The following is a 72,089-nucleotide window of genomic DNA, read 5'->3' as shown; positions in this document are numbered from 1 at the left end:
TATGAATTAAACTGATATCAAATAATTAGAATTTGGCTGCAAATATGATTTGTCATAAAATCAAATTTTTGGTTATGCCATATTAACAATTTATCAATTTGAGTCGTGATAAATCCTGTGATAATATTATTTGATTATATCAGATGCATTGAGCTTATTAGATCACATGGCTACAGATTCAATTCCAAGTCAGGCCAGTTAACTCCGTTTTGGATTGGGGGACAGATGCTTCCCCATTAAGTCCATTTATCTTAAAACTTTACCTCAAATTTCTAATATTCAGTAGAGGAGTCTGATTACACTGGTCTGGGTCGATTATCACTAACAGAAACTTAGCACATATCATTTATGAATAGCAATTAATGTTATTTTCCTAAAACCCCTCTTTAAAAGATTTATTAGATCTCTACAGAATGAATCATTAAAAAAGTGGAAGCAAGAACTAATAAATTGTACACTTAAAATCAGTTAAGATGAAAAATTTTATGTTATTTGTATTTTACTACAATTAGATTAAACTAAAGTGAAAAAAAAAAGTAGAAGTAGAATGAGCTGTTAATTTCTACTCAAACTGGCTCCATTGAAGACATCAAGGTTGGGTTTCAATTCACCAATTTAAATTATTTTCCAGTTAAAATTTGAAACTTTGTAAAGGGTTATGTGATAACATATATCATCAGCTCAGAGTAATGTACATTTCTACAAGCATGTCTAAAAATATATTTTTCTAGCACTTCTAACATTTTATAAAGTTAAAATTTAAGATAACTAAAATGGGACTTTATCTTTTACTAAATTTAAAGTGATCCATAAGTGGCAGAGGAAATCTAAATCATCTCAATTCAAATAAGTGATTTCAATATGTATATTTTAGGATGAAACTAGGTCATTTGATGATTCCTCCCATTTCATATTTCCTTCCATTCTTCCATGGTTTCTCTAAGTTCCTAAGAAACTGGAATTGTTATGAAATTCAGGAATATGTGTCTGTTCCATTACCATCTTCTGTCCCTGCCAATACTTATTAAGATATAATTAAATTAGCTAGCCTTGGGGGAATCGATCATGTAATCTGGGTCTAATGCATAAGAACCCTGCCATGGCTTTTAGGCATGGCTTCTAGGCATTTATTTAGACATTTGCTTACTTCTCCTAACAGCAGATTCTTCTACTCTGTTGGCCCTGTCATTTCTACTCCTCCTTTTCCTTACCCCAGTCTTCTAGTTATTTGTTTTTCATGACAAACAATTTCAACTGTAGTGACATAAAACAAGTATTTTTATTACATTATATTTGGAAGAAAAGCAATTCAGAAAAAAAAAAAAAAAACAGTAGAGACAGCTTGTTTCTCCTCTGAGCTATTTTGGGCTTCCTCTGAAATATATGATGTCTGGAGACTCGAATTATCTAAAGGCTTTTCTTTTACTCACATGTCTGAACATTGATGCTGGCTGTTGCTTGTAATCTCAGCTGGGCCTGTTGGCCCAACACCTACATGCAGCTTCTCTTGGCTGCTTGGACTTCCTCACAGCATGAATGGCTGGGTTCCAAAGGCGGGGGCCGGGGCGGGGGGGGGGGTGGGGATCCAAGAGAAATAGGCAGAAGTTGTTTGCCTTTTATTACTTAGTATTGGAATCATATAATGTCACTTTTACTGTTTGTAAGCCCACAAGATTCAAGAAGAAACATATACTTTACCTCTTCATGGTAGGTAGAACTGTCGAATTCACATGTAAAAGCAGCATGTGGGATAAGAGTAATCGTTGCAGTCACCTTTGGAAAATACCTTCTGCCACTCCTACCTACCTAATGGGAGACTTGATTCTTTATCTGCACCTGGTCAATGGTCTCGGAATATTTTGAAGCTGCCTTCAAGCTCATAGACTATATCTATTTTACTAGTTTGGCACCATGTTTAATGTGGAACTTCTCTGCAAGGTTTGGACATCTATGGGCTACACATAGGGTCTACAGATGACTTCTCTATTCTCAGATTTTCCATAAAATTACACGGGTTTCACTTTCTCTCCTGGACTGAGCTGAGGGATGGGAGTGTTGGGTTCCTCTCAGGTATCATCTCCCTCTAAAGACTAGGAATTTCTCTGGTTTTCTTCTCCCTGATTATCTACTGGGACCTTTATGAGTCTTGTCGGAAAAATGGCTAATGTATATGCATGTTGTCTTTTCTACTCTAATATTTATTATTTACACTTATCTGCATTGTGAATATTTATTCTTTGAGTCCTTGGACTATTCAAATATTTTTTTTCTTTTCTCCAATCCACATTTATATAAATCAAAGTATATACGAGATGTGCTCTCACATTGGATTTGAAAAGCCTGTTTTGGAAGTCAAAGTCAATTATATGACTACTTGTTCATATTCTGTTCTCTGTGTTTTCCCTTCTTGGGGCAATAACTATATTATTTTAGTGGTTTAAGAACCACAGAGTAAAATGGAACTAAGAAAGAGAAAAATAATCAATTGAGTCATGTTTCAAAACATTTTCTGCTACATTTGCAGGAAGACCATAAAGTATATTGAATATTATACTTAGAATCATATTTGATAAAGAATTAGCTTCCTAACATAAATGAAAATTATATTTATTGTGATTAAGTTATTTTAAAATACATTAATTTATTTTTGAGAGACATGCAAAATTCCCAATATCATTTACAGTTTTAATTGTTTAAGATGTAATGAAGTGATCTCTGTTTTGTGTAAATATTCAGGTTATCCTAGATTTCAGGGAAACCCAGAAATACTTAGTAAGACTTGCCTTTTGCCTTACTTAATCTTTTTATGTTCTAATTTGATGCAACCTCTATTTGTTGTAGTACTATATGTCATAACATTTTCTGACTATGTGAAAATGTCATGTTTAAATCCCACTAATGGACATAATGTGTGCCTTGACAATTAGATGGGTATACACTAAAAAATAAGTGTCAATTAGTTGTCAAGTTTACATAGTAGAAAATTGTGAGATGTATCCTGGGCTTATTGATTAATCCTTTTGTTCCTCTCTAAAATATTGGCATAGGAGATCAGACAGTTAAGTTTGTGAACTCATCCTAGAAAAAGTACTACATACCTCACTGCTGAATATCACTATGGTCATGTTCGAAGTACTCCCCTTGGGAAGCTATGCACTGATGCCTTGTCCACCCTTCAAAGCAATTTTGGAACTCTTTCTGGAATGGCCGTCAGAGCTGTTATCCTATTACCCTTGATGTCCTGAATGTCATCAAAATGTCTTCCTTTCAATATTTCCTTTATCTTCGGGTAAAGAAAGAAGTCACTGGGGGCCAGATCAGGTGAGTAGGGAGGATGTTCCAATACAGTTATTTGTTTGCTGGCTAAAGACTCCCTCACAGACAGTGCCCTGTGAGTTGGTGCATTGTCATGATGCAAAAGCCTTGAATTTTGGGCGAAAAGTTCAGGTCCTCTAACTTTTACACGCAGCCTTTTCAGCACTTAGTAAATTTTGTTAACTGTTCATCCTGTTGGTACACATTCATAATAAATAATCCCTTTGATATCAATAAAAGGTTATCAACATTATTGCAACAAATTCAAAAGCTGAATTGTCAGACTTAGTATATTAGATTAGATCGTATGCATGGGTAAAATTTCTGCAATTATTTTGTTTAAGTAGATTATTAAACACTGAGAAGATAGTTACAAATATTAACTTGGAGACTCTTTTCCAATCTAACCAGAAACTGAGAGGTTTTTAGAGATTTTTTCTTTAAAGCAGATGAGATATGCTCAAAAATACTGTTGACTTCTGGTTTCTGGTTCTGAATATAGGGAGATTGGAAGTCACTACTCAATCCTAACAACAAATTAAAAGATAAACAGACTGAAAAAATCAACAACTCTTCTTGAATCCATAAAAACGGGGAGGACATATGACAAGCAACTGCCCCCAGGATTAAGAGACAAACAAGTAAATAAAGGGAGTCACAGCTTCTTGGAGCCTCAATATAAACACACGACATGCAAAATTCCCAATATCATTTACAGTTTTAATTGTTTAAGATGTAATGATTCCATGGGTGGACTTTGGGTGATTATGTTGTCTTAATGGAAGCTCATCCATTGTAACAAATGTACCATCTGATGGAGGGTATTGAGAATGGGAGGAGGGATTCTTTCTATGTGTGGGGCAAATCTTTGTACCATCTCTTCAGTTTCACTGTAATCCTAAAACTGTCTAAAAAATAAATCTTAGAAATAAGAAAAAACTACTCTACTAATATAAAGTAAACAATAACTAGTGGAAAAAAGACTTTTTGAAAAAAATTCTGCAATAAGAAAATGATGTATCTTTTTCAGTTTTTTTAAAATTAAAATTTTAGAGGTGACAATGGTTAGTAAAGTTACATAGGTTTCAGGTGTACAATTCTGTAATACATCACCTGTATATCACATGTGTGTTCACTACCCAGAGTCAGTTCTCCTTCCATCAGTATACATTTGATCCTGATTAGCCTCATTTACTACCCCCTTTACCCTCTGGTATCCACTAAACTATTGTCTGTGTCTGTCAGATTTTGTTTCTCTGTTTGTCTTGTTCCTTTGTTGTTTTCAGTTTTGTATCCCACATATCAGTGAAATAATCTGGTTGTCGACTTTTTCTGTCTGATTTATTTCCCTCAGCACAATAATCTCAAGATCCATCTATGTTGTATCAAATGGCACTATTTCATCTTATGGCAAAATAGTATTCCAATGTGTGCATGTGTGCATATATATAATATATATATGTGTATATATATATATATGTATATATATATAATATACATAATATATAATACATAATATATAACATATATAATATTGCACATATATTATATATATAATATATGTATATATGTATGTATCTCACATCTTCTTTGTCTAATCATCTACTGAAGGACACTGGTTGTTTCCATCTCTTGGCCATATTACCCAAAGCAATATACAGATTTAATGAAATCCCCACAAAATCCCAATGGCATTTTTTAAAGAAACAGAACAAAAAAATCATCAGATTTATATGGAACCACCAAAGACCCTGATAGCCAAAGCCATCGTTAGAAAAAGAGCAATGCTGGTGGCATCACACTCCCTGATTTCAGCTTGTACTATAAAGTAGCGATAATCAAAACAGTATGGTATTGGCAGAAAAACAGACACACAGACCAATTCAATAGAATTCTTCAATTTTTAATTAGACTGAATAGTAACTGGTAGAGCACCCACATGCACACAGAGGATGAGAACAGTGAAATTAAACAAATATGAAAACAAATAAACAAATAAAAGCTAGATTAGTAATTGAACAAAAGAAGAGGCCTTGTGACTACATTTTCTAAAGTAACAGTTCTCAAAATATATTTCTCTGACTCCTAGGATCCCTATTTGCATTCATTTTAATACTCATATTATGTTCATAATAATACTAATGTGTTACTTGTCTTTCTTACAGTGTTGACACATGCAAAACATTGCAAAAGCAATTTAGGTAAAATTACTGGTTTCCTAGTGTGAATCAAGAGAGTGCCACCAAACTACTAGTAGCCATTGTATCTTCACAGCCAGGAACTTATAAGGAAAACAACAACAAAAAAAACAAAACAAAACAACATATTTAAGAATGTACTAGATAAAACATACAAATTATTACTTTTGTTAAAGCTTAACTCTCCAGTAATGCTGTTTTAATTTACTGAGTAATTAAATGGCAGTGCTTCTAAAGTATTAATGGTGCATATCAAACTATGATGTCTGATCCCTGGCTTGAAGAATTATCTGAGTTGAAAGCAAAACTGGCTGTGTTTCTTGTTTGTGAAGTACCATTTTTACTTGAAAGAAAGACTGACATAAAACTATGTCTATTCAGAGCTGAGTATTTGGTGGACATTTTCTTGCTAGTGAACAAAGAAATTGAATCTGCCACTTGAAGAAACACATCTGGCAGTATTTGTTGCAAATGATAAAATTCTATCTTTCAAATGAAAATTAGGAATTTCAAAAACTTGTATCTACCATTGTGAGACTAGCACTAATTAATTCTTAGATACATTTTTTATGATACTGGTGTTGAAGTTAATTAATGTGATACTTAATATTGTATAATGAATATGTCACCATTTGAAAGATCAACATAACTCAATATAACAGTATTTTCCAAATAATCTATTCATTCAAAGTGCCAATGAATTTTAATTGAACAGTACAAAAAAATGCATTTTTTGATTTCACATTTCAAGTTCTATTAAAAAGTTACCTCTTGGAAAATTTCGGTATAGTATTAAAGAAGAATATTCCCAATTGTCTGAAAAAGACTATTTATACCATCTGTGCTTTTTCTTGCTACATATATCTGTGAAACTGGATTTCGTCCATATGTTTTAACCTAAACAATTTATGGCAACACAAAGTATACATAAGCAGGTATAAAAATCAAAATATCTTTTTAAAATCAGACATTAAATAGATTTGCACAAATGTAAAAACATTGTTCTCGTTAATGTTTCAGTTTTAGTTTTAGAACTATAGTACATTTTTCATAAAACAAATAATTGCTATTTTAAAAGATTTAATTAATAAATATTCTTTTAAAAATTCACACTCAATTTTCAGTAAAGTAACTATCAATGTCTACAACCCAAACAAAGAAAAGTTCTCAGATCCTCATAGCTTTTTAACAGTATAAAGAAATATTGAAACAAAAAAAGTTTGCAAACCACTGCTCTAAATAATCTGTATTGTATATTTGTAAGGGAAGATTATTGACAGATCTGATCTACATGTTATTTCTTCCTCCTGAATATTTTTTTGTCCTTATCTCTCATTACACTGTTCTCATTGTTCTGCTGTTCCTTTCATTACCCCTTTCTGGTTTCTTCCAAATATTTTTAAATGGCTTATTCCTACCATCTACTATTTTCTCTATAATTTTTCCTTGGGTGACTATCAAGAGAGATGATTCATCTGTCCTGAATTATCTTGTACATCCTTTTTAGGTATGTCAAGAATATAAAACTGTGACCACTCTTTCTCTGGGCTATTTCTTTGGGTTTGCTCTCTAATAAGTGATTCTGAGTGATGAGGTAAAATCACCCCAAAACAAAGGGCAGACTGACTTTTCAGTCTATAAAAGCAGTATATTCCTCAAGTTCAGTGTTCTTCTTCAGCAGTGCAACCTACTGAAAGTACAAGTGTCCATCAGGGACCATTTGTATCACCCATGGGATCTAAGTGGACTGGTGATCTGACAGAAAAAAACATGTAGCTCTGGCTACTGTTGTTTGTCTCATGCTCAAGTGCTGTGTATCTTCTGCTAGTACCTATAAAATTGTGGCAGGCAAACTTGTTAGCCTGAAAACAGGATAAAACCCTAGACCTTGCATAGCTCTTGAGTGTGACCTCTTTCTCACCTATGGTGACTGCCTAAAATTCAGAAAGCAATGATTCCATAAGGTCTGACTTTAGCCAGGATTACTGTCCCAGCTCTACATTGCCTACTAGAAAATATGAAAAAGACACAGCTAATTCTCTATTTGTCCAAAGTTTAATTATATAATGTAATTTCCTCAGTGGTTATAATTTTCTTAAATAGGGATTTGTGTTCTTTGCAATCCTGAATTTTGTATTAAGTCATAGCCACACTTCAGTACATCCTCATTAAGAGTTAATTATCAGTAATAACATTTTCTTCTTTGGTGCTCTAGTATCACGTAAGAATTCCCAAGGAATAATTCAAAAGTAAATTACTTCCCAAGATTCCACAGTTTCTTGATTTTTTTTCTTCCATTATTTCCAGAAATATAATTAATTTAGCCTAAGAATTTTTTTCAGAAGTTGCAGTCATAGCCCATGGCCTTTCCAATGACGTACCTCTGAGAATGTCTGGAAACTTAGTTGAGCAGGAAGCTGAAGCCAGACCTTCTGTTCAAATGCACCAAATGTGACTGTTGGCTCCCAGAGAGCAACTCTCTGCTCAATGCTGATGTGACCGTGGCCCGGAGCCAAACCTGCTGTGGACACATTACCCATTATAAAGAAGAAGAAAACGTATCCCTTGTAATGACATTTTAGCTCCAGTTACAGAATCCCAATTATTAACAATATTTTTTCAGTAGTGAAAAATAAATCTGAAATAAACTTTAACATCATAATTAAGGCCTTGCTTGTGCCTCAGGAGAGTATCAACAGGACATTTGTATAGACATTTTCCTACCAGGAAACTCCACGAGGCAGCTAAACAAAGATCAAGTTTGGTTTGAAATGATAACACACTAATATCAATGATGACTCCTCCCAGAATAATGAGGTCACCTGATTTCTTACTGTATGTTCTTGTGGAACCAAGCTTTAGGTCCTTTAAACCAGGATTAATGTATCCCTGCCCACAGGATGTCTACAATTTGTTTGCATAGTTTCCAAGAATCCACACTGTTTTTTACCTCTGCCAGTTGATACTAGTTAATAAAAATCTTCAGGGTGAGACGTATTCCAGAATGTGAATTCAATCTTTAATTTTGGTATAACATTGATAAAATCATTTGTAATTGTTCATTAGAAAAACAGATCCAGCTATTATTTCAACTTCAACTTTTGTCTGAAATGAGATAGAGAAAAAAATAACATATAATACATACATTCATAAAATAGAAATACATATATACAAATATACATATAATCTCATGTCCCTGATTAAAAATTTATCATTTTTTGTATTTCCTTAGAACATTTTATGTGATTTCTATATTATTTTTAAAATTGTTATTTGGCTTTCCATTTGGATGTCAAGATTTTTCCATGTTGCTGATTATTCTTTATAAAAATTTATAAGAAACATAAATGTCATTCATATAATGTTATATTTGGAAGACACCAAAGTGTAAATATTGTGGGGTTTCCATTATACTCCAATCTTTTAGACATTCAATTACTCTCTTTGGGAAAACCAATTTTGATTTTCTGGGATCTGCTGTGGCACCACCTTATTGTACATCACCATGTTGAGCTCTGGAACCCTTCTTCTTTGCTGGAGGGAATGCAAAATGGTACAGCCACTTAGGGAGATAGTTGGGTGATTTTTTACACAACTAAGCATACTCCTACCATTCAATTCAGCAATCACACTCCTTGGTATTTACCCAAAGGAGTTGAAAACATGTGTCTACACAGTAACCTGCACATGAACTTTTATAGAAGCTCTATTTGTGATTGCCCCAAATTGGAAGCAACCAAGACCTACTTCAGTAGGTGAATGGATACATAAACCATGATGCATTCAGACAGTGGAATATTTTTCAGTGTTAAAAAGAAATGAGTTGTCAGGCCATGGAAAGACATGAAAGAAACTTAAATTACTGTATTACTAAGGGCACAAAACCAATCTGAAGAGGCTACATACTATAAAATTCCAACTATAGTGCATTCTGAAAACAGCAAAACTGTGGAGTCAGTAAAAAGATGAGTGGTTGCCAGTGTTGGGTGGGAAGGGATAAATAGGTGGAGCATAGAGGATTTTTAGGGCAGTGGATACACTGTGTGATACCATAATGATGGCTATATGGTATTATGCATTTGTCTAAATCCGTAGACTATACAACACTAAGAGTGTCCCCTAATATAAAACTATGGACTTCGGTGATTATCATGTGTCAGTGTAAGGGCATCAATTGTAATAAATGTACCACTTTGATGTGGGATGCTGAAAATGGGGGAGGTTATGCCTGCATGGAGCGGGAAGCATATGGGAAATCTCTGTAGTGGCCCCTCAATTTTGTTATGAACCCTAAACTGCTCTAAAAAACAAAGTCTGACACAAATGAAGATTCCATTTTTGTAGAAGAGAAAATAAAAATGCCTGACTTACTTCACAATGTTCTTAGGGGATCAAATAAAAATTTGAACGTGATTTGTAAGAATATTCATAGTAAAAAACAAAGACTTTAATGCTTACTATGTGCCAATCAGTTTTCTAAATGTTTTACGTATATTAGCAGCTTTAATCTTTACTACAAACCTATGATGTAGACGTTATAATTATATAGACTCTCCAGATGAGGAAATTAAGATATTGAGAAGTTGAGTACGATGTCAAGGTAACCTAGCTTGCAGAGGTGGAGACAAGAAATGATCCCAGGAATGGTCTGACTCATGAGTTTTCTTCTAATGATTACATTTACTACTTCTTAAGGTATTAACTATATTCCATTATTATTAATTATAATGCTATAAGTAATGGGAGGTCATTGCAACTACTACTAATGATAGGGGTTTCCAGAATGAATTAACACACTTAAACCCCATTGCTCAATGAGTTTGGGGATATTTTGGATTCCCAAGTGAGGGTCTGAAGTGTTACAATCACTGATTTTCCTGTGCTAAGGATAGCCTTGAAATAATAGGAATTAGTGCAATAGTTCATAGTCCTCAGATTTCATCAGAAAAGATTTATATCTAATAGGTACTCTAGAATGATCGGAATAAAGGAGCACAGAAGAGCTGTGCAATACAAGCTAGGTTAGAAGTGATCATAAAGTGGTGGCATGATAGAAAGCATACTAATCTTAGTCTATCTAATGACACCTAGTCAACTTGTGAGAAATAGTCAGGCATTTTCTGGAGTTGCTGCAAATGTATGTCTACCTTTTCCTTGGAGCATGGTACAAGGTTCGTTTGCCAGGCTAACTCAAATTTGATTATATATGCATATAGAGTGAAATGAATAATTTGAAAAATAATCTCTCTATCAGGGTATAGACCTGATAGACCTTTTTTTGTTGTCTCAAAATCAGCAAAAGCCTGAAAGTTAAGAACAGTGGGTGATGCTTAGCTATAATTTATAAAGGCAGGATTTTTTTTTAAAATGACTAAACTAGTCCAGTGATTATTAAAAAGTACAGCATGTAGAAAAGTAGTAATAGATACCCTTATTAAACAAATATCTTTGCTAAATGAGTAGCAAAAATTTCACTTTACAAAAAAGAAAGTATAGTGTTATTTCCCAGCCCATCTTTATGGGAGAGAAGGGGTACAGAATTCTCTCCAACTCAGCAAAGTGAGGCAGTCTCAAAGAATATGCAAAAAGTTGGCAGTTATCTACATTAGGGAAGACTGATACCTCACACCTGGACCTGATGCTCATCGAATTATCAGCCATGTCCCAAATTGCAAACATAGTAGTCAAACATTAGGAAATTCTTGGAAAAGTTGGTATGTGCTGCTGGAGCTTGGTATACATGCCAATGGAGACAGGTGTCTGTCCCCAGCCCAATGATGCCAAAAATCACAAGTTGGCTGGATGAAGCACAAAGTCACAACAAGAAGAACAACCTGTGCTCCCAGTGTTTCCTGAGACAAATAATTTTAGATTTTTCTTTGGAAAAAAATTCCCTCTGCAGATTGTAACTTTGCTCTAGTTATCCTAACAGAAACCTGACCTAATGGAGCTCCCTCCATGGGCAAGGTGATCGCAAGAGTATAACTCTGGGCAGGGGCTGAGGGGAATTAGGAAGCAAAGGGACCCTTGGCAAGTTCAGATCTCATTAAGGAAAGGGGCCTGAGGAAGGCACTCAGTAGCCAATAAAAAGGCCCTTGGCACAGAACTAGATTTTTCCCCTGTTCCTTCTAATCCCCTGTTTCACTGCTCCAGCCTTGAAGGAGAATGAGGTGGAAGAGATGTGGAAAGAAATAAAAAGGAAATAATAGACCATGACTGCTCCCCTTCCTCATTGCTTGTTCAACTCTAGAGTGGCCCAAGAAGACATAGCATAGAGGTTTCAGTGGATCATGGGTTAAAATTTTGAGACCAGATGGAATTAAAATGACCAGAAAGATGTTGGATTTTTCCAGGATGTTCCTATGGGTCAGGGAAAGGAAATCTGATCAAATGTATTTCCGGGCAATGATCGTAGAAAACAAAACTGTTTATATTCTAATGAGTTGAGCCCATCCAAAAAACTAGTTGCATTTATTTATTCAGGGTTTTCAAAAATTCCACAAGAAATCCTAGAAAAATCAAAGCACTCCCATACTCTCTCCATGTTATGTGAAGAATTCTTTTTACTCTCCAAACCTCCAATGCTAAAATCCCCAATGCTCCTTTTACTAACTATTTTCTCTTGAAGGTTTAAAGGTACTTGGAGGAGAAAGTATAGGGCCCCTTCTTAATGTACAATGCACCTATTGACTATTTTTCAAAGATTTTTTTGGCAGTTCCATAAATAATTGTGAAATTATTTTATTATGTAACTAACCAGATCATATTGCAATATCCACCTAGTCAAACTTGTTTTGATGTGTTTTTGAGGCAAATTTCATGAGTTCTATATAGAGCAAACCAGTGTTATCACTAAATAAGCCATGGCACTATAAATAATTTGGTTGCACGAAGTAGCCTACTCATATTTATACATATGCTTTCCTGTCTCTGCTGTATTGATATCTCTGGCTCACCTGGATCTTAGTGAAATATATTGCAGTGGCAGCCCATGCTGAGCGGCTTTTGATGAATATACAGTATTAGGAGAGGCGGCTCTTTCAGAATTCTTTGCACCCGTTGACCAGCTCCTTTGCTCAACTCCTGCCGTGAAAATCCTGACTTCAGGTGCATCCTTGCCCAGTTTTACTCCAGATATATTGTCAGACCTATGTCACCACCTTAGAAATTACTCCTCTAGGATAAAAAAAAAAAAAAAAGAAAAGAAAAAAAATATATATCAAAGAGATCCTAATAAAGGACACATTTCTTTTTTGCTTAGGAAAACTGCATGACCTCAATATAGGATAAATAGTTCCACTTTACAAGCATGTGTTGTTTGTGTTAGGGAAAAGAAATGCTGCGTATACTAGTTTTAAAGTGGGTTCTTTGTGATATGCTAATGCACGGGAAGGTGAAAATCCACTAGTTTGACCCAGGACAATGGAATCATTCCCACTGGGGCTTATAACAGCTGGAGAAAGGAACAAATGTGGAGTCAGTTTTAAAAACTAATGAAAGGAAAACATATAAATTGAGAACTTTGAGCTCATACATAAAAAGAAAACAAAACAAAAAGTAATAGAGAAGTAATAGCTCATGTCAGACCATCTAGGAAGAATGACAGTGGTCTCTGATTCCCAGAGCTGGCTGTGACATCTCATCATTCTTGCCAGAGTTAGTATGATCTGTCCGAAAAAAGGAGATGACACAAATCCATCATTGTCTTTTTTGTCTTTTAGGAAAAGCACACCTCTCAGTGTTAGATGCAAGAGATCATCACCGAGGAGACAGGTCCACACTGGGTGAGTCCCCTGCAAAAATTATGCCGAGCTCTGGGTCTGACAAAATGTTTAGCCAGTAAGGATTGCTGCTCTGTGCAATAGTGCAAGTCATGCCACAATGGTACGTTCTTTCAGTAAACGTGAAGTCTGAGTGTTACTTAACTACTCTCAGCCTCTGTTTTCTCATTTGCTAAATGGGTGGATACTAATGGATACATCTAAAGTATTTTAAACAGTATATAATGGTCACTCTTTTGCTGTTATTTTTGCTGCTGTTATCACTGATAGAGACAGGGCATATAGATGTTGCTCAGTTGGCCTCACTGCATACAGAGGGTTTTGTAGGCAACTGGAACATGTTCTCAATTTCAAGAATCAACATCGGCATCTTTGAGACGGGGCAGAAGATGTGATCAGGGGAGAATAAAGTGAAACTTCTGCGTTAGGAGGACCCTGATGTTTCATCTTATTACTTCTTTATGTAATATTAGCTTATTTGTTAAGCAGAGAGGAGTCCTAAAGGATAGCAAAACAACTCAGATGAATTTTAATGTGGTGAAAAGGAAAAATGTGGGAATAAGGAAGGTATGAAATATAGGGTCACGTGGAGCAAGCCAGGGAAAACTTGGGACAATGGAGGGAGAGTATTGTATCAGATGATTTTAGGGAGCAGTGTTTATTTGAAAGCATTTGTACCATGAAATATATATTTGAAGGGAGATGGTCTTAAAAATGCCAATTGAACACTTTATATTTTTTCAAAAACTGGCAGTGCATGCAGATGTAAAAAAACATCTGTTATGTTTCACGTTCACAAATAGCTTCAATTCAGTGGTGAGATGGGCTGGTATAACAATGCACTTGAGTCTGGAAGGCTTTCCTCTCAGAGAAAGAATGGAGGGCTGCATAGCACAGATCAGAACAACCCTAGGCTGTGAACATTTCGAAAAATGTGTCAAAGGCAGAAGTTTAAGGTTTTCTATGGTTTTGAAATACTGCACTAAATGCAGTATGGTATCTTATAATAGCTCTGAAACAAACAAGCAAACAAACAAAAACAAAAAACAACAACACATCTTTAGTGGAAAAACTGGTGATATCTGAATAAAGTTTGCAGTTTAGTTAATAGTATTGTACCAGGATTTTCTTAGTTTAAACAAATGCATCGTGGTTTTATTAGATGTCAACCTTAGAGGAGACTGAATGAAGGATGTTTGAAAAGTCTCTCTGCTATCTTTTAACTTTTCCCTATATCTGTAATCATTCCACTATATAAGTTTATTTTTTAAAAATTAGAGTTCAAAACAGAATAAACATATAAAACCTGTTTTTTCCCAAGTGCCAGAGAAACACATTTCAATCTTTTCTTTTTTACTTTTTTTTTTGTTGTTGTTGTTTTCTATATTTTAAGCTAATGAGAATTGAATAATGAGATAAAACAAGAGAAGAATCTCAAATTTTGTATGAATATCTAATTTTAAGCAGTTTCCACTTTTGGGCTTTTGAGTAAATGATAAAGAATCTTACATAAAACTTATAAAATCACTGTTCATTAAATCTCCCTGAATCAAATTTTTTAGAAAAATATTTTATGGTGAACAGTTGTAACTGCTACATACAAAGAAAACTTAAATTTTGAAGGAATTGCACCTTAGTTAGAGAAATTAAGCCTAAAGGAACCAGTTTATATAAATGCTAATGGAACTGAGAACGCAACACCAGAAAACAGATTTTTCTAAGCAGATCAAGTCCTGGTGCTCAGATCTGACCTTTAAATTCTGCCATGTTGTCTCAGGTTAAGGTAGTCTAATAGATACTGGCATTATTTTACTTGCAGGATATCTTACCCAGCTTGAGACCAAGAATGATTTTTAAAGTGTCAAATATGTATTTTTGGAAATATGACCTATATTCTGCTCTTTGTAATGTTTTAAAGATTCTTTGTATATCAGTTTTCAATTTTCTTTAATACTGCTCATGTCTTAAGTTATTATAATTGTAGATTATAATTGTTACACTTATAAACTGTTTTACAATTTAGAGATTTCACATCAAAATGTCTTATTTAATCCTTACAACAGCAAGGACTTACACCTCATTTACATCAGACATTAGATGACTTACTCAACCAGGAATCAGCTAACTTGAGGTTCTAACCCATATTTTGTTTTCAAATTAAGTGACTAAGGTTTCTACTATTTATAACAGTTGAAATTTGATTTGGTGATCTATTTAATACACTTTTATTTTGTTTGTTGGAAGTTTGGGGAGTTTTTCAAATTGGTACTCAAGAGTTGTGTATATACTCCCTTCATTTGCCAAAATATTTCAGGTTCAAATTGGATATGAATTTAAAACAGATGTTTTAAATAATGAAGGGATTTTTCCTGAATTTCGAAATGTGCCTGCATCAGAAAGATGTAATATCTGTGATAGGAATAGAAAAATATATATGCTTTTGGATTGTTGCTATTCTATTTTTTAAAGCATACTCTCATTTTGGTGGCTTTGCTGTGGGAAGTCATACAACTTTTAACAGAATAATTAAATCATAAGTGAAAAATTTATGCCAAAACTAGTATTCAGAATGCTTTATTAATGGTTAGGGCTCTGTGATATTTTAAAAATTAAATGATTAAACTTTTAATGATGAATACTGTTCCCAAAATACCATCCATGTTTCAAAAGTTTTCAGGATTTGGGGATTCTGTGACAAATTAGTGTGTAGCCTTGGCATTTGCCCAGAATAAAAGAAAAAATAACAATACAAATTCACATTTATAACTTAAACTTGTATAACTCTTAACTCTTTATAGAGAAACATAAAAATGACTACTTCTATACTTTTGATAAATTCAATATAAATTAATATGCAATAGAACATGTAAAATTTCCTTCTTTATTTTTAATCATTTTTCTTTATAGCTGTCTCTCACAGCCATGGCCTTTTCTCTGGTGTTCTTAGCAACTCAAAGTAACTGCTATGTTTTTTTCTTTTTCTGATACATTTTGTACATATCCATTTTATACTGAACCAAGGCACCTGAGTTTTAATTTTGACTTGTTTGCTTATTTTTTTTCTCTGATTGCTTTATTTCTTTACTTCTTTATTTATTTATTTTGGTAAATACACTTGACATGATATCTACCCTCTTAACACATGTTTAAGTATAGAATACAGTATTGTTATGTATAGGTACAATGTTTTACAGACGATCTTTAGAACTTCATCATTTTGCATAACTGAAACTTTATATCCCTTGTACAACTCCTCACCTCCCCCTTACTCGAGCTTATTGCCACCACCACTCTACTCTGTGTTTATATGTGTCTGACTATTTTAGGTTCCTCATATAAGTAGAATCATCAGTATTTCTCCCTCTTCAACAGCAGGATGGGTAAATCCTGAGAATATCATTCTCTGATTTCTCTTCAACCAATATATACAGTGAATATTATTCCTTTGCAATGATATAAACAGCCATACCACCGCAGTGGTGGCCTTCTCCAGAAACCCCCATGCTTCCACACACACACATTGCGGGACCTTCTACTTGTTCCTCCATGGGACAAGATTTCACCATCCCTACTGTACTAGTTTTCTATTGCTGGTATAAAAATAACCACAAACCTAGTGACTTAAAACAACAAAAATGTGTTATCTTGCTGTTCTGGAAGTAAGAACTCTAAAATAGCTTGGCATGACTGCTTTCTAGGGTTCTAAGGGAGAATCCCTTGACTTCTCCCACTTCTAGAGGCAGCCCATATTTCTTGGTTCAGGCTCCAGCATCATTCAGACATCTACTAACATCGTAATTATATCTCTTTCCTTGTCCTGACTCTCCTGTTTCCTCTTATTAAGGACCCTTATGATTATACTGGTCCCATCCAGAAGATCCAATAAAATTTCCTCATTTCAGGATTTTAGGATCCTTGACTTAATCACATCTGCAAAATCCTTTTTGCCATGTAATGTCTCATATTCACATATTATTTTAACTGTCTCCATAGTTATATCTTTTCCAGAATTTCATACAATTAGAATCATGCGCTGTATAGCCTTTTCATATTGGCTTCTTTCACTTAGCAATGCGGATTTAAGTTTCTTCCATGTCTTTTCATGACTTGATTAGGACTTTGACAGCTTTGGGAGACCATTGTTCTGCCTACCACACTGGCCCATAGGATGAAGTCCAAATTTGGTAGAATAACACTCTGGAGCCTTTTATTATCAAACACTGATCCACTTTATTCATCCCTATCCTCTCCTAAATCTTCACTGGTGTTTTAGACAAAAGTCACACCAAATTATTTGTGGTTCTCTGAAGCTATGTTCTTCTTTTAGAGCTTCCTAATTTCTTTGCTTCCTTATGCCTACAGTGCATTTTTACTCTTTTTCTACCAGACTAATTCCTAGTCATCCGTGTTTTATTTTAATTACAAACCACTTGAAACATATGGAAAAGATACAGAAAAATAACAGACCCCTGAACTCCAACTCCCAAGATTAAACAGATGTTAACACTGTGCTATCTTTGTTTTTGAGTTTCTCTGTTTTTTAGACATGAAACATTACAGACACCACTAAAACTCTTTTATCTCCTACCTCCACCAGCCTCCCAGGTGACCACCTGAATTGATATTTTTCATTTGTAAACTGTACATATTATAGCTTTTTTTATTATTGGCATAAAATATTGATTAACACATGGAAGAGTTACAATTTGATTTTGTCACTCAACATTGTTGTTATCTTATGCATGTTGACTCACACTTTTTTTTTAAGTTCTGAAATATTCTACTGCATAAACAAAACACAATTCATTTACCCAAAATCTGTTAGAATTACTTGAGATTTCTATTTTGGTTTTTTTTTTGCCATTATATTTTTGCCATTATAAAGGGTGCTGTTCTGAACACTAATGTGAAAATCTCCCTTTACTTGTAGGCACAGATTCCCTAGACAGCTAGAAGTAGAATTTTTTACTATACTTAATACCACTAAACGGTTTTCTAATGTGGTTGAACTAATTTGTATTTCTGGTCCTACCAAAATTTGGTACTATTTGTTATGTAAAAAAATCTGATTATTGTTCTAGAAATATGTTTTCTTACTGATTGATCATAGTGGTGTCCTAGTAAGTATAGTGTTATCTTCAGGTTGTTGTCAGTATCCTTGGTCTCAGGTTCTCACTCTTACCCATGATGTCCAGGGTAAGAGTGAGTGTTTTCCTCAGGAGTGCCTGTAGAAGAACGAGTAAGATTACTTTCAGTTATCAATAAATATCCCAGGATATTTCATTGACTGTGACTGCATGTTGCTCCACAAACAAATTAACCTGGCTAAAAGGATGTGCCTTGGTGATTGATTTGAGTTTTAATCAGAGCCACTCTCAGCTATCTATGGAGCAAACCCTCTGAAAAACACCTGGTTCAAAAAATAAATGTTTGAAAATCGGGGGGCTCCTAACAGGAAGGAGAACAAATGAGTGCTGGAGAGCAAAGACCACCAGCACCTAACACCATTGCTCCCCAGAAGAGATGTGCAGATGATGTACTCTGTGCAAATGATGACAGTGGCTTATTCAGTTTATGCTTAGTTGTTATTGGTGTTTGCCACGGAATAGTTGTTTGCTGCTGCTATGAATTTTCTCATGAAGTGAAAACTACTATCTGTGTTAGCCTTTTTCTTCTGAAGGTATGTTCTCCTCACACAGAAATTGGTAAGGCCACCCACATGGTGTTGGAATCCCATGTGATGAAAGCTCTGTTTCGAATGTTAGATCAAGTAACATATTTACTCTGTAGAAGAGAATATTCAGTTAATATTAATATTCGGTTAATAATTAATGTTAGAGCAATTACTAAAACTTGGTTCATATATCATCTTTTAGAGATCTAAATGTCCAGTTCATGCCATCCTAGAGTTCACTTCATTCCACACAGCACCTTCTGTGCTCTTAATTCTCATTTTCCTTTCAACAAATATGCTGCTTCTGTCTAAATGGGAAGAATTCTGGTTTCATGCTCTTGATGTTCCACACCTTCTCTGTGAAAAGGAAGTCATTAATAAACTTAAAAGTTATTTCCCCCCTTGCTAGCTGCTGTTGGGCTAGTATAAACTGTGACACTGTTTATGTCAACAAAGTATGGTCAGCAAAGGGATAATCCACATGCTATTATCCAGACTTAACTAAAACAGATTCATTTCTATTTGGTAGTTTTGAAAACTTGTCAGTGTACCACAGCCATGTGAGCCACTGAGCTTAACCAGATGTGATAGTCTGGTTGGCCTGTCATTCTCTCAGGATGCTTTGGTTTAAAATCTCTGACCTTATTCTCACCCTCCAACAACAGAAGCAATAATCCAAAGTGTTTTATCTTTCTTGTGTTTTGGCTCCCCGCCCCCCACAAATGTGTAATTTCAGTTTGAAAGCATTTTTTTCTTTCTTCACTTTTTATATCTATTATAATCTTCCTTTCTTGGACCTTGGTGAAAGAAGATAAATGATGTTCCTTTAATTCTTGAGGGAAACTATGATAGGAAGGTACAATGTCATCTTGGCGGGTTGTATTAATAATAAGTCAGAAGTGTGTTAGAATACCTTACAGATATATAAAACTTTGGTTTACAAATCTCTTTTGTGTGCATTATCTCAAAACTCAGAAAGGCTCAGCAGGATACGAGACACAGAAATTTAAAATAGTATGTCCAATATCATACACATGTGGTGGTATAAGGGTGGGTGACCAAAGAATTCTAGTTCCAATTCCAATGTTCTTTTCACAGCTGTCTCCCTCTGTGATTTAGTGCTGGCTAGATCTTGTGGAATAGGGTAAAACACATTCATATATTCACTTATTTTTATTTGCTCTTCACTTTTCTCTGATTTCCTCTCATGTGTTCTGTACTATTGAACTGAACTGTTAAATATAATTTTTCTGTGTCCCAGTAGTTTTGCTTGGCAGTCATAGTTCTGATTCCTTCATAGCTAAATAAATCGTTTCTAAGATATTCCAAAGGCATATAATGAATCTGCTTGGCATAAGGCACTGAATAATCAGTATTAGCAGAGAATGGAATGGTAGTTACCAGGGACTGGAAAGTGGAAAATGGAGAATGAGGGAATGTTGGTCAAAAGGTATGCAGTTTTAGTTATGCAAGAAGAAAAGTCCTGGAGATCGAATCTACAACATGGCAACTATAGTTAACAATACTATATCATATACTTGAAATATGCTAAGAGGGTAGATCTTACTTATTCTCACACACATTCAATAGACAACAATAGTTACCCCCCATAAACTTTAATAATAAAAAAGACAACTATGTGTGCTTGTGAGTGTCTTAACTAATGTGCTAAACATTTCAAAATGCATATGTATATCAAAACATCTTGTACGTCTTAAATGCGTACAATTTATATTTTTCAATTCTACATCAATAAAGCTGAAAAAAGGAGAAACAGAGAGAGAGAGATCAGGGTTAATGATTATTCATGGGTCACTCCCAGGAGAAGCCTTTTCAGAATAAAAAAGACATAATCAAGTTAGTGTGAAGAAGTGCACAGGAGTGATCCTATGCACACCTGTGATCCTGGAATTAGAATAGAAGGAGGAAGTGATGTGTTCCAGCTTTAAAAATTCAAAAATTCAAAGTGAAGCCAAAGTTGATAGGGAAAGATTTACATGGATCTTATAATATATCAGGTTTTAGTGGATTCCGTGTACTAATCATCGACTCCCAACTTAGAGGTAGCACCTCTAATAAATTGCTAGGGCTCAGACAGGATGATTTCTTGATGACCAGGTGAGGATGGGTCTTAAAGCCTGGGGCTCTCAGGATTCTCACTAATCCAGAAGCCCAAGCAAAGCATAGATGCCAGAGAGATACTGGCTTGAGGATACTGAAGGGATCATGTTGCCTTAGGCCGTGAACATCTAAGACCTCTCCTGTGTTGGTCCAGCATGGAGAATATATGTACCTACAGAAATTGCACCATCTCTTACCTTACCTTTTCACAATATTGCTTGGCAGGGAGATCCTGTTTCAGGTGATGATATGTAACTTCAATCTGTTGGATTGACATCTAGTATCCTCATACCCTAACTATAAAAGACAGTGTTGAGATATCTCAGAAAGTGTATTTAGACCCATGGCCCAGGTTAAACATGGCAGAAAAAACATGTGAGTTTATCTGTTCTTTCCAGAAAGCCAGTTGAAATATCAATACAAGAAGTGGACATTGATTACTGGCTGCAAAACAGTTATGTCTATATCCCTTATCACTTATTTTCTTTCACAATAGAGGATAATAAATCAATATATATTTTCCAGACTCTTGTGATGGTAGATTTGGTCATGTGACCCAGTTCTGTCCATGCATATAGTTGGAGTAAACCTGCAGAGTACATCCTAGGAAACATTTTCCTCCTTGAGAAATAGTAGATGTTGCTCTAACCTATAAGTGGATATAAAGGAGATACGTGTGTTTTCAAGTAAAAAAATGGCAGCTGGATATTTATTGATAGCAGTCATCTTTCTTCTGCATATCTGGTTTGCATTCCAATTTATGAAATGATTTTTTAGAAGATATAGGCTTTCCCAATCACATTCTTTACACATATTCCTTTGAGATCTTCATTTTTGTCATTAGAAGGTGGCTTTCTTGAGGTCGTTAGCAAAGTGCTTGGAACACATTCTGCAGTGTTGCATGGTATGGTGTAAGAAACACGCTTTGTTAGGAAAACTTCCATGAGTAGGGTCAGCAAGAGAAGGAATAAGTTCCACCCCCCTTTTCTTGTTTTATCCATGGAGAGGAGTACCCAGCCCACGATACATTGCTAGATACATCACTCCTATTGCTCTCCATACTTAGAACGTGAGTATAGGAGCACACTGCCAGTCAGAATTTGAAAGAACTACTTGACCAGTTGGCAGTCTGGGTTTATGTGGCAGCTGATCACATGTAGTATCTCAGAAAGCAGACTTCCTGGAAAACATAGAGCTCATGGGAACAGCCTTCAGGCAAAGGATTAGAATCTCTATCCTGTAAGAAGTTGACTCTGAATCCTCATCTTCATGCTGGGAGAAGGTAGAGCCCCTAGTTTCTGTTGACTCATGGTCCAGGCAACCCAGAATGACTTTTAGACAATCCTGACTCTTTCGTCATAACCCAGCAATGGTCTAAATCTATCGACAGTCTTAGGACATTTGCCTTCAATGTAATAATATTAAACTTTGTTAAATACTCAGGAATTAACTCTGTTCTAGGAATGAACATTTTTGTTTTTTACTCAACATTTTTAGATTCTTGGGAGCAATTGATAAAAATTAGGCAGTAATCTAATTTTACTCCAGGAACAATTTTGTTAGGATTTAGAGTTACAATCTTCATCCTTTGTAGTAAAAATGACATTATTTGTTTTCTTCCCATGAAGATAAATTAATCCAAAAGGATTCCAGAATATTTGAGAAAGCATGATGCTGGACATATCATCTAATATAAATCAAGTTTTGATCGGACATTATGGCAGTATTAACTTTAATAGAGTAATGATGATACTTCAAAAAATGCATCCTTAATTATAGAGAGATGATTTTTGTGTAACATTGTTGCAAAAGGTTCCCAGGGACATGTAAGAAGTGAGATCAGATGGCCTAGTAATATTATGAATGTGTTAAATACCCTTTTTAATGTATCTAAATTAGTTAAATGTCTATAGCTTATAAGAAAAATGAATTTCTACAGATCTTCATTTACATTTACAAATTCTGCCAGTTCTTTGTCCTTTCATATTCTAATATAATTCTGTCATATGCCAAATGTATTCATAAGATTTTATTTTGGCATTATATATACTCTTTTTGCACTATGCTGTTCAATTTATATGTTCATCTACAAGTAAACAATACATGTAATTTTATAATTCAGTAATACGTGCATGTTTACTAAACATCTTGAGTACTTAAAAGATCAGCATACTATTTTCTATGGTAATGTAACAACTCAGGACCTAAATTGTAATTTATTTTATATAAAATTGCAAGACTGTTTTTATCTATACACAGTTTTCCTAAAGGAATGCTTTTGTGCATTTCACAAACCACTTTATTTACTTTAGATTCTTTTATAAATTATATACACAAATATACTCCCATTCTGTGTGTCTGTTTTGAAAAGTAGTACATTTTCATTTGGGGAGAAAATCTCAAGGGTAGCCAGGATTCAAACTACAGTGTGTGTGTGTGTGTGTGTGTGTGTGTGTGTGTGTGTGTGTACCTTAATTCCTCTAACTTCCCTGAGCAGCTAACAGATAAGTAACACATATATGGATTCAGAGGTAGAAGAAATCTTAGACAATAGATATGTATTTAATAGATTATTTTGGTCAAATTAAAGCTTCCAGTTAGAGTAAAGGGTAAGTTACTAAAGAGCACATTGTAAATGAACACATTTATAATTACAGTTTACATATAAAAACAATGCAGATATTCATTTAAAATCTAATCTATATCAAAAAGTAGAATTTATATTTCACTTCAGCCGCTTTCTCAATTTGCACATGTTTAATTCTAATATTCCTAAATAATCATAAAAAAATATGAAGAATAGAGAAATGGGTTCTAATTCATTTATTTCCTACAAAACCTAAAAGAATGGGGACCGCACGAAAGAAAAATTATTGGACCACTGTGTTTGCTTTATAGAGAAATATAAAATTACATTTCTACTTGGGGTTAGGGGAGAGAGAGAGAGCTAGAGAGATGATAGATACGATATATATGGCATGTATACATGTAAAAATGTATATATGCTCTCTACTAATGTTATAGGATTAGTATTTATTAAATTGTTTTTGTTAAAAATGAATTTTAAGATTATTTTGTATTCAAATCACATAATCACAACACATTTCTGTGAGCTATTTCGGTAGCCTAATGCTCTTATTAATTGTTTTCTATAAAGCTAACTTTAAATGCATGTAACGAATTGCTGTGAATTTCTTATTTCTACTAATTTAAAATATACATTGGTACATTAATAACACTGAAAATCTTATATGAATATGTGTATGGATTGCATGTTTATGTGAATACACATGATAATACATTATTATATTTTAATTGATACATATGAATTTGCAAGTAGTTTTTTCAATTACCATACCGCATCATAATTTATTTGGGTTAAAGAAAATTTTCCAGCACTAAAGAAGAAGTGGCCTTTTTTTTTTCTTTTTTTAAATAATGGTGTGTCTGTACATATATTGTGTTTATATTTGTTTGAGTTTTATCTTTATAAACTACCTTTCTAAAGTACCGCTGTTTGTGTGAACAGCATAGAAAGCCATCTCCATGCACACAATGATACTTCAATACTTCTCTAATACTGTTGATGATAAGTGTGCAGCGGCTATAGATTTACAAAGGCTATCTCACATTTAAATAACCCCCAAAATTTGTTTTTCTATTTTCTCTAATAGACAATTCCTGCTGAAAGGCCTTAGCTATCACCAAACTTTGGATGGCAGTCAACCTAAATTTTCTCTTTATTAACTTGGAGTGATTCAGGCTTTCTGATCTCAGCCTGAACATTTCTTCTCCAGCCTTGATATTTACATCCTGTAAGTACTTGTAAACAATTACCATATCCCCTACTTAGTTGTCTGTTAGCCAAGCTAAACAGATTGAGCTCTTTTAATCTTTTCTCATAAATCAATCTCTCCATTCCCTTAATTACTCCTGATGTTCAGTTTTGAACTTACTCCAATATGCTCATCATATTTCTAATACTCAGTTTCCCAGAACCAAAGTGGTTTTTTAATGGATTCATGTTAAAACTGTGCTTATTCAGTTGAAATAACTGCAGCAAAATATGTTTTTCTACATCTCAGTTCTCTTTGGTTACAAAGAATGAAACATTACAGTGAGGACACTCATCATCCAATGAATTCCTTTTTTTCACACTTTATGGCCTTGAGCCAAAGCACAGGGCTAGCATATGAGATGTGAAGGGTAATGGCTTTAAGATTACATGGGATGAGTGAGAAGACTCAAAAAAAAAAAAAGAGAGATACTGTTTCAGAATGTAAATAGGAGAGTGAATGTGTTTTCACGTATTGGCTTGGTAAAGAATTGCCCTGTACATGTTGTATGCCAAAACTTAGGTATCACCTCACCAAGTCAATTAATATTTAAACCAAGGCTCTACTATTGGTTTTGCTGTTGTTATTTTTGTAAGATTTTTTTTATTAAAATACAGCTAGCATACAATGTTGTATTAGTGTCAGGTGTTCATCATAGTTATTCAACAGTATCCACCTGGCACTATACATAGTTATTACCATATTACTGATTATATCCCCTGTGCTAAAGAAGTGATCACCATGATTAATATAGCAACCATCTGACACTGTACCTCGCTATCACAATATTATTGATCTACCTCCCCTTTTACATTTAGAGTTCAGACATTCAGTATTATTTTATATAGTTTTAAGTGTATAGAATAGGGGGTAGACATTTGTATAATTTAGGAAGTGACCCCCCCTGACTAGTACCATTTGGCATTATACATAGTTATTACCATATTATTCATTATATTCCCTGTACTTTATATCCCCATGACTATTTTACAACATCAATTTGTATTAATGCCTTCACCTTTTTCACCCTGCACCTAACCCCATTCCTATTTATCACTCTGGTAGATCTAGCAAAGCTATCATTTAAAATTAAAGGACAGCTAAAGAGCTTCCCAGACAAGAAAAAGCTAGAGTTCATCACCACCAAACCAGTAGTACAAGGAATTTTAATTCCTTCTTTAAGATGGGAGGGAGGTTATCGGGAGGTGAAAAGGGGAAGGGATTAAGAAGCACAAATTTGTTGTTACACAGTAGTCATGGGGATGTAGGGTACAGCATAAGGAATATAGTCAATAATATTGTCATAACTATGTATTGCTGTTGTTGTTTAAATAAATTCTCTCTTAGAAATAGAGAGATAAGATTTCTTTAGGATCATTAAGGGGGAGAAGAAGAGCACTTGAACTTGGCTATGACCTCTAACATATAGCCACTGTATTGGGGACGTCTCTGATCTTAGCTCTCTTGGTAACCCTAGGAGGGTGAAACTGACCAACATGAAGACTAGAATGAGATTACAAATCAAGAAAGTCACTAGGCTGGGATGGGAGCTTGCCTCCAAGTATAGAGAGATGATTAAAACATTTCCTAGAATTATTTTATAAGTATAGTCATTTTATAATGTTTTTATTCTTTATAATTAAAATATGCTTGAGAAATGTTTTCAAGTCCTAGGAAAAAAGAGGGTTAAACTAATTAAAATAATTCAGTAACATAACTGGGGAATTCAAGCATATGAGAAATGAAAGGGGGATATGTGGCAATAAATACATACAATTTCACAAAACATAGAAGCCATATAGATGTATCTATAACCCCACTAATTATTTCAGTAAGCCTGAAAAGGTTATCTTTCTACCTTCTCTCCCATCTGCTTTGATCTTTTAGATTTTACTGAAGGTTTATTGCTTTTCAAAATATATTTTAAGATTTTTCATCACTTATTTAATCACTTATTTATAGAAAATATGTTAAATATTCTAAGGGTTTGATATAACTAGAAATTCAAGCCAGAAAACAGGCAACTATAATAGAGGGTATTGATTACCTCACACCAGAGTTAAAGGCAGTCATGAGAATACCTTTTTGATGTTTTTTTCTCAACAGGAGTTTTTCAGATTTACAGGGAACATTTATCCACTTTCAGTTTTTTGCTCTTCTTTACTGATCCTTGATGTCTTAGTTTTGGTTCTATCAGAAGCAACCCTGGAGACAAGAATTCAAATGAAAGTAGTTGATTTCAGAGGTATCCCAGGAAACACCAGTAGTGAAGTTGTGAAGTGAAATAAGGAAGGAAACAAAGCCAGAAATGGGTTTGTTTAAAGCAAACTTTGTTTTTTCTTTAAAATTAAAGCTTATTGGGGTGACAATTGTTAGTAAAATTACATGGGTTTCAAGTTTACAATTCTGTAATACATCATTTATATATCATGTTGTATGTTCACCACCCAGAGTCAATTTTCCTTCCATCACTATATGTTTGACCCTGTTTACCCTCATCTACCAACCCCTCCCCCCTTACCCTGTGGTAACCACTAAACTATTGTCTCTGTCTATGAGTTTTTGTTTCTTCATTTGTTTGTCTTGTTCCTTTGTTGTTTTCACTTTTATATCCCGCATATCAGTGAAATCATATAATTCTCGACCTTTTCTGTCTGACTTATTTCGCTTAGCATTATAATCTCAAGATCCATCCATGTTTTTGCTAATAGCACTATTTCATCTTTTCTTATGGCAGAATAGTATTCCATTTTGTATATATACCACAGATTCTTTATCTAATCATCCACTGAAGGACACTTTTTATCCTGGGGGATAACAGGAACCTGTGATCCTGTTAGGGAACTTAGAAGTCAGTGTAAAATAGCATAAATAAAACATGTATTCAGGGTTATCCCCCTCTTTGACACATACTTGCTCTATTCCAAACATGCATTCCTCACCTTGTGTTTTCTTTACCCTGTCACCTATTTCTTAAATAGTGCTCAGTTATTTTAAACAAAGAAACAAGCAAACAAACACCCTTATAACAGGAATATTAGTGGCTCAAGCTAGAGTCTTTTACAGTAGTTGATGTTCATTATCTCCCTCCCCTGCTGCTCATTCTAGCCCCCTGTAAAATCCCCATCTTCAACCAGCACTTCAGCTGATCCAGGTCCCTTGTGATTATTGCTTGTGAAGCTGAGAACATGAGTGTACAACGCTATCTGTTCCAACTGAATGGAAACTGCTGATTCTCCCTTCTGATAGAGATTAGAAAGTATTCATTTATGCAATCAATAGCTACATGTGAAGTGCCAGAGGGTGTGTTGATCCAGTCAAGTAAAGAGAAGCACATCCCACCAGTAGTTGCTATTTGGGCTATCACTTTGTTTGATATACAGTTTCTCACTTTCATCTGACATTATCTCTCATGTCAACAGGGGCCAAACCAGTTAAATAAACAGGGATTTGATGGGGATCAACAACTATGAGTCTTGTCTTTGAGAGGTCGTTAGTCTCTACTATTACACCCGGGACTCAGTATGGATTCTGATTTACTATCTTGGCCTGGGATAAAAGTGGAATGGGTCCAGTTTCAGGGGCTTCTACTTGGTCTTCCCTATTATTATGACTGTTATTTCACAGGTAGAAAACTAATATGAGTGAGGACTTTTCCACATATGAAGTATTCTCATTTTAATCATCAGTCAGAACTCAGGGTTACATCTCACAGGATGGGTTCTGTTGACTCAGTGGATAATCTGATATGGATGTGGCTACAATTCCATTTATTACCTGACTTCCACAGCCCCCACTAATACCAGGGCCACGATGGATTTCCCAGGGTTACCTCAGTCCCATAGGTGGTAGTCTTTTTTCCTTTCTGTAGTGTACTTTCTCTGGTAAACAGCTGTAGGAAGAAATGGAAGAACGACTACTGTTCATAATTCACATGCTATGGCAAAGCGTAAAAAGAGCTGCCTCCTTCCATTGATAGGTTCTGAGTCTGAGAATTCTTGCAGGCCTAAAAACTGGTTGAAGAGTCATAGTTTTTGTTTGTTTGTTTGTTTTTCTCATTGTGGTGGGTGACATTAGCCATCAGCCCACTTATTCTTCATTACTTTTGGTTACATAGATCAAACAACATCCTGTTTGTCTATTTAGCTTGCTTCTGGATTCCCCCTGATCCATTGGCTATCACCACAGATCATGTTGGGCCAGGGGTCCTTTTGCCATTTTGGCCTTGTTGCTCATTTGACAGTTATTGAAGGATTAGTTCAGTCACCAGGGCTAGCATCACCTTTTAATACTGAGAAACCCAGTTCCACAGTGATATATATATATATATATATATATATAGGTATGTATACATATATACATATGTATATATACATATATGTATATGTATGTATGTATACATATATATGTATATATATGTGTGTGTGTGTGTTTGTTTGTTTGTTTATTTATTTATTTATTTATTTATTTATTTATTTTTCCTTCTAGCCTGGCCAATAAAGAACACCACTGAGTTTCTCAGTGGTGCCAGTGTCCTCCTCAGTACACATTCCTCATTGCTTTAGTAAAGGGATTGTTCTATGGGCCCTTCCAGGGAATATGATCATCTAGTGGGTTCCATATTTTACTTAATAAATCCATTGTACATTGCCTACTTGCTATAACTGAACGTCTGTGTTCCCCCCAAATGTATCAGTTGAAATCCTAACCCCGTAGTGTAAAGATATTAGGAAGTAGGTCCTTTGGGAGTTGATTAGGGTTAGATAAGTTCACTAGTGTGGAGCCCTCGTGAATGGGATTAGTGTTTCAATGAGTTTATGAGAGACCTTGCTTCATGTCTCTGCTCTCAGCCATGTAAGGATACCATAAGAAAACTGTCTGTAATGTGGAAAATGGTTCTTACCAGAAATTGACTGTTCTGGCACCCTGACCTCGGACTTCTAGCTTTTAGAACCATGAGAAATAAATTCATTTTGTTGATGAAACACTCAGTTAATGATATTTTGTCATAACAGCCTGAAATGACTAAGACACTACTATTTCCTGAACCCTTTTGATTCCTCTCACAATGCTCATCCAAGATAGTTTGATCATCTCTCCTTTATTGTCCCAAGGTTCAGGGAGCAATTCCTTTAGCATATTAGGGTCAATTTCAGGTGTCCTTGCCAGGTCATGAAAGATAAGTTGTAAGAGAGGAACCGCAAATCAGTTTATACTCTCTCGTGTCTTTATGTCCTCTGCCTGTTCTCCCTGAACCCTAAATATCCATTAATAACATATTAGCTAGGTCATTTTAGTGGAAAGCCCCTTTCTGCTGAAGTTGTGATACTACTTCCCTCTTGGGCCTTGTTGTGACTTCACACTAGTTATTGGTGTAGAAGCAATGAGGGAAGGAGGAGTAGATGTTGAGAATGGAAAACACCATCTCCTGGGCCTTTATGACATCTCCATATGAGGGAAGTTTTTAATCTCTACCGAATGTTAGTGGGCCACTTCTCCATCAGCAAGTTCATGGGATTCTGGGGTTCAAGGTCCTCAAGCACATCCAACGTGATGCCTCTATTCAATGTCCCAGCGACCCTCTCAGGATGCAGACTTCTACTTCAGTGTAGGAGGATTGTTGACCTTCTCAGTTCAGCCTTTTCTTTTTAATTTTATTACTTTATTTTCACAATCAAGCCTTGTGACTATTTCTCTAGCACAATCTGCCCCTTAACTACAGGAGATAAAGATCTCTTTAAATGTTGCCAGGAAAACTTCTTGTTTTCACCTTGTGCCCGAAGGTGACAATTGAGTAGATTGAGTTTGTAATTTTATTCCTTCAGTGCTTCCATGGCACTTAACTGCCGATAAATGACTCCAGAGTCCTTGGAAATGCCATTGTTTCCACAGGTCTTCAATTCTAGAGATAACACAGATAACACAGATGACCCAGTTGATCCCCCCCAATTCATCGTCGTTAAGTTTTTAGTAGCTATGCTGGAGAGATCAAAACCTCCTCTTAACACCAGCAAAGGGGTACTTATAGATATCCCTAGGAAAATGGCCTAATTCTTGAATCTCATACTGGCACTCGGCTCCCTGTAGCTTTTTATAGCATCAACTTTCTTAAATAACTTACCCCTAACGTAGAATCTGAGACAGAGTTTCCAATGAAAGTAGTTTATGTTGAAGGTAATTCCAAGACGCAAATAGTAAGGAAGTGGGAAAGTGAGACAGTAGGGGAAAAGGTAGTTTGAAAAGTTAGCTATCCAGCACTTTGCAATTGAGGGTAGCAGGGGCTTTATCCCACTGGAGAACTATTGGATGGTAGAGTAAACCTGCATTCCAAAAGTATTTCATTGGCTGTACAAAGGAGCTGAAGAATGCATACATCAGTTCCCAATAATCTTTTGTTAAAAGCTATTTTTGAGGCACATTAATTCCCTGGTACTTCAGACATCAACGTGGACTTCAGAGACCACAGAAAGCCCTCTGGCAAAGACAAGGAGGTGCTGGCATCTGGAAGCTGGGCCAAGTTGCAGAGCCATGAGGACAACAGGTGCACACTGATGGCTAAAATTGGATAAAAGACCCCTTAGAAGGGAAAAGTAGCATTTTCTAAAATTATAATCTCATAGGCTTTGTCTTCAAGAATATCATCATTATATATGCCCATATGCATACATTTATTTTTCCATCCTTTTCTTATTGCTGTTTAAGTTTCATTTCAGTAGAACCTTGGTATTATACTTGTATTATATTTAGAAACTCTTATATCTCTATTTTCATTTTCCTTGTACATGTTATAAAGAGAACTTTGATTTAGAAAGTGTCTGCAATTTGTCAGAAGGCCAATATGAGTTATAACTATAATATGTTATAACTTCAAAAATAATGATATTTTTTATTTAGATAGAAAGATGTAACAAAGTTGAGAATGTTAATGATGCCAGATGAATATTAAAGGGAAAACTGGAGAAGACCAGAAGTAAGACCACACTCCAATCTGTGCTTGGCTGGCTAGAAAACACACACACACACACACACACACACACACACACACACACACACAGATGTGCTTACATATATATGAATGCATATGTATGTTTTTTTTTTTTTTTTGTGGAAAGACTACAATGTGTCATTACAATTTATCATAGAGAGACAACTAAGTTGGTGGTAATGGTAGAGGAAGTTGCCACTATATAATGATACACACATCCACACACAATTTTCCTCAAAACAAAAAAGGTTAAAAATTCAGTCCAAAGATTAAAGCAGCTTTCTGTTAAGATATGTTCCTAAAATATGTTTATTAAAATTACATACCTTATTTGAGAGGAATGGTAAGAGTATGTTTCTGAAACCTTTATCTGTTTATCTAGTCACTTATATAAACCAAATATAAATGTGTGTAATCGTTGACAGAGTTTCCTGCAGGTGTTGCCTTTTGTCTTGAAAACCAATTAGGAAAGTGAAAATATTTCAAAGGACTTGGAGATACTAGGGGTGAGTGTAGTGGACAATACAAGGGCTGGCATTACTGGGCTGATTGTCCAAAAGACTTAGCAATTCAAATCAGGGTCCTCCATTTCCCATGTCGGAAACTGTTGCCTCATGTCTGTCTATTAACAACACTGCAGTGACTCTGTTAACTATTAAGCAATAATCACTTGCAACACCTTAAATTTTAAAAGGCTGAATCAGATTTAAAAATAAATTTAGGATGGTCAAAATGAACATTTGAATACATATAAAAATTATTGACTGCATTCCATTTTGATAAAAATACTCAGAAAACTAGAAGTAATAGAAAATTTTCAAACTGTTAAAAGACATTAAACATAAAAATTAAAAACTAAAACCTAAAGTTAGCATCAGTCAAATTGTTAAAATATCAAACTTTTCTCCCCAGGACGGTGATTCTGTCAGGACATGTTCTCGTACCCCTTCTATTTAACATTGTACTGCTATTTATATTCATCACAATAAGTACTAAAAATAAAAATAAAATAAAATAAATATATAAAGATTTGAAAACAAGAAGTACAGTTTTCCTAATTAGCATGCGATGTAATTGTGTATATAGAAAAATCCCTAGAAATTTACAGGGGAAAAAAAACAAAACTGCTAGAACTAAAAAGTTATTTTAGAAATGTGACAAAATACAAATTTCATATGCAAAATTTGATTGTGTTGCTATGCTGACAATGGACTATATTGAAATTAAGCCATAAAACGCTCCGGGGTAAAGTTAAGATCTGTATTCTAAAAACCACAAAATATTCCTGAGAGAAATTAAATAAAACTGAATTCAATGGGAAGACATAACATACTAACGAGTGGGGATACTTATTTTGTTAAACTGTCAGTTCTCCCTAAATTGATGTATATGTTCAACACAAATTAAACCAGAGCCTAAATTTGTATACCAACAATTATAGATATTTCTGCTAAAAAGTTAGACATGCAGATCAATGGATGAGTTAGGAGAGTTAAAAAATATACCCATACACATTTGGTCAAATGGTGTTCTCTTATTTTTTGTTTGTTTGTTTGATTCCCCCCCCCCTAGATTTATAGAGGTAAAATAGACAAATTCAATTTTAAAATATTTAAAGTATACAACATGATGATTTGAAATATGTATAAATTGTTATTGACCTCCCCTCATCAAGTTCATTAACACGTCCACCAGTTCATATACTTACTTTTTTTTTCTTTTTCTTTTGTGTGTGTGTGTGTGTGTGTGTGTGTGTGTGTGTGTGTGTGTGTGTGTGTTTGGTTATGGTCAAACGGTTTTTGACAAGATATAACGCAGAAAAATTTTAACAAAAGGTGTTGGAATAATTAGTTAATTATTTGAGGACAGGAACCATCGTCCACACTGCCCACATACCTAAATCTACTTTGAGATAGATTATTGAGATGAAGTTAAGAGCTAAAACTATGGGGTGTCTATACAAATAAAATAGAATGTCTTCATGAACTAGAATAAGGACACACATAGAACTAAGTACAAAAGAGAAAGTGAAAAATTGGATTTAATCAAACTCAGAGGATTCTGGTCATCAAAGTTCATTGCTATAGGGACTGCATAGAAAAGCTAGGTATCTTAATATAATTAATGATATTTCACATTTTTCCCAAAACATAGGAATATATGTGAACTTTTTCAATTCAATTTATGGAAGATGTACTAATAATACAAAAGTGTTACCAAATATAATAAGAACACATTATTATTCTGTCATAGTTGTATATAGAGATGTAAAATATTGAATATTGCCACCATTAGTGGCAATATTAGTGTTTTTAAAGTATAGCATAATTTAGTAAATTTTGTTGCAGCAATACAAAACGATAAACATTAGATAATCTATTACTGTAATTCATTACATTCTGAAAAAACTCTTTTGCCATGCTTGACACAGCGTAGTAACTTCATAAATATTTGTTGATTATATTGAAAATAGAGATAAATTTATTACCCCTTCATGATAATCCTCTGAGCAATGGAATACAACTGATACAGTTTCAGAAACAAACTGTAAATAGCTTATTTTAGATGACATTCCAATAGCATTTATATACAAAAAAACAAGAATGTCTGTTACTGCCACTGATAATCTGTTTTACCAGAACTATTTTAATGAATAAAATAAGAGAAAATAAGAAAATATATGCGTATTATAAAGACTGACAAAAAAATTTAATTCCCCAATTCCAAGAGCATCAATTATCAAATTCTTAGAACAAAAATTAAAATAATAGTATCAGTTTGTTTAAGAGTATCGTAAGAACCATCTATTTTTTCTAGCTATAACCTAATGGAAAATGAAATAAACCATGAACAGATTTGCAACAGCAAGAAAAATATAAAGAAACTGGGAATAATTCTAACAAGAAAGGTTTAAGGGTAATATATTAAAACTTAATAAAACTTTAATAAAGAACATTATTAAAATCCTGTATAATCAGAAACTATATTGTATTAATTGATGGCAAGACAAAATATTTTACAGGTGAAATTCTCTTCAAATCAAGCTATAAATTCAATTGCAAACCAAACTGAAAATAGACTTTTTTTCATAAATTTGAGGTACTGGCTTTGTATAATAGTAATATGCATAAAAATTGATAACTTTTAAAAATGACAAGCAGATTTGTGTAACTTAGGAGATATCAGAACATACTATAAAGTGAGTAATTAAATAATTATTATTTTGTGTACTGTTAGATTAATGAAAGGGAATAGAGTTCCTATCTATGTAAGACTCACAAAAATATTGAAATTTATTATATGATAAGGTTGATTTTCAAATCATGGTAAAATAATAAATTAATCAATGGTTTTTAAAGCCATCAATTATTCATTTTTATTGGATTTACTAAGAAAAATAAATGATAGACTCCTAAAGAACATTAAAAATATTTCTCACACAATAAACACATATAAGTTTCACAGTCATTTTTCTTTAATTTTATTTAGCTAAAATGCTCTTAGTTTTACTTTAGCTCCGAACACAGGTTCTTCTCTCGTGGAATTTCCCTCAATTTCATACTTATTTTAGAATTTTTAAATTAAAATAATTGTTAAATGATTTTGTGTATTATTTAAGCACCCAGCAATTTTCCACAAAGGTGGAATTTAGTTACTTTTTTTTTTCTTTTTAATTTTACTGCTATGCCTCCCAAATTTTGTTTCTTTTTTTTAATATTTATTGGGGTGACATTGGTTAGCAAAATTATATAGATTTCAAGTGTACATTTCTATAATACATCATCTATATATTGCATTGTGTGTTCACCACCTAGAGATAGTTCTCCTTCCATCACCATATATTTGACCCCTTTTCCCTCTGCTACCACCCCTCCCCACCCTCTGGTAATCCCTAAACTGTTGTCTATGTTTATGAGTTTTTGTTTCTTTGTTTGTCTTGTTCCTTTGTTGCTTTTGGTATTTTATCCCACATATTAGTGAAATCATATGGTTCTTGACTTTTTCTGTCTGACTTAATTTGCTCAGCATAATAATCCATGAAAATGTCTATCCTTATTTGATACAGTAAGGATGGATTGTTTTTCTGAATTGATTTTAATGTAGCATTTTTCTTAGTACTGCCAAGAATAACTATGTGTGGTTTTATTCCATTTGGCTTTCCATTTGAAGATTTAATTTATCTGTTGTGAAATTTTTAAGGCCATTGTTCACCTTGATTTCTGTGAATTTTTGAAAAAAATCCAAGAAGGCTTTCTTTTACTTAAAATCATTACATTTTTATTTGGAATAGAAACTGCACATAGGAAAGAAAGGACTGTTTTCTCATCTTATTACCCATTCATTCTTTCTCAATGTCAGATAAAACTGTTCATAGCCATTACTTTTTAAGAAGGTTTTTGTTGTTGTTTTGCTTTTTAAATGTCATGTTTTCCTACAATATAACACTATTTTGTCTTGTAAATGATGTATATGATAAACATAAGATTTATACATGTCTATAAGGGTAAGACCAATCTCAGTAAGATACCAATGACATTTATCAACTTGTTGAAAATACGTTAGTGTTGTTGAATATACAATGGCAAATTTGAAGTTCAAGGATGCAATGTTTTAATGTACTGAAATTCAAATCCATCTCAAGGAATGTGTTTTCAAGTATTAAGGACCAAGATACATTGATCTAAGCTTGCCTGATAAGAAAATTTGTTCTTCCTTCCAATGGTCTTTTTTTCTATTTCTACCTAATGCTTAAACTTTTCCTTTTGCCACCCTGGAATAAAATATTATTCAGACAGATTCCTCTTGGATGACATGGTGTTAATATTAAATCACCCAGAGGAGAATAAAAATCCATTTAATATTGTGGAGTAAGACTCCATTTGAGATATTACTACCATAATAAGAATAGTTTTGTGTGTGAGTGTGTGTGTGTGTGTGTGTGTGCACGCACGCACATGTGCAGGCATATACATGTAACTCATGATTTACATTAAAAAGAATTTGAAGAATTCCAAAGCATTTTTAGTATTAAGTACTTTAATTATTAGAATACATTCTAAGCATTCCAAATTGATAATTCTTAGCGTAGTAATTAATTCATAATGGAAAGTGCACAAATTTTAGCGACTTATTTGTATGGAATCAAATTCTTGTTGCACAGTATACCAGTTGTTTGACTTTGGGCATATGACGTAACTCCTTTGTGTCTCAGATTCCACATTTATAAAATGAGAAAAGATATTAAGTACAGCAGGATTTACAGCATAGAGAGGAAAGCCCTTGGTAAGTGTTAGATTATTTTCCCACTTACTTCCCAACTTTCACCTTTAAAAGAACAGGCTAATGTTAATTGGTTGGCTAAAAATCTTAGCTTCACTCATTTTTTTATTTCTATAAATACTCAATTTCTCCCTGATACTTAAATTATTCATAAACTAAAAGAAAGTGTCATTAAACCTGTGATATTTTTAGCTCTTCTGAGAGTATATACACTTGTTGTAATCTTATCTGCATAGGTGTTATTATTCATCTATTGTAAATAAAGCTTGTCATATGTCACTCTCAACTGTACAATCTAAGGGTAAGTTACAATAGAAGGAGAATAACATCTTTGCAAACAAGATTATAACATTTCTTCTTACATTGAGAAAAGATCATAGGGTTTGCTTGAACTCACGTGGATGATATTGATAGATCTTGAGTAGAACCCAGCTACCTTACACTACAGTTCAAATATGTATACCTGCCACAGGAGCGCTTTGGGCTTCCTGTCCATTCTCTCTGATCTGAGGTCACCATAGCTATGGGATGGGCTAACGAAACATAAGTCTTGTTTTGTCAACAAATGTTAGAGCCCTAGCATTAAAGAGGTGGTAGAAAACTTGGAGAATAATACAATATCTGAATTCATACATAAAGGTCTGGAGTTGTAGATAAGTTAAATCAAAAATCACACAGCAAAATCAGATAGAAAACTCCTGTGTGCTAATTACTGTTTTTTTCTGTCATATCACACTGAAGAGTTTTTATTCTCTTTATGCTCTTGTGACACAGGTACCGAGACATATGTTAGCGCTAATGAATCTTCTGAGTATGGAAATGTTGGACCATCTTAATCTATGACTTACTGGTAGCTATATCATTTGAAATCATCATGGGCACTAGAATTCTATCTTGCTCTTTAAAATATGTTTTACATGACATACATTTTATACAAAAACACAAAATAAATGATTAGTATAAGTAGATGGTAACTCAATTTTGAAGTATGTTGCAGGTCCTCTTCTTATACAATAACCAAATACTTCCAAAAATTCCCCAAAATATTTCCATGTACTGGAAGTTAGTTGTATTGACTATAGCTCATACCAAAAGTGCCATTGGCAAGAATTTGGAAACCTTTGTTATATAGGTACTGTTTTAATATTTGTTGTAATGGCATTTACACACAGCAATGTACTTGTAGAATATTACTAGCTTTAGGCTTTCTCTAAGTCTGTAAAACTCAATTCCCAAAATCCCACAGCAATTTTTAAGCAGAAAGACAGAAGGCAGACCTAGAGCCAAATGTAGTAGTGATCCCACACTAGGTGGAAATCAGAATTGAGTATGATAGAGGTCAAACACAATTTAATTGTTTGGGGCACAATATGCTGACCGCTATTGCTTTGACATGCTGGGGTGGAGGGCAATCCTGACCATAGCAGTGGAAAAGAGTACTCTTGCTATGATGTTCTCCAAACTCAGAGACAGGAAATTTCACAATAGCAATCTTAATAATAAGAATGCATAATATTCATTAATCACTTACTTTGGGCCTTTTATTGAGATAAACATTTATACGTATATTTTATTTAATCTTTGGATGAAGTCTATTAGTTCATACTATTAATTTCTCCATTCTTGCTCAAGATACTACAACTATATATGGACAGATGTGGGACTAACATACATTTACATCTTTACAGTTATTAATTAATACAATATAGTGTCTTTCATATAAAGTTCTAGTAATCATTTCTTGCTGACCTAAATATAGGAGGAAGAATAAAAAAATCAATAATGAAAACTATAAAGAATAATGTTTATTATTTGCAACTAGAGACTTGCATACGTTTTGAGACTCTTGAGGTTACAGTCTGTTTTCTTTCACCTTAGGATGGATTTTAGGAAACTCATTAATACATTTGTTTTATGAAAATATTCTGAGTCTAAGAAAACAAATTTCATTTATTGTTACATAGTTATATGATCTGTTTAAAATTATTCTGCATTTTCTGATTTTATTAATATGGCTTTATTATGTTATTAATAGCTTATCAATGGCAAATTTAAAGCAATAGAAATTAAGTTGAGTATTTAACTTCCAGAAATATACAATACCTAGGGGAAAGAGTTGCTAATTCCACTGAGCTTTTGGAAGTTCTGGTTGGACCTTCATCTTATAGTCTTTTGTTTGTCTGTTTTTCTTTTTTTTAATATTTAAGAGTTTTGAGGTATTTGGCAGATCAATAAAATATGTTTTCCTCTCAATCTTGTAGCCTCTCACATTTTATTGTGTGGTGCAGCACACATGCTTTTCACATAGAGGGCAGCTTCATCCCTCTAAATTGTAGATTCTCTGCCTCTTGTACAGCTTTTCCCCAGACAGACAAAACTGAGCCGAGTCCAAAACATTATAATAACATTTGTCTCTCATGTTGATGAGGGCCAACACATATTAATTTGTCATTTGCCACATATTTATCAACCAGATTGCAGACTATTTCCAGACTGAAGCAGTTAAAAGCCTTTATTAAAAATGACGCTTTTGAAATCTAATTTATTTTAGCATACACATATTTGTATTTAATTTTTTTTTATGTCTTGCAAACTAACAGTGTTTCAAAAGTGTTAAACAGGAAAGTTAGAATTTACAAATCTATTGTTTTTATTTATTTATTTAAGTACAACACTATTTTATAATCTTTATCTTGCTGTTTCAGTCCTGACTATTTTAAAGGAAACTATCAGTGGTACTGGTACACACTGCTGATAGTTACCATGACAATCATAATTTTAAGGAATTATGCCTAAGACCTTTGTAGTGGGACATTATCAGGCAAGTAGAATGCACAAATGAATCAAAGTAAGTAGTCAAATAAATATTTGAACAGAGCTTTTCATATTCCACACAAAGAAACAAAAGGTCAAGTGTAAAGTAGTTGTTTACATAGGTGGCTAGAATAATATCTGGAATAATGTCAATTCCTGGGTTGTTAAAAAAGATATAAAGTATTTTTATAAGATTACATATAAGTTGCAACATAATGTAGACTCAGTCTATACATGCTCCTTAAAATCTGTTTGCAGGTAAATCTTTGTTGAAAAAGAAATGCATATATATATGGAAAAAATCACATTACAAATATAAAGAGATATGTGTTTGAAAATGTTTTTCATAGTCAAACTATATTAAAGCGACTTTATGGGAAACCAAAACATGTTGCCCACATACTTTATTGTGACATGAATAACCTTAAATGTTGATTTTTGGTTCTCTCAATATAAGTTTTTATCCCCTAAGTTTTAAATATAGCTTGAAATAAATTTGTATTTTAAGTATTCCTTTTATTGAATCCTTTTTCAACTTAAAGGCATGGTTCCAGATTCCATAAGGGACACAAAGACTTATAGATATAGTCTTTCTCTACTATGAACTTAAAATATACTGAGGTAATAATACAAAAATAAATAGCTGTAGTGGTGTAAACATTCCAAATCAGTGGCACAAATAATAAGCTCTTTAGGAATTCAGATGAATTTATCAAGTGGAATCTTCACAGTAAAGGTCAGAAAGTGTTTTCCAATTTGCGTCTGAAGAACTGAACTGGACTCCTGATTTTGCTAATTATCATTTTATAATTTACACATTTCCATTTTTCCCCATAAGCTTCATTTATTTATCCAGAGAAAACCTGTATTAGTTTTTAGGGCTGTCATAATAAAGTACCACTGACTAGGTGGCTTAAACAAAATACCTTTTTTTCCCCACAATTCTGGAGGTTAGAAGTCCAAACTCAAGATCTCAGCAGGGTTGTTTTTTATGAAACTTCTCTCCTTGTGTTGAAAATGACCAACCTTCTCTGGTGACTTCACATGGCCTTTCTTCTGTGTGTGTCTACATCCAAATATCCTCTTCTTATAAGGACACCTGTCATTGGAATAGAACCCTCCCTAAGGACCTCACTTAACTTAATTACTTTTACAGACCCTATCTCCAGATACTCTCATATTCTTATGTACTAAATTTTTAGTGACACACTTTAGCTCATAATAACAACTAGCAATAACCATGTCATGTGCCTATGATAATGTTAAAAGACAGTATTGTCTGTGAAAGTACGTTGTAAACTAAAAATTATTAATACAAGTTAAATGGTACCGTAGGCAGGGTTTAGAGCACCATTTGCTATAGCAAATACAGATTATGGGCAGAAGATAATATAAGTGTATTACAAACTTATAAAAATCCAGTGTGGATGTTTGTAGGCAAGATGGGGTTAACTGAGGACACAGGCTAGATTTTATCATTTTCTAGAGTTTTGATGACCTTTATTGGAATCTGGACTCTTAGCCAAGAGATGGAGAAAGAGTGTAGGAAATGCCTAGGGAAGAAATTTCTGGGATCAAGCTGGAAATGGCAGCCACCACTCTCATGTACTCTCATTGGTGACAACTATTTAAATAGTCTAACAAGATACAGAGAGGCTGGGTAATAAAGTTTAGTGGTGAACTGAGGAAGGGAGAACATAGATATTCTACGCATATATATATATATATATATATATACACACACACACACATATATATATACACATATATATTTATATGTGTGTGTAAAAAAATAATGAAAATTTATTTCACAAATTGGTAAAAATTTGGCCAGTCTGGATCACAAAAATCATTAGTGTATTTATTTTAATTGGACTTTGAAACATACCGTGTTTCCCCGAAAACAAGACCTAGCCGGACCTTTAGCTCTAATGCGTCTTTGGAGCAAAAATTAATATAAGACCCGATCTTATTTTAATATAATATAACACCAGGTCTCATATAATACAATGTATAACCGGGTCTTATATTAATTTCTTGCTCCAAAAGACACATTAGAGCTGATTGTCTGGCTAGGTCTTATTTTCGGGGAAACACGGTAGGTAGGAATCCAAGAAAAAAAATGGGACAGGGATTGTATTCTAGTTAAAGAGAATAGTATGATCAATGAATGGTAAATATAGGACACTTTAAATGGAGGAAATCCAATGTATGGGGTAGTAAGTCTGGAACCAGGCGTTCTAAGTTTATATTCTGACTCTCATATTTTAGCTGTGAAACAATCTCTATTATCTAACCTCTCGGCACCTCAATTTCTTCCACATAAAACTTTCCCTTATAGTACATTGTAGGTACTATTGTAAAACACCTTATAGATATTTTTGTGAGAATTAAAATGTAAATTATGGATTGAGTAATTTGCACATTGTGCATTATAAGCACCTAATTAAGATTCAATAAATTAAGGGACATTAAATAGAATCAATGGGTATAAATTAAAATAATGTTTTTATTTGTTTTTGCTTTTCTATTGTCATTTTCTTTGTGTCTTCCTATTTCCTGATTTGGCCCAAGTTAATATTTGTATAAACTAAAGAAGTTATTATACAAAGTATAAAGATGAAGTTGGGAAAACTAGCTGAGAACAGTTCTTAGCTACTTAGAAAACAAGCATGGTTTGGCAATAGTACTTGATCGAATTTTCTGTTTTCAATATTTTTGGTAGTTTATAGTTCAGAGCTGCAAGGGCAATTTTTAGAGTGGGTTATGCAAAACGGTCTCCCAAGGAATGCATGATTATTCTGAGAAAAAATTCTCCTAACCATACTTTCTTGCCTCATCTCACTGGGAACCCACTTCAAGTCCTCACAAAGATTGACTGCTTAGCTAGACTCACAAGTAGTTTCAGTTTAAATCTAGGCTGACCTGGAAATCCAATAGAATCACCAACAAAATTCAAACTCAAGATCAATCTCTTCGACTAAGGAAGTTTTAGAATTTAACCATGATCAATTTGGGGCATTAGAGATAACTGTTATAAGGCTAGATGTTTAACCAAAAGACCAGGTAGAAAGTAACAACTCCAAAAACAGCTCAGCAGAACATCATTTGCCTGGTCACTTACCAGTGAAGCAGTCAAGACTTTGACTGCATTCTAAGTAAAACTCTCAACACTGTGAATTGTATTCAGAAATGGAGAGGAAACCAGAGTGGCCATAGAACTTGGCTGATACGTCTTCCCAAATCCTGTGGCTTCAAGTATATTACCACTGTCGTTGCATACCAGCTGGAACTTCTGCGTGTCACTCAACATCACTATCCCAAAGCAGGTGTTATAATTACTTCTCAATCATTGAAGCTCCAAACTTCAGAAAATCTGAAAAAAGCAAGTGGTGATATATCTAGAGGTTATATAATTTAATAAAACAGCCTTTGTTGCATATAGAAATATTTAAAAACAAACCTACATAAATTCCTCATACTTTACATTGTATTGTGAAATATTGCAATTTAGATAATTTCTACTTACTACATTGAAAGCGCCCAAATTGTTAAAACTAAGTTATGACTTTTGTGGGTACTGAATGTAACCAGTCAATTTTAATGCTGTAATTCTTGTTTAAATCTTCCTAAACCAGTCATGCTAGGGAACAGTGAAATCAAATAAACCAAATTGAAAAGTTAAAAGGATCATAATAATGAAAACTTGATTTGTTTCTCCTAGATAGAAAGTGTTGACTTAATTTCACTCTCAATTAGATATCACAAAGGTATATATAGATATAGTAATATTTACAAAAAAATACCATTAGCACACTGCACCACATCAAATGTAGGGTTTATTATTATTATTATTATTATTATTATTATTATTATTATGGCATTCATCTATAACAACAGTCAAAACACATTTTTTAAAGTCTATTTTGGTCTTGTGTTGTGAGAAACAGTGGAAAATACATTATGAAGTTGAAGCTTATTAAGCAAAACCTAGTAAAATTGGCAGATGGGTACCTTATCTGGAATGCTGACATAGCTTCCTTTTCTGGCTCACGGGAAACTATTTTTAGGGCAAATAAGTGTATGTACTTCAAATTCACTCATTTAGGAAATACTTACTGAGTGGCTAGTACATGCCTGACCTTCCTCAAGACATTAGGACTATGACAAACAAAACTCCTTCTGGAGTTTACTTTCAATTCATAACAGAGTGGAAATAAACATATGCATTTATAATATGTCAGGTCTGTTAAGCAAGCTAACACCAAAATCTATTCTTTTCCTTAACGTACCTGAGATGTGGTCCCTTTTAGGTATTTCTCAGCGATGTAAGGTGAGCATAAGTGACTGTATGTGACCACTTCTCCTCGCGGCTTCTTAGGTGGCTCACTCTCCTCTTTCACTCTCCACTTCCTCAGCTCCTCCACATGCCCATGGCAAGGCCTTATAATAAGGCAAATTGCAAATGACATGAGCCTCTAATTTTGAGTCCCTGTGAAAACAACAGCTATCCAGTGATCAGGAATATTTTCGACTAACATGTGAAAATGAAATAAGCTTATCATGCTTGAGCCATCACTCATTGGGTGACCTATTTTTACTGCAGTTAAACTTATGTTAGGAATTATACATGGAGCAACACAGAAGTGTAAGGGAAGAAGAGGTGTCTAGATAGTTGGGTGTGGAGAAACATAAGATGGTCTTACAAACCCTTCTCATAAAATGATTTGATGAGTAAGAGAAAATGCCCTGATGAAGGCCATTAATGTCCACTTATGTTTAGATGCCACTTGCTCCCCATCTCTACCAAGAACTACTGAGGCATTTCTTCCTACTCTCTGCTGTATCAGCACTTTTTATGCCCTTTTCCGGGTACATTCTTATTGGAATACACTCATGCTATTATTCCATTTCCTTCAAATTCCATCTTTGCCCTCACCTTTTCCTTCCAGGTACCTCCTCATTACTCTTTCTGTTATTAGAAAACTCCTAGAAAAGTTGTCCATATCCATTGCCTCTCTTCCCATCTTTCTACAGATGCTCTGTAATCAAGTTTTTGCCTCCCATCTACTGAAACTGCTTACATCAACATCACCACAGACCTCATAGTCCTATGGTCATTCCTTGAGACTCACCCTATAGAGTCTCCCAAAGGTATTTGAAACAATTTTATTCCTTTTTGTGGCTTTCAGGATGCCATGCTCACTTAGCATTACTTCTATTTCTCTTCCTATTTCTTCTCTTCTATTTTGGTTGTGTCTCCTTATCTCCTTGTTCTTTTAATGTCACATTACCCCAGTGATCAGTCCTTGAGTCTCTTTTCTATCTCCACTTCCTAGCATACTTCATTCAGTGTCATGGATGGGTATACCATCTCTTTACTGATGATTCTTCCAATTGATATTTCCAATCCAGATATTTTCCCTGAGCTCCAGACTGGTATACCTATTTCCTACTTTGTTCAAATTGAGTCCCTAAGTGTCATAGATCTGCTCCTCCTGTTGTTCCCCTTTCTTAGTCATATTCACCCATGTTTTAAAGGTATTAAGGTCCCAAACTTGATTGCAACTATTTAAATGTCCCCAGTCTCTTATTCCAATTTGTCAGTAAATCCCGGCAGCTTCAAATGTACAGAATTCAAGCATTTTTCCCCTTTTCATCTCACCATCATCTGTCACCCAAATGCTATAATACCTCCATAGCATCCAATCTGGGCTCCTGGCTTCTGCCATTGCCCCTTCTCCAAAAATAGCCAAAGAAATTCAATTAAAATACCATTCCTCTGCTCAAGTGTCTTTAATGCCTTCAAATTTATTCACAGTAAGATGCAAAATCTTGTGACTATATAGCCTGCATGATTGAGGACCTCTTTTCAAATGTCCTTTATTTCTACTGTCCACCGTCTATCTCTACTGTCTAGGTCACCGTGCACATTGGAATCCTTAATGATCCTCTGATGTGAGAATCTCCAGAGTTCACTTATGGAAACCACACATTTAAAAGTAAACCTTCCAAAGAGACCATCGTCGGCCTCCTTACCTAAAACCCGGACAGTCTATGCTTCTCTCTTCCCTGATTTATTTATTTTTTAGTAATTGTCACTTTTTAACATATGAAATCTTTATACACACACACACACACACACACACACACACACACACACACACTTCTTCATTATCTCTGCTTTTTAATAAACTGTTTGAGAGCTGGGCTTTTGTCAGCTTTTTCACTATTGTATATCCAGTGCCTAGGACAGAACATGGTATACAGAAGATGCACGATAAATATTCATGGAATGATTGAAGCAATTAGACAATGTTATAAATTTTACATATAGACATGAATGCTAGATTTATATAATCAACAATAACACTCTCAGCTATGTTTCTTTCTCCCTTGCTAAATTATTCCACACTAAAATGCATTTTTTAAATGTAAAAATATATGGTTTCAGTCCACCGTTTTGAAATATCCTGAATAGATAATAAACATTTTAAATCAATCTTTTATTTTTTGTAAACCATTTTCCAACCTGGAGGCAATAATGATACTCAGTACTAAAACTTAAAGGAAAAACATTTTAAAAGATGAGTGATTGAAGAAGAGTATTTTTCTTAATACAAGTTTTACTTCAAAAAGAGAACTTAATCAAATTTGGTCTCTATGTGTCCTTATATAATTTTATGCCTCTTCCTATCTAGCCCTGTATCATACAGGATTTCAAATCATTCAGGAATAGGACAATTCACTTTTCTATTCACCAACCATGGTTTCTGCCTTCCTTCATTTCAATGATTCTTCATGGAATAATCACAAAATAACTTTCTGAGATAATCAAGTTCCCTTCTGAAATTACTTTTTTTTTTCCCCTTGAAGTGGACACTACACATTCAGCTACACATATTATTTTCCTTACATATACATATATATAAAGATGCAGGCAGTTCTGTCTTTTTTTTCTGTACTTCGTTAATTGATATATCTTAAAGTTATAACTCAAAACTAGAATCCTCCAGAGTAAATTAATTGGTGAAAGATTGATTGATACTTACATAAATATATTTGTTTATATTTATATAAAAGTTAAAATACCACATCTGTAAAATTTCTTCAGAAATTCTTTATAGGTTATTTCACAACAGTGAGTATATATCCATAAATGCCTGACATTCAACAAGCTTCTACTCTGTTTTTAATTCTTTCTGATGTAGAGGTCCATATAGAGATGAGAAAACCAACCTAAATGGATTTTACTCTCAAATCAAAATGAGTTGTGTCTGAGATTTTGTTGTGCCCAAGACAATTTAAATCCTTCTTGGATATCCCACACTTCTCTGGTTTTATAAGTAAAAAAACAAAAACAAAAAAGTTAGAGTATTTTAATTCAATCAGCTTACAGCAGTGAAATGCAGAGAGAGCAAGAAGCCTGCGTCCTTGAGGGGCTGTGTTTTATTGCTCTGTGTAACCTGCAGCCGTTCTATGAAGGCCAGGGAGGGCATCTCTGAGCCTACGTGGCTACCAGTTTGCCTTCAGTAGCAACCTAAGCATTAAGTCTAAAAAGGAGGCCAGGTTACCCCTGCGGAATTAAAGAAGGAAATCATGTAAGAGTTGAAATGAGAAAAACCTAGGGAATAAATGCAAAAGCATGTGTTCTCAAGGGCAAGCGCTGCAAGGAATGCCGCCTCAGCAGAAATCTGGTAACTAGGCCACACAGAGAACAGTCTTCCTAGTTTAAATGATTTGAGCAAAAACCTTCCCTATCTCTTCCCTAACTTTCAGTTCTGCTGTATATTCAAAGATTCATGAAAAATAATAATAATAAATAAATAAATAAATATATAAATATATATATAAATAAATTTTGGAAACAGACTCAGATTCAGCAAATTTTATGTTATATATTTATATTCATGGAGCCTTTGGTTGCAATTCCCTCAACTGCTAAATACTTAATCATCATGCTGATATTGACAGGTAATTGATGATTTCATTTTCAGTTTGAGAATTCATATTAGTTTCACTGTGATTTAGACTATGCAATAGTATAACTCTATTCATAGTCTTGAAGTAATATTTTAACTTTATTTCTACATTTTGCAAGAATCACTGGTTAAATATTCTATTTTCATTTGCTTAGATTTATGGACATAATATGTGTTAATTAATGGAAAATAGCTTGCTAAGTTTGACCTACGGTTAAGGCCTTGTGCTAATTACTAAACAATAGACTGCAGCTCCTCCTGCTAGTAATGGCCGTATCAACAGTGGATATTTTTTCAAGGTGGAAAAAATGAAAGTTGTATCCTAATTATAGTGTTTTCTAGTCTAAATTTTTTCTTCAACTAGCATGGCGAGGTTCTAGATGCTGACTGCTTAGGTTCATAGCCTAATGATAATAACTCAATGTTTATCGAATAATGGTAAATGCCAGGTACTATATGAAACGCTTTATAAATGAATCATGTCATTAGGCGATCACAACAATGCTGGAATAGGTGCTACTATTATCTTTATTTTTTAGACAAGCAGACTGAATCTTAGACAGGCTAGCAAACTTATGCAAAGCAATACATTTAGTAAATGGCCAAACTCTATGCTCTGAATCAGGAAATAGCACCTCGTAAGCCATTGATAAATGTTTGCTTCTATCCCCTTACATAGATTGGAAAATGCTGTTTAAAGCGAGATTTGTTTTTTCTTCTTCAAAGAAAATAAAATGTTACAGATACAGTTGAAGTTCCATTTGTTGTCTCTCTGGAACTATTTCTCTCCTTCAATAGGAAAGTCAAATTATATTACATATGGTACATTTTTCACCCAGGCCAATTAATTGTTATTTGGCTATAGATACATATGAGCATCCATAGTACTTTTTCTATGGTATTAGATTGGTTCAAAATAAATTGCCATTTTTGCAATTATTTTTAACCTTTTGAACCACAATTGCTTTTGCATCAACCTAATACATAGTCTTCTCCTTACTTTTTTCACTTATTACATTCTCAAGATTTACCCAACTTGTTCTACATTTAATTGCATAAATATATCAAAATTTATCCATTCCACTATGAATAGAAAATTACATTGTCTCTATATTTTATTATGAACTTACTTGTTACTTTAAGAACAGACGTGAGATGAATAAGTTCTAGAGATCTGCTGTACAACATAGTGCCTATACTTAACAATATGATATTGGGCACTTAAAATTTTGTTAAGAGGGTAAGTGACAAGTGTTTTTACTACAAAAAAAAAAAAGGAGTTGGGGAGGAATATTTTGGAGGGGGTAGATGTACTTAGTACTTGACTGTAGTGATGGTTTTCCAAGTATACACATATATTCAAACTCATCAAATTGTGTATATTAAATATGTGTAGTTTTATGCTTATCAATTATACTTTAGTGAAGCTATTTAATTGAGAACACATGTGCATTTTAGGCACAAAGTGTATGTGGTCACTCAATAGGTCCTTCTTACAGGAACATTTCTCTAGAATAGACAGGTGAAAGTCACTTTGGTATATCAAAGACTATGTGTATTTTTCAGTTTACCAGGAATCTCCTGCTCGTTTTCTCCCAAGTGTTAATAAAGGGCCTGTCCAAATTTCCTTTCCTTCATATCATCATTTTATTTGCCAGTTGTTTGCTTACTTCAAATAAAATATATGTCACTATACAGGTTGTGACATGTAATATAATTAATGATTTAATTTATATCTTTCTGAGTACTATGAAAGTTGAGAATTGTTCCTATTAGTTATTCAAAATTCCTTTTCTTTGAATATATTCATTTATTTATTTGAGTTAAAATCTGAAGGGGAGTCAGGAGGAAATGTTGAGTGAATAGTTCACTATGTGGAAAGTGATTTCAGGGCCAAAGTTGAAATCACAGAAATTAATGTGGCATCATGAGCATATAAATGGCATTTACTGCAATATAAATGATATCACACAAAGAATAAGGAGTAGGAAAAGAGACAACAATTGAGCCTTGGTACTTGAATATCTAGAATTCCTAGAGAAGGAGGAAGAATTACCACTAGAGAAACAAATCAGTTGGTAAAAGGGAAAAAAGAAAAATGCCTGGAAAAAATGACGGCGTGAGGTGAGCCTTTGTAAAGCTCCCCTGGAATTTACAACTAATCAAATAATAATAACACCACTAAGGACTACCTGCACAACAGACAGGCAAGATGAAGAGGCCCACTACTGAAATCACCTCCAGGTGGGAGAATCACGCGAGCTGGGGAGTAGGGAGGGGAGAAGTGCGGGGACGGAGCTGCCCTGGTGCAGGACTCAGACTTTGCTCAGTGCTCCGAGCTCGCTGCATCCCGGAACTACCGCAGCTGCGGGAGAGGGAAGAACTCAAACTGCTAGGGCTCTGCTTACGGCCCACAGAGCTGAGGGGTCAGCATATAACACGGCTGGACCCAATGCTCACTGCAGAGACCTCAAAGCAAAGACTGAGGGCTTGGCTGAAAATGGTAGTTTAAGCCCTGACTGCCGAGCAGAGAATGGAAGCTTTAGGCACTGAGACTAGCTGCCCCCTCCCTACCCTCCCAGAGCTCGCCCCGTCCCACCTGCCTGGTGCTAGAAGCAGAACAGTAGCAGTGTCAGATCAAAAGCACAGGATATTTGCTGTTCTGAGAACTGTGGACCGCAGACACAGATTCGCAGCCCAACTAGTTCCGGCAAAGGGGAGGGAGCTGTGGAAGAAGGACCGGCTGTGGTGGTGGTCACTGCCATTGCTCTGGGCCACCTTTCACAACTCACCCCACCCCTGGCTCCACCTATCTGGGCGGATCCCTGCAGGAGTAAACAGAATTGCTGAAACACAGGGGCTATGAATCTGGTGCAGAGAGCTTTGGAACTTCAAAAGCTCTCCGCATACCAACACAGGACGTGGCGCCCTATGACCTAGGTGATCTATTAACAGAGGAGAAGCCTGTCTCCCAGGGAATCCCCCCATTGTGTGAGAAGCTGGAATAGTGCAGAGAAAACAGCACTACTGTGTGAGAGAGAAAAAATAAGGCTGCAGTCGGAGAGAAAATAAAACATTCTACCAACAATCACTGGAAAACAAAAGAAAGACTTCTTCCTATCAACCTGTTGCAGAAGCTGATTCTGTAGATGTCTAGGAAGAGAAATTATAAATCAGTGATTGCCATGAATTATAAATCAGTGATTGCCATGAAGGCAACAAGATAGCTCAGAAAGAAAGTGAAAAGTCTCCAGAAAAGGTACTTAGAGATATGGAAATATGTGATTTAAATGACAGAGAATTCAAGATTGCAATTCTGAAAAATCTGAACAAGATGCAAGAAAACACAGAAAGGCAGTTTAATGAACTCAGAAACACAATCAAAGAACACCATGAGCATTTTACAAAAGAGATTGAAATTTTGAAAAATAACCAAATAGAATTTCTGGAGATTAAGAACACAATAGAAGAAATTAACAATAAAATATCCAGCTTAGGCAGTAGAGTTGACCAGATGGAGGAAAATATCAGTGAGATTGAAGATAGAAACATGGAATTTACACATGGAAGAAGGAAGAAACTTGAGACTTAAAAGAAATGAAAGAACTCTACAAGAACTTTCTGACTTCATCAGAAAGAGTAATATGAGAACAATGGGCATACCAGAAGGAGAAGAAAGAGAGAAGGGAACAGAGAATATATTCAAACAAATCGTCGATGAGAACTTCCCAAACTTATGGAAAGAACTGGATCCTCGAATCCAAGAAGCAAATAGAACATCTAATTACCTCAATCCCAACAGGCCTTCTCCAAGGCACATTTTATTAAAGCTGTCTAAAATCAATGACAAAGAAAGAATCCTCAAGGCAGCCAGGGAAAAGAAGACGGTAACCTACAAAGGAAAGCCCATTAGATTATCATCAGATTTTTCAGCAGAAACTCTAAAAGCTAGGGGGGAATGGAAACAAATATTCAAACTATTGAAAGAGAGAAATTATGAACCAAGAATAATATATCTAGCAAAGATATCCTTTAGATATGAAGGAGGAATAAAGACCTTTCCAGACATCCAGAAGCTAAGGGAATTTTCTAATACACGACCTGCACTACGAGAAATACTAAAGGAGGCTATTCAACCACCATCAACAGGGACAATTTTTGGCAACCAAAACATAAAAAGAAGGAGAGTAAAGGCCTAAATTGGAATATGGGAATAGAGAAAGTAAGCGTGATGAAGAAACTAGAATACTCAAATATCAAACTTTCTTTTACATAAACTTAAGGGTAACCACTCAAAAAACATCCAGAGCTGAAATATATACTGTAATAAAAGAAGAAACAGGGGGAAACATCATAGAATACCACCACACAGAAATAATAGACAACAACAAAAAGGCAAAGAAACAACGGAGACACAGCCTTACCAGAAAACTAAAGACAGAATGACAGGAAATCCTCACATATCAATAATCACCCTAAATGTAAATGGACTGAATACACCAATAAAAAGACACAGAGTAGCAGATTGGATCAAAAACCTAAACCCAATCATATGCTGTCTACAAGAGACACGTCTCAGCTACAAGGAGAAGCATTGACTCAAAGTGAAAGGGTGGAAATTGACACTCCAAGCAAATGGTACCCAGAGAAAATCAGGTGTAGCCATTATGATTACCAATGAAACACACTTCAGGGTGGAAAAGATAATGAGACAAAGATGGACATTTCATAATGGTAAAGGGGACTATACAACAAGAAGACATAATAATCATCAATATTTATGCCCCCAATCAGGGAGCACCAAAATATACCAAGCAACTACTAACAGATCTAAAGGGAGAAATTAACCAAAACACAATTATACTAGGGGAGTTAAATACATCATTGATAGCTATGGATAGATCATTCAAACAGAAAATAAATAACGAAATAGCAGCCCTAAATGACACATTAGATGAAATGGACATAATTGACATATATAGAGCACTTCATCCTAAAACATCAGACTATACATTCTTTTCGAGTGTACATGGAACATTCCCAAGGATAGACCAATATATTAGGACATAAAATCAGCCTCAGCAAATTTAAGAAGATTGAAATCATACCAAGCATATTCTCTGATCACAGGGCTTTGAAATTGGATATCAACTGCAAAAAGAAAGCAGGAAAAAACACAAATACATGGAGATTAAACAACATATTTTTAAAGAACTACTGCATCAAAGAAGAAATTAGAGGAGAGATCAAAAGATACATAGAAACAAATGACAATGTAAATACATCCTACCAAAATTTTTGGGATGCCGCGAAACCAGTTTTAAGAGGGAAATTTATATCATTACAGGCCTATCTCAAGAAACAAGAAAAATCCCAAATAAATAACCTCATGTTACACCTTAAATAACTAGAAAAAGAAGAACAAGCGAAACCCAAGGTCAGCAGAAGAAAGGACATAACAAAAATCAGAGCAGAACTAAATGAAATAGGGAACAAAAAGACCATAGAAAAAATTAATGTGACAAAGAGCTGGTTCTTTGAAAAGATTAACAAAATTGACAAACCCTTGGATAGAGTCACTAAGATAAAAAGAGAGAAGACACTAATTAACAAAATCAGAAACGAAAAAGGGGAAGTTATCACGGACACCACAGAAATGCAAAAGATCTTCCAAGAATACTATGAAGGCCTGTATGCCTCCAAATTCAATAACTTAGAAGAAATGGACAAGTTCTTAGAAACATATAGCCTTCCAGGCTGAATCATGAAGAACTGGAAAATCTAAACAGGCCGATCATCAGTAATGAAATTGAATCAGTCATCCAAAACCTTCCCAAAAGCAAAAGTCCAGGACCAGATGGCTTCACTAGTGAATTCTACCAAACCTTCTAACAGGATCTAATACCAATCCTGCTCAAACTCTTCCAAAAAGTTGAAGAAGAGACAGTACTCCCTAACTCATTTTATGAGGCCAACATTACCCTGATACCAAAACCTGGTAAGGACAACACAAAAAAAGAAAACTACAGACCAATATCTCTGATGAATACAGATGATAAAATCCTAAATAAAATTTTAGCAAATCGAATACAACAATGCATTAAAAAGATTATTCATCACAACCAAGTGGGGTCCATCCCCGGGGCACAAATATGGTTCAACATCAGCAAATCAATCAATGTGATACATCACATAAGCAAAATAAAGGATAAAAATCATATGATTCTATCAATTGATGCAGAAAAAGCATTTGACAAGATACAACATCCATTTATGATTAAAACACTTAATAAAATAGGTATAGAAGAAAAATACCTCAACATCATAAAGGCCATATATGACAAGCCCTCACTAATCTCATAATTAATGGTGAAAAGCTGAAGCCCTTTGCTCTACGTTCAGGAACACGACAGGACTGTCCCCTATCACCTCTGCTTTTCAACATAGTGTTGGAAGTCCTTGCCAGAGAAATCAGGCAAGAGAAAGAAATAAAAGGCATCCAAATTGAGAATGAAGAAGTTAAATGGTCACTCTTTGCAGATGACATGATGCTATATATAGAAAACCCTAAAGACTCCACCAAAAAGCTATTAGAAACAATCAATGAATACAGTAAAGTTACTGGCTACAAAATCAACGTGCAAAAGGCCATTTCTTTCTTATATACTAACAATGAAATCTCAGAAAAAGAAATACAAAAAATTCCTTTTGCAAATGCAGCAGAAAGTATAAAATACCTAGGAATAAACTTAACCAACGATGTGAAGGACCTATATGCTGAAAACTATAAGCTATATATTTTTGAAAGAAATTGAAGAAGACACAAAGAAATGGAAAGACATTTCGTGCTCATGGATTGGAAGAATCAACATAGTTAAAATGGCCATATTACCCAAAGCAATATACAGATTTAATGCAATCCCCATTAAAATCCCAATGGCATTTTTTAAAGAAATAGAACAAAAAAATCATCAGATTTGTTTGGAACCACAAAAGACCCCAAATAGCCAAAGCAATATTAAAAAAAAAAAAAAAAAAAAAAACGCAGAACAATACTGGAGGTATCACACTCCCTCACTTTTGCTTGTACTACAGGGCTACAATAATCAAAACAGTATGGTATTGGCATAAAATCAGACACATAGACCAATGGAATAGAATTGAGAACCCAGAAATAAAACCACATAAATATGGACAGATAATTTTTGACAAAGAAGCTAAAAACATACAATGGAGGAAAGACAGCCTCTTCAATAAATGGTGCTGGCAGAATTGGATAGCCACATGCAAAAGAATGAAACTGGACTGCTATCTGTCACCATGTACCAAAATTAATTCAAAATGGATCAAAGACTTAAGCATAAGACCTGACACAATAAACTGCAGAGAAGAAAACATAGGTACTAAACTTTTGGACCTTGGGTTCAAAGAGAATTTTATGAATTTGACTCCAAAGACAATGGATGTAAAAGCTAAAATAAACAAATGGGATTATATGAAACTGAAAAGCTTTTGCACAGCAAAAGAAACTATTAACAAAATAATGAGGCAACCAACTGAATGGGAGAAGATTTTTGCAAACAGTGCCTCCGATAAGGGGCTAATAGCCAAAAAAAAATACAAGGAACTCATGAAACTCAACAACAAAAAAACAAACAACCCAATTGAAAAATGGACAGACGACTTGAAGAGACATTTCTCCAAAGAGCACATACAAATGGCAAACAGACATATGAAAAAATGCTCAACATCGCTAATCATCAGAGAAATGCAAATAAAAACCACAATGAGATATCACCTCACCCCAGTCAGAATGGCTATCATCAACAGGATAAATATTAACAAGTGGTGGAGAGGCTGTGGAGAAAAAGGAACACTAATACACTGTTGGTGGGAATACAGACTGGTGCAGCCCTTATGGAAAGCAGTGTGGAGGTTCCTCAAAAAATTACGAATAGAATTACCATATGACCTAGCAATCGATCTCCTGGGTATCTACTACAAAAATCTGAAACCATTTATACATAAAGACACGTGTACTCCAATGTTCATTGCAGCTTTGTTTACGGTGGTCAAGACATGGAAATAACCAAAATGTCCTTCAATAGATGAATGAATGGCTAAAGTTGTGGTATATATACACAATGGAATACTATTTGTTGGTATGAAAAGATGATATAGGAACATTTGTGACAACATGGATGGATCTTGAGAGTATAATGCTAAGTGAAATAAGTCAGACAGAAAAAGGAGAGAACCATATGATTTCACTGACTTGTGGTATATAAACCAAAAACAACAAAAGAACAAGACAAACAAATGAGAAAGAAAAACTCATAGACAAGGACAATAGTTTAGTGGTTACCAGAGGGCAAGGGGAGTAGAGGTTGGGAGATGAGGGTAAGGGGGATCAAATAAATGGTGATGGAAGGAGAACTGACTCTGGGTGGTGAACACACAATGGGATTTATAGATGATGTAATACAGAATTGTAGACCTGAAATCTATGTAAATTTACTAACAATTGTCACCCCAATAAATTTAAAATAAATAAATAAATAAATAAATAAATAAATAAATAAATAAATAAAAGGGAAAAAAGAAAAATGAGGAGATTATGGTCTTCAAGAAGGCAAGAGGGTGACATGAAGAAGAAGGATCGATCTTTTGGGTGAGACACTGCTGAGAAGATAAGAAAGGTGGGGAGAAACAATTGCCTACTGGAGATGGCATTTTGAAGATCATTGACAAGAGCAGTTCTGTGCAGTGGAACTGAAGAAGTACAATTTCTTTTCAATCAGGCACAATTTACTCACAGTTTTTGGTTGGCTTTGCCTTACCTGTTTCTCGGGCTTTTGGTAGCTTGGCCTTAGGTAACTCTCAGCTGCTGCATCATGGTGGTCACGGTCTCCTAGTTCATTTATCACGGGTCAAGTTCATTAAGTCTTCTACCAGGAATAATATATAATCTTACGTTTATTTCCATCTTTTGTCTCATTTATTTTTCCCTGCCCTCTTTACCTGAGATTCCACCTCCTATGAAAGCACTAGCCCTTAAGCTTTTCTTTAGCTTCCATTTTCCAGCAGGCTATGGCACCTTTTAAAGAGAGCAGAGAAGAGGATCATTAGCTTGACAGAGATGTGGGGTCTAGGTATTCTGTGCTGTTTTTTATTTGCATGTTGTGATGGTGAAGACTATGATAGCATATTTGTGGGCTCATGTGATGAGCCAATAGGTACATGAGAAAGTTAATTTGCAGACGTAACGTTTTAAGGTATCTGTGAAAGTATTGGGGCCATTGCAAAATAGAGAGCTTGGCCTGAGATAGAAGCTGAGAGACCCACCAAGAGTCAGAATATGTGAAAATCCAAAAGGAAGGTGGTAATTTGGGGGCAGGGGTGTGGAAGTTCTTTTCTGATTTTTTCATAATCACATTTTATAGTTCTAATTTTCCCCAATGGAATTTATTTATGTCAGGTTCCTATTACTCATGTTTCGCCTGAAAGTCATTCCCTTTCAAAGAGAAAGTTCATGGATAGAGATTCTAAATATTCTCCAGGTATACTACTCAAAATTTGGACAACCCTTTTCGATAAGAATCTGTCTTATTTCCAATATTTTTTGTGGGTTATGCAAATGTTTCCCTTATGAACAAGAAGATGTCACTATTTCCTTGGTAAAATGAGGAACACTTACAGTATTGCAAAAAATGGTATGTTTAGATGTATATTCATAATAGCTTAAATTTACATGGATTTTTTGTTTTTCATTCTAAGTGTCTTTTCTTTTATTCTTCCCACTATAACTATGTTTCCTATGTTAAAAGACACCTTTGGACTTTCATGATTATTCAAGAGTTAATAATCAGATTTTTTTTCCTGCAGCACAATCATTAATGTTATAATGTAGAATGAGCAATGATTTTTGTATTATGAATCATTTATTAAAGTACTAAAATCATTATTTTCAAAATAATTTTTTCTGCCATTTGTGTTTTTCAAATGAACATAGTGCCAGTGAATAGTCTGAGGGAAGGATGCAGAGTCTAGAGGTAACAATAACTATGTTCAGTTGCTTCTGGGTACATTGGAGTCCTCATTTCTCTATGCCAACAGCACTGACATAACCTTGCTTAATGAATGGCTACAGGTACAAAGACACTGTATTCCTGCAACATCAGCCCTCTTCTGACATACCTTATCATTGCAATTTGTCTCACCTTTCCTTCTGTGTACTATCTTTCTGAAGTTTTATCTAGTCAACTGCCATAAGCTGCTGTTCTCAAACACATTTTTCAAATCTAATGAGAAAGGTGATTTTGGAAAAGAAAGTTAATGGTCTCTGGTGCTATCGGATTCTCGCTCTCAAATCTGCACAGCTGTAGCATCAATTGTCTTGAGTTAGATGTAGCTGGTCTTATGTTTACTTGGGAAACTTTGAGAGCTAGTTCAAAGTGCAACACAGCCTTGGAGAGGAAGTGAAACATCATAATTGTTTGGAACTCTGGAGAGGAGGAAAAACTAAACTGACAATCGAAAGTATACTGTAATCTATACTTACCTACTGAATGTGGAGGGTAGTGATCTTTAATGTACATTTGATGAGAGGAAGAAAATATGGAGGAGAACTGAGTGGGAAGAAATTGTAAATTCCATTGCTTTGAATGTAAAGTATGCATGGACAGACAAATGGACAAGCACATGTTCTAGCTGACTCATCTCTGTCTCCTCCCTTACAGGGATGGAAGGTTTAAAAGCAGAGAACACAGTTTAGGTGATGGATCTTGCTCCCCCTTACCATGCCTCTTTGGCGAGTGGTCTCTGAGGTAAAGCACAATCTTTAAGCAGACACAGAAAAGCCAATTTTCTAATTAATAGAATGATTTTCACAAAACGGACATTTGAGCACTTATTTTCAGGAGCAATCCTTTTATCGAGTACTTTACAACGTCTATGTGTTTGGGACTCATGTACATTGTCTCAGGTGGGAATTGGGTGGAAATGTGGCCACTAATGCAGAATACTTTTTTAAATTAAGTTTTTTCCCTGCTGATCTGTGTGAATAATTTTGGCGGCAATAGCATACCCTGCCACTCCTCATCATTCTTTGCAGTCCTGACTTTCTACTTTCAATGCTACTGAAGCCAACTTAGGGGCAGGGTTAGCATAAAAAAGCCCCCTGAGAGGGTGTGAGAATCACTGCAGGGAAGACCATCCCACTTGCCCTCTTCAGCAAAGAGCTAGCCATGCTCAGTCCTCTCGGCAACACCTGTAACAGATAGGCACAGCCCAGTGTCAATGTTCACTTCGCTCTTCACACTGAGAGTTCCTCAGTGTAATATAATATAGTCGTGGCACCTTCATCTTAGAGGTTTTATTTTCATGCCTTTATTCTCCTATGTCACTTATCTTTAATAATCTGACTAAACATAAGAAAAAATTAATGGCTTTATTGGGCCTTCAGAGTGTTCCCAAGGGTCATGTTAACAGTGAATGAATCCTCTCACAAGGCAGTAAAGTACATATTGGATGTGGTTTATTTTCTGGAGAAGAACATTATTTTCCAGTGAGCCCAGGATCCCTGTTTTTCAGAGTTTGCGTTTGCATCGACCAGATTTGATCTTGTCATTATTTTTTCTTGGGACATAAACATAACCTTGACTGTGACGAGAAGTGTCGGGCATGTTTTGTTTTGTTTTTTTTCTAGATTAATTCAGTGATTGAATTATGTTTTTTAAACTATAGGTTTTATTTTTTATATTTGTTTCTTATTAAATTCAGTGGGGTGACATTGGCTAGTAAAATTATATAGGATTCAAGTGTGCAATTCTATAATACATCATCTGTATGTTGCATTGTGTGTTCACCACCCAGAATCAGTTCTCCTTCCATCACCATATATTTAATCCCCTTTACCCTCACCTACCACCCTCTCCCCACTTACTCTCTGGTAATCATTACATGATTGTCTGTGTCAATGAGTTTTGTTTCTTCATTTGTTTTCCTTGTTCTTTTGTTTTCAGTTTTATATACTACATATCAGTGAAATCATATGGTTCTCAACTTTTTCTGTTCGAATTAAATGGATACGTGCATGAGTCCAGTAGTACAATTTAAGGGGGATTTTCAATGTTTACAACTAGCAACAGATTCTATGAGAAAACTTGTTCAATTACTATATAAATGAGCTACTGCTAAAAGACTCTGTGAGATATAATCTCCTTTGAGCCTGGGAGAGAATCCCTGGCTACATGTGTTTTCATCATTTTGCCATCACTGGACAGAGACATTTTTTTCATATAGGACATAAAGATCAAGCTACTTAGTCAGAAGACTCTCTAAAGATCAGAAATGTACATTAAATAAAGTCTCACAAGATATTTAGGAGTGTGATAGGTAAACATAAAAATATACTTTAAAGTTTTAGAAATTACTATAATTCCAAACTTGTAATAAAATATAATATAACCTGCAGAGTATTTGACCTCAGAGTAGTGTTCTTAGTTTGCCTTTTTTTTCCTCTAAAGATAAAACATTCACTAACAGCAAAGGGCCCTGGTGCTTTTTGGGATGCTACTAACTATCCTTTAACCTGCTTTCCCCAATTGTCACCCACGTTCTTTCAATTTAAGCTCCTGGCTCTCTAAATTTGGTGAATTTGCTGCCATTCCAACCACTCATTGAGATAATGTATTTTGTTAGTGATTTAATGGCTCCATCTTTGAAGGTTGTAGAGGAATTAACTGGAAATTTCTCACTTCTTTTAAAATTGCATCCTGCTTTCTGAATGCCTACTACATATTCTGCTTGACTACCAGAAAAATGCCTCAAGCTCACTGTGTCTCATATAAATATCATTAAATTCTGGAGGGAAAAAGAAAAAGTGTGTTCCATTCCTGACTCAACACTTTTGTCAATAATTTCCTTGACCCAGAGCTGTTCCGTAGCCCAGGGAGCACTGTAGTTTAATATTAGCCTCATGGAACTTTTAAGCTTTGTTATGATATTAATGCTGAGAGCTAGTGAGGGGTTAGCCATGAGGTGCTACGGAGTTAGTGAGTTAACTACTGACGGACTGTCCATCTCTGTATATTTTCTAGGATGCATAGCAGTGTTAGGAGCAGAAGTTTGGAGTGAAATACCGCTGAGTTCAAGGTTAGCTCTAGCACTTTGTTGGGTCAGATTCCCCAAAGGCTATGTGTTGACAACTCATGAGGAAATAAATGATTTATTGAGGAATTTCTTCCAGGTAATCAAGCAAGAGAATGAAGGGGGCAGGAAGGGAGAAAGGGAGAAAGAAGAAGGCCATCATGGCTCTGAGCTCAAGCAAACTCCTAGCCTCAAGCGACTCCCGCAGAGACCACCAAAGCACAGCAAAGACACTTTGGAATTTGGCCCACCTTGAAGGGAGGGACAGTTATAGTCACTCACCATCAGACTAGACTGCAGTGTTTTGGTCACTAGAGAATTTTTGGAACATTGACTCTTGCATGCCTGAGAGTCAGCTTCCTTAGTTGAAACCAAAGGAAGTACTCCTGGATCCTTATGTATCCTTGAACTCATGAAGGAAACTGCCCTCTTTCAATATATTCTGTAGATACCAACCCGCACTCTGAACCTAATAGCGCTTTGTGAGCTTTTATTTTAGACGTGCTTTCTGCTTTATTGGTCATTTTTATTCAGAAGCAACATTTACTCCAGGCAAATTTGCTTTATCACAACGACCTGGGCATGCCTTATACTTCCACCTCCACGACTTTGGACCTCATATCAGCATAGGAGATTTTTTTCTGTTCCCTGTGCAGAAATCACATCAAGTTCTTCAGGGGTCAAAGAAAATTATGCTTTCTCTGTGACAATGTCCCACAACCCTGAATCATGATGATGTTTCCTTCCTCCGACCGTGAAATTTTATCTTGTTTGCGTGGCATTAAATTTTATTCTATGTACTTCTTTATTCACTGATTTATGCTTTCTTTGAGAGCCAGGGTCATAGAGATTATTATTTATTTTTCAGTCATTCATTCAATTGCTTCATATACATTGCTGGTAGGTTCTCAATAAATATCATTGCATGAATAAAAAAAAAAAAAGAGTGATTTTCCAAATAGATAAGATATACAAATATGAGGACAGTAAGTCCTTGAGATTAAAGTTGATAATAAATTTCTTGATTGAAAGGTAACATGATTTTGAGACAAAAATTGGAATCCAGCCAAATAGGTCAGGATCCACTTTGCTTAGCTTGTAATGTAGTTTAAAAAATTTTGGAAGGATCACTAAGATTGATGAACTTACATAGTGAGATATATCTCATTCCTGGGTGTCTCAGCTAACAAAGCAGATTCAGGTTATGCGAAGGATACTGTTGGTTGCTTAAAAGAAACATGTCTATATTCTTCATTTAAGTTCCTCCACTCTTACAGTTTTGCCATTTTCCTGCTTCTTTATAGGAGTCAGCCTGGATAAGATGGACTACTCAATGTCATTCCATGCTCTGCCTACCAAATCTAATAGCCATTTTGCTTGTTTTAGAACAAACGTAAATGGTCAATTTATGCTCATTAGCTGAGATATAAGTTATAATGCCAGTATAAATGTGGGCAACACAGGCATGTCTGCTGGTGGTGTTTTTGCCATATGGATGGACCATTTATTTATTTGTTTTAAAGAAATCTAGTTTCCTGACATATGTAATAGCTCAATACACTGATTTGAGATTTTATTCAGTCTAATTTTATTACTTTAAGCAATACATATTTTAACCATGCTATTCTGATTTTCTATTTTTCTTTTGTTTTAGTGATTGTGTGGTCTGATTATTTAAACATATTTGTGAATTCTGTTCGTGTTTCAGATTTGTTTTTCTTGTTCTTTTGTTGTTTTCAGTTTTATATACTACATTTCATTTAAATCATATGGTTCTCGATTTTTTCTGTCTGAATTAAGTGGATCCCTGCATGAGTCCAACTTTTTTTCAGTCATTGACTTAAATATTAATGATCTATTACCACAGTAAGGATGTGTAACAGCCATCACAAGTCTGAATAATTTAACGCAACAAACATTTATCTCACGATGATGACTCTTCAAGTTGGGTGTGGTTCAGCTAATCTAGGCTGTGATCTGTTTATTGACTCTGCTGCAGGTTACAGGTCACCAGGGTTTGCCTAAAATTTTTACTTGGATTCAAATATCTTTATCTATTTATATCTATCTATCTATCTATCTATCTATCTATCTATCTATCTATCTATCTATCATCTATCTATCTATTCACCTACTTGTGTCGAGTCTATCAGTCATCAGAAGTCTTGCACATTCCCCATTTTCTTCCAATCCTATGGCCCTCAAATGCACATAGCATGTTGCTTTACTAATTCTATGAGCTTATTTTTGTACATTAAAAGAGCAGTATACAACATGCAGGCCTTTAATACCAACTAACCATTAAAGTAGGGGTAAAAACTACCATAGCATTATGTTTCTTCCAGTGTCAATAGCAAGAGCCATGTTAACCTAAATTTAAACCAGTAATCCTGTTGCCAGAAGACATTTTAACTCCACTAATTCATTTTCTAACCATATTACCCTTAATGCTTGTTTTAAGACGGCACTTTGGATCCAGTTTCCAAGATCTTGTAAGCAGAATACTTCACACAAGGTAAACTTGGAATAGTGGCTTATTTATTTTAATGTCTAAAATTATTAAAGAAATAAACACATTGTTTCTTTCAGAGGCAAACCTACATGCCCTTGGAAGTGTGTCATATTTCTATACAGCCCAATGATATATTGCCAAGAAGATGTATTGCCCTAATGTTACTAAGCCCAGGTTTCTTCTCGGCCATTTACTCAATACAGTACTGGCTTTCAAGGAACTTGTGAATAATCTGTATTTCTAAATCCCACAATTCCAACTCTATAGTCAGTTGGCATCTGAGTTGACTCCTTAGATATTGATCAAATGCAGCAGTTTCTCAGAATATTTCTCCTTTTGGAAATGTCATATAACATGCAGAGTTTGGCTACATGATATTATTGTGTTTCAGCCAAAGTCAGTTTAAAACAATATTTTAACAGAGGTTGCAATCACTGGTCCATATAATACTACTTCAAGCAAATATAACTCTATTCATCTATGGATCATTAGCTCCCTTGCCAACTATTTGTATGGCCTATATAATATAATTCCTGTTTAGTAAGAGAAAAAATGAAACAGAAGGTCACATATGTGTTCTTCCTAAAACCACACATCCTGAGCTAAGAAGCAGACCCGCATAATCTTAGTCATCCTTCAACTACTTATTATGTATAATTTCTCTTGAGGAAGTCCCCTATAACGTTAAATCTTTCACAATGTCTCCCAACCATACCCCCTATTTCCTCTCAATATTAAATTTTTACTATGAATACCTGGGATATTCTCTCCCTCCTTCCTAGATGTTCCCAAAGTTACCCATGTTCAAATTCATGTCAAATGCAGCTTAATCCTTGAGGTTTCCTCTGTTTGTATTAGTTCTCCATGTCCATTGTTCTTTTGACCTTTTCTGGCAACATATATCTCTCTGGTCCTTTACGTTACTTTACTGTATTTTATGGTGGTGGTTTTGTTTTGTTTTCATTACTCCTAAGGCAAAAGCTTCATTTAGGATTGTGTGTGTGTGTGTGTGTGTGTGTGTGTTTAACCATCAGAGCATGTAACACGTTTTTTGATTTTGTTTATTTATCAAACTATTCCATAATGAATATTTTCATCCAGACTCTAAACGTGATAATAACACAATTTCTGGAAAATATCTTTCTCTTGCAGGATGAGGAAATGGTATGCAAACATTCTCTTGAAATACTCTATTAAGTATGCATCCGTAACCACAGTTCTATATTAATAGCAAACTCTTTACTTCTTAACAAGGGCCATTGACAAATCCTTACTGGATATCACATGTCCTTGCTGGACATCTCCATTAGATGGCCCTTCGATACTTCAATTGAAGGGCCTATTATCTTTTTCTAATATATTAAAATTATCTTCTTCCATCTTCAGTTAAAGAAATTTCCCTTCATCGATCTGGTAAAGGCCAAGATGTTGTCCAAAGGGAAAAAAAATAAAAACAATAAACAAAAAATAGGTTACATCAAGTATGTTTGATTTCAGTTTCTGAATACTTCTGAATCTATTCCTTCCTCTCCTCTTCTGCTACCATCACACTGCCTCCAACTCTGATCAATTTTGAGATTATTTTAACCTCAACTGAAATAAAGGCTTCACCTTGTGCATTTCTTAGTTCTAGAACATTTCCCACTGACCATCACATATTTTTCTATAAGTTAAATCTAATCATGTGTATCACCAGCTTTAATTTTTTAAAATTAATATGACCTTATTCAGGGTAGACCTTGTTTTCAATTCTTAGTATTTATATTAGTTTGCTAGGCATGCTCTAGCAAACTGCCACAGGCTATTTGCCTTAAATGACACGTTTATTTTTTTCACAGTTTCAGAGACTAGAAATCCAAGATCAAGATGCTAAAAGGATTACTTCCTTCTGTGTCCTGTCTTTGGCTTGCAGAGGGCCTCCTTCTAGCTGTGTCTTTGCATGAGTCTTCTTTGTTTCCTGGGATGACCCCATATTTAATCTTTGAGAACTTCACGTTTGCCCTTTACTTTCCTTGGAACATTCTTCCAATTATTCTTCATTTAATTATATCTTATTTTATATTTAATACCTCTTCCTCATGGCCTCAACATAAATTAATTTCCTAGCTATATTATCTTATAGCAACCTGACCTTTTCTACCATGGCACATGGGGAAATTAATCATTACCACAGTAGTTGTGTCCTTATGTGTACAAAAGTTTATTTTCTCCACTATATCTAGAGGAAAAGCACTAAGTCTTCTTTTTTCCACTCTATATCATAGCCTGTAGCATGCACAAGGGATTCAATGAATATTGTGGAAATCATAAAATTATGATGTCCCTTCCCATTACTGCTTCGTGAATCTACAAATAATTCCTAAGTTTCAGGTTAAATGACTTCTGCAAGATGAATTTCCTGATTTATCAAGGCAAAAATAGATGCTTTCTTCTCTATTCCTTGACCACTTACAACCAGGCCCTCTTCGTCACCAGGACTGGGACTCCTGAAAATTTGGTGGACATAGAACTAGAAAATATTTATTTGAAGTTTTTATTGTCATCTCATTCTTACCACTTAGATTAAATGGCATAGAACACATGAGTTGTAGAAGAATTTCTCTGTTGCAATTATTATATACGTAACATAGATTTTGGCTACCATGTGTTCTTTAGAATTGCTACAAATGGTGCTTCCATTTTTGTTTAATACCTGAAGGAATATCACTAAACCTTGCATTCCAAGTATCATGGACAACCTGGCTCCAGTCCTGTAAAAACCTTTGAAAATTTTGAGAAATCTCACATGTTTCTTTGTTACTCTTGGGTCCGATCTTCTTCTAGTGATGAATTATTGATCTCTAAGTATTTAATTTACCTTTTCTCCATAGAATGAACCTGTACATAATGTCTCTCCAATATCTTTGCTCTATGAAGCTGTATGCATGTCAAAGGGAATTTGCAGAGAGATGTAATTGCGTGGTAACACCATGTTAAATATTAGAACTTGGTATACTTGTTCTGAAGAACCCCGTGATTATTTCTATGTATCATTGAGCTGGCCCTGACTCCTGGCAACCCATGAATGAGTGATGTCCACAAAGCACTGCTCAGCTTCTGCAGATTGATGCCTATTACTTCTTTTATAGAGTCAATCCAACTCATATCTGGTCTTCCTCTTTTCCTACTGTCTTCTTTTGTTCCCAGCATGATTGCCTTTTCCAAAGAACCCTCCTTTCTCTTGGTGTCCTAAAGTAGGACAGCTTTAATTTTGTCATTTTTGCCTCCATGGTGGTTCAAGCTTATTTGCTCGAGAGCCCACTTGTTCCTCTTTCTGGTGGTTCAGCATGTCTATAGTGCTCTACTCCAACACTGTTTCAAATGAATGAATTTTTATCCTATAACCTTTCTTCATTGTCCAGCTTTTGCATCTGTACACAGTAACTGGAAATACAAGAGTGTGGGTAATATTAACTTTGGTCTCTATTGACACATCTTTGCTCTTGGTGATCTTTCATAATTGTTCCATTGCTGCCCTTCTAAATCTCAGCTTTCTTTTGATTTCATGGCCGCAATGTCCATTTGAATTGATGAATAAACCAAGGTAATTAAATCTTTAACAATTTTGATGTCTTCATTTTTTATGTTCAGGTTGAGTGTTTCCTTTATGGTCATGACTTTTGCTTCTTGGATGTTCAAGTGCAGTCCTGCTTTGGAACTTTCTTTTTCACTTTCATCAGAAGTTTTTTTTGTTTGTTTGTTTGTTTGTTTTTTTCCAAATCATTGTTACTTTCTCCTAGTGGGATGGTATCATGTGCATATTTGTTACAAATATTTCTTCTACCAATGTTACTCTTTGCTCTGGGTCTGGCTCAGTTTTTCACATGATGTTTTCATTGTAGAGATTAAACAAATAGGGAGATATAATGCACCCGTTCTGACATCTTTGCCTATTGGAAACTATTCTTTCTCTCCATACTCTTGACAGTGGTTTCCTGTCCACAGTAAAGATTAAAAATCAGGACAGTAAAATACTGAGGCATGCCCATTTCTTTTGGAGCAACCCATAGCTTTTCTTGATCCACACAGTCAAAGGCTTCACTGTAGTCTATAAAGCACAGACTAACCTGACATTCTTTGGAGCACTCCGGTATCCAATGAGTGCTCTCAATTAGATCTTAAGCATCTCTTCCTTTTCTGAATCCAGCTTGCACATCCAGAATTTCTCGCTTCGTATAAAATAGAAGGCTTTGTTTCATCACCTTGAGCATCCCTTTACTTGTGTTGGAAAGGAGAGAAATGGTTCTATAGTTACTGTACTCCTTGACTTCTCTATTCTTAAAAATTAGGATGTATGTTGAACATTTCCAGTCTTTCGACCATTGTTTCGTTTCCATCTTTGTTGACATACTCTTCTTAGGGTTTTGACAGGTTCAGTATCTATGGTTTACAATAATGCTATCGATATCCTATCTACCTACCGCTGGTAATTTATTTCTTCTTAATACTCTCATGGCAGCTCTCTTTTTGCTTTCTAGAATCACAGGTTCTTGCTCATAGAAATCTTCTTCAAAGATATCCCTCATCCTTTTGTCTCTTCTGTACAGATTTTTTGGGTTTCTGTTTATACCATCACTTTATTTTCTCCTGGTCACTCAATGTGCTTCCTTGTTAGCTGTTCAGCATTCCTAATCTAGGTTTGAATTTCTTTTTTATTTCTTGAATCTTCTGGTAGAGCCCTCTTGGTTTTCCTTTTTTGTTGTTGTATTCTATTATCTTACATAAACTATTGTAGTGGTTCTTTATATCTCTATGTGATAGTTTTTAAAAAAAACTGTGGTCAGGATTCTAATCCTTCTTTTGTCAGCTTTTACTTTTGTCTCTCACCTGTCTTTAACCATGTTTGTGCTTTTTCTGACATCTTGATTTTTCTTTTATTTTTACTTCTGACAATGTTTTTATCCCATTCTTTCCTGATAATATTTCTAGTTTCAGTTCACAGTTCTTCTGGTGCTCAATCAATTAAGTTTAACAGTATAAATGTATTTTTGTTTGTTTGTTTTTAATGTGGAATGTAAACCCATCAGATATGTTATTTATGTTAAATTTTGGCAGTATGATTCTTTTAGTTCTCTTATTCAGATCTGATATTTGTTTGATATTGACAATTTGTGGCCAATACCAAAATCTGCTTCTCTTCTTGTTTTGGCAGAGAGAATACAGCTTCTCCATCTCCTGCTTCCAATTACATAATCTATTTGATTTCTATTGGCCATTTGATGTTCATGTATACAATCATCTGTTCAGTTGTTTGACGCAAGTTTTTGTGATGGAGAAGTTGTTGGCTTCACAGAAATACCTGGGGCGATCTCATGCTTCATTTCTGACCCTCAGTCTAAAATTTCCAACAACATTTGATTCTGCTTTATTTCCTACTTTTGTGTTCCAGTCACCTATAACTATCAATATATCTTGTTTTGGTGTGTGATAAATTTCTCCTTGAATAATTTTGTAAAAGCTTTCGATTTCATCTTCTTCAGCCTCTGTATTTGGAGCACAGACTTTAATGATGGCTATGTAAATAGATTTTCCTAGAAGTCTGATTGATGTTATTCAGACTGACCTTGCATCGTAGCCCCTAATTGCCTGTGTTACATCTTGCTTCAGTCAGAATTAAAGCCACTCTGTTTCTTCTGAGTTTGTCATTTCCGGAGCAGAACTCTTTGTCGTTGCCTGACTGGAAATGTCCCATTCCGGTACATTTTAGTTCACTAACATCAAGCAGTGCAATGTTTAGATGTTTCACTTCTTGCTTGACAATCTCCAGTTTACCTTGCTTCATATTTCTTATAGTTCATGTTCCAATTGTACGTGTTATGCAGCATCATACTTTCCTTTTGCCTTTTGGGTATCTCAGCCATTAGACATCCTTCCAGCCTTGGTCAAGTTGTATCATTGATAACAATGCTATACATACTTGTTCTCTCTCTTCCCCTATAACTGAATGCTATCTGATCTGGGAGTCTTATTTTTCAGGACTATCTCATGTTTCAGTTTGGACTTCTCATCATAGTGTTTTCAAGGTAAAATGAAAAGAAGAAGAAAAGAAGAAGAAAATAAAATACAACATCATACATCTTTCTGTTTTTCTTACCCGCAATGAAAATCTGAGCTTCCTTTGGTACACTGAAATTTCATTAATTTCATTAATTCATCATTAAAGAACACTCACTTGTTTAATATCATAAAAGATGTGGCCACTGATTCAATTTTAGACTTTTGTTAATTTTTAAACAATCTTATTACTAGCCATGGTTCAATACTAGTCAGGCTTCTTAGTTGTGGACAATAAACTATAGTTCAGACTGATTAAAAAAAAATATTGGACAGCCTTATGTCACCAGAGTAGCTTGAGAAGCAACTTAGGCATAGATGGATAGATAGATAGGTAGATAGATAGATAGATAGATAGATAGATAGATAGATAGATAGGAACAGAGGGAAGCTTTGCAGATAGCACAGCCAAAGTCAAGACCCAAAACCAGCTCAGTGAGAAAACTGCTGCTTTTTCCACACAACTCTGGGTGTCATAGCTTAGCCACCATTGTCACTGCCACCTAGAACTCTTACAAATTGCCTAGACATCATTTCCAATGATTGTGCTCCCACTTTTCTTTTCATTACTTCTGCAGCGTTTCAATAGATTCTAATTCAAAGTCCTAGGGAAAAGTTATTGTTTGGCTGAGCCCAGGTAATCTCCTAGCACCTCTTCTAGTACAGCATAGGCTCAACACTCCACAATGCTCAAAATGTGGACGTTCCCAGATATAGGAAAAGGATTCAGTGTTCCGGAAGAGAGTGATGGCGATAGGAATGATGATGATAATAATAATTATCATCTTTGAAACATATCCATAAGTCGACAGAAGCCACATAGAGATTTCTCCAACATTCATGGACTATGTCAAACCCTTTGATGAAAAGAAGAGGCTGCTGCAATAACATTTTTATGCCTTCCTTGGCTTTAAACAGCAAATGTCCTCCATTTTTCCTACCGATTTTAGACATTTTGGGATAAAACTATTTCTAGGCAATATAAAAAAAAAAAAAGAAAAACGATGCTCAGGTATCATTGTTTGTTTAGCTTCTATTTTGTTTTCTTTTTTTTTTTCTGATTTTTCATATGTAAATGATAAAGAAATGACTACCAGTTAATAGTGCTTTATTAAAACAATTTTGATTTATTTTGGATCTTTGGGAAGTAAAATGGAGGGAGGGAGGAAAAGATAAAGAAAACATATTTAGCTCTATGCCTAATATGATCTTTTAACAAATTAAAGAATTTAAAATGATCCTGTTTTTAACTTATATTGTTATTAATTTATGTTTTATTGTGTATTTATATTCATATCAGGTATAAATAGGTTTGGAGACATTTTGTCACTCACAAAATAAACTAAATATTTTATTTTTGTCTATTTTTAGAAAGCTTGGTAAATTAATGTTTGGTTGACATTCTCAGAGGGATTTTGAATTGGAAATATTTTTCTAATAATACTGAACTAAATTATTTGTAATTATATACTATCAGGCCTAAAGGATTCAGAAATACATAAATAGTAAATTCAATATTTAAGACATAACTTATAATTTGATTTTCCAAAATTATAAAGACTATTTCACGGTCTATTTTCATTCATTCATTTATGTATGTAAGTATGCATGTATATATTTGTAATTAAAGTTTATTGGGGTGACAATTGTTAGTAAAGTTACATAGATTTCAGGTGTACAATTCTATGGTGATAGAAGAAGAACTGACTCTGGGTGGTGAACACACAATGTGATATATAGATGATGTATTTTTATTTATTTTTAAATTTGAACTCAACACCTTATCTTGAAAATGTTGATAAGTATAGGACTTAGATAAAATTCAAACACTTAAGTTTGCAATGAACCACGTGAAAGTTAATCAGATGAAATTATGTCACTCTCTAAATTTCAAGTAAAAGAAAAAGAAAGATGGAAAATATATTTAACTTTAATGAGGAGACTTTCATTTCAGCTCCAACATTTAAAAAGTTGGGAAGTTATCACTCCTGACCTTATAAAAAGAGGAAAAAAATGGACAAACTGAAAATTGACTTTTCTTGGCCCATCAGAAAGCTCAGTTTTGAGGGTTAGCCACAACCCTAAACTCTACATAGATGGACAAATCTAGTCACAGCTGGGATCCACTTCACTGGAAGAGATCCTGCTCCTAGAGTGATAAACTGGTAGAAATATTGAACAGACAATTTTGACACATTTCTGGAGGTTAAGTGTGGACTGGCATGGGAATGGGAAACTCTCTGAGGGGCACTCATACTTACAGGGATTTTACATCCAGGAATCCCACCACATTTTTGTTGTGAAGAACCAAAAATGTCCCTTCGTTGATTTGGCATTAAAGGTGGAAAG

This window comes from Rhinolophus hipposideros (assembly GCF_964194185.1).
Source record: "Rhinolophus hipposideros genome assembly, chromosome: 4".
In the NCBI taxonomy this organism is placed as follows: domain Eukaryota; kingdom Metazoa; phylum Chordata; class Mammalia; order Chiroptera; family Rhinolophidae; genus Rhinolophus; species Rhinolophus hipposideros.
The sequence above is the reverse complement of the archived record's forward strand: the minus strand, read 5'-3'. Positions refer to the sequence as shown.